Source organism: Ylistrum balloti, unplaced genomic scaffold (genome assembly GCF_031769215.1).
Source record: "Ylistrum balloti isolate Yb309-2 unplaced genomic scaffold, AGI_CSIRO_Ybal_v1 Utg369816, whole genome shotgun sequence".
Classification (NCBI taxonomy): Eukaryota; Metazoa; Mollusca; class Bivalvia; order Pectinida; family Pectinidae; genus Ylistrum; species Ylistrum balloti.
The window spans coordinates 121,112-193,200 of record NW_026781986.1 but is presented as its reverse complement, the minus strand read 5'-3'; the positions used below and the strand labels follow the sequence as shown (position 1 = coordinate 193,200).

At 36.7% G+C, this 72,089-nt stretch overlaps 2 protein-coding genes across 2 annotated transcripts; one reads left to right on the top strand and one right to left on the bottom strand.

Moving 5' to 3' along the window:
- Nucleotides 1-19,200: 19,200 nt before the first annotated feature.
- LOC132544938 (uncharacterized) lies at nucleotides 19,201-39,581 on the top strand. Its single transcript, XM_060208600.1, has 13 exons — nucleotides 19,201-19,297; nucleotides 29,712-30,007; nucleotides 30,255-30,311; nucleotides 31,770-31,852; nucleotides 32,425-32,576; nucleotides 32,921-33,043; nucleotides 33,731-33,890; nucleotides 34,482-34,991; nucleotides 35,221-35,327; nucleotides 35,547-35,665; nucleotides 35,876-35,949; nucleotides 36,675-36,836; nucleotides 37,455-39,581. The coding sequence occupies exons 2-13, from the start codon at nucleotides 29,807-29,809 to the stop codon at nucleotides 37,630-37,632; spliced, it is 1,926 nt and encodes a 641-aa protein (XP_060064583.1). The 5' UTR covers nucleotides 19,201-19,297; nucleotides 29,712-29,806; the 3' UTR covers nucleotides 37,633-39,581.
- A 4,813-nt stretch (nucleotides 39,582-44,394) lies between these two features.
- On the bottom strand, nucleotides 44,395-64,187 carry LOC132544936 (golgin subfamily A member 3-like). The gene is made up of 14 exons (XM_060208598.1): nucleotides 64,121-64,187; nucleotides 62,142-62,365; nucleotides 61,475-61,677; nucleotides 58,897-59,068; nucleotides 58,133-58,230; nucleotides 54,970-57,804; nucleotides 54,240-54,471; nucleotides 53,556-53,770; nucleotides 53,098-53,376; nucleotides 52,585-52,701; nucleotides 52,037-52,162; nucleotides 49,616-49,785; nucleotides 49,092-49,205; nucleotides 44,395-48,827 (listed from the first exon to the last, which is right to left on the bottom strand). Exons 2-14 carry the CDS (start codon nucleotides 62,320-62,322, stop codon nucleotides 48,698-48,700), a joined length of 4,872 nt encoding a protein of 1,623 aa, XP_060064581.1. The 5' UTR covers nucleotides 62,323-62,365; nucleotides 64,121-64,187; the 3' UTR covers nucleotides 44,395-48,697.
- Between the last annotated feature and the right edge of the window lie 7,902 nt (nucleotides 64,188-72,089).

Below are 72,089 nucleotides of genomic sequence, written 5' to 3'. Positions count from 1 at the left end.
AGTGACCTAGAGGCCTACATGATAGTGCTAGTGACCTAGAGTCTGACTTGATAGTGCTAGTGACCTGAAGTCTTACTCGATAGTGCTAGTGACCTAGAGTCTGACATGATAGTGCTAGTGACCTAGAGTCTGACACAATAGTGCTAGTGACCTAGAGTCTCAAATGAAATTGCTAGTGACCTAGAGTCTGACTCGATAGTGCTAGTGACCTAGAGTCTCACATGGTATTGCTAGTGACCTGGAGTCTGACTTGATAGTGCTAGTGACCTATAGTCTTACTCGATAGTGCTAGTGACCTAGAGTCTCACATGATAGTGCTAGTGACCTAGAGTCTAACTCGATAGTGCTATTGACTTGGAGTCTGACTCGGTAGTGCTAGTGACTTAGAGTCTTACTTGATAGTACTAGTGACCTAGAGTCTCACATGGTATTGCTAGTGACCTGGAGTCTGACTTGATAGTGCTAGTGACCTATAGTCTTACTCGATAGTGCTAGTGACCTAGAGTCTCACATGATAGTGCTAGTGACCTAGAGTCTGACACAATAGTGCTAGTGACCTAGAGTCTCAAATGAAATTGCTAGTGACCTAGAGTCTTACTCGATAGTGCTAGTGACCTAGAGTCTGACTTGATAGTGCTAGTGACCTAGAGTCTTACACAACATAGTGCTAGTGACCTAGAGTCTCAAATGATATTGCTAGTGACCTAGAGTCTCACTTGATAGTGCCTAGTGACCCTAGAGTCTTACTCGATAGTGCTAGTGACCTAGAGTCTGAATTGATAGTGCTAGTGACCTAGAGTCTAGTGACCTACTGACTTGATAGTGCTAGTGACCTAGTCTTACTCGATAGTGCTAGTGACCTAGAGTCTGACTGATAGTGCTAGTGACCTAGAGTCTTACTAGATAGTGCTAGTGACCTAGAGTCTGACTTGATAGTGCTAGTGACCTAGAGTCTTACTGATAGTGCTAGTGACCTAGAGTCTCACACTCGATAGTGCTAGTGACCTAGAGTCTACATGATAGTGCTAGTGACCTAGAGATAGTGCTAGTGACTGATAGTGCTAGTGACCTAGAGTCTGATATAGTGCTAGTGACCTAGAGTCTTACTGATAGTGCTAGTGACCTAGAGTAGTGCTAGTGACCTAGAGTCTGACACAATAGTGCTAGTGACCTAGAGTCTTAAATGAAATTGCCAGTCACCTAGAGTCTTACTCGATAGTGCTAGTGACTTGGAGTCTGACTTGATGGTGGTAGTGACCTAGAGTCTCACATGATAGTGCTAGTGACCTAGAGTCTTACTCGATAGTGCTAGTGACCTAGAGTCTCACATGATAGTGCCAGTGACCTAGAGGCCTACATGATAGTGCTAGTGACCTAGAGTCTTACTCGATAGTGCTAGTGACCTAGAGTCTTACTTGATAGTGCTAGTGACCTAGAGTCTTACATGATAGTGCTAGTGACCTAGAGTCTACTGATAGTGCTACCTAGAGTCTGATAGTGCTAGTGACCTAGACTTACTTGATAGTGCTAGTGACCTAGAGTCTACATGATTGCTAGTGCTAGTGACCTAGAGTCTTACTCGATAGTGCTAGTAACCTAGATTCTCACATGATAGTGCTAGTGACCTAGAGTCTTCCTCGATAGTGCTAGTGACCTAGAGTCTCACATGATAGTGCTAGTGACCTAGAGTCTTACTTGATAGTGCTAGTGACCTGGAGTCTGACTTGATAGTGCTAGTGACCTAGAGTCTTACTCGATGGTGGTAGTGACCTAGAGTCTCACATGATAGTGCTAGTGACCTAGAGTCTTACTCGATAGTGGTAGTGACCTAAAGTCTTATTTAATAGTGCTAGTGACCTAGAGTCTCACATGATAGTGCTAGGGACTTGGAGTCTGACTTGGTAGTGCTAGTGACCTAGAGTCTCACATGATAGTGCTAGTGACCTAGAGTCTGACTTGATGGTGGTAGTGACCTAGAGTCTCACATGATAGTGCTAGTGACCTAGAGTCTTACTCGATAGTGCTAGTGACCTGGAGTCTGACTCGGTAGTGCCAGTCACCTAGAGTCTTACTCGATAGTGCTAGTGACTTGGAGTCTGACTTGATGGTGGTAGTGACCTAGAGTCTGACACAATAGTGCTAGTGACCTAGAGTCTCAAATGAAATTGCTAGTGACCTAGAGTCTTACTCGATAGTGCTAGTGACCTAGAGTCTGACTTGATAGTGCTAGTGACCTAGAGTCTTACTCGATTGTGCTAGTGACCTAGACTCTTATTTGATATTGCTAGTGACCTAGAGTCTTACTCGATAGTGCTAGTAACCTAGATTCTCACATGATAGTGCTAGTGACCTAGAGTCTTCCACGATAGTGCTAGTGACCTAGAGTCTAAAATGATATTGCTAGTGACCTAGAGTCTTACTTGATAGTGCTAGTAGGACCTAGAGTCTTACTTGATAGTGCTAGTGACCTAGAGTCTTACTGATAGTGCTAGTGACCTAGAGTCTAACTGATAGTGCTAGTGACCTAGAGTCTCAAATGAAATTGCTAGTGACCTAGAGTCTGACTCGATAGTGCTAGTGACCTAGAGTCTCACATGATAGTGCTAGTGACCTAGAGTCTTCCTCGATAGTGCTAGTGACCTAGAGTCTCACATGATAGTGCTAGTGACCTAGAGTCTTACTTGATAGTGCTAGTGACCTAGAGTCTAACTTGATAGTGCTAGTGACCTAGAATCTTACTCGATAGTGCTAGTGACCTAGAGGCCTACATGATAGTGCTAGTGACCTAGAGGCCTACATGATAGTGCTAGTGACCTAGAGTCTTACTTGATAGTGCTAGTGACCTAGTGAGTCTCATATGATAGTGCTAGTGACCTAGAGTCTGATAGTGCTAGTGATAGTGCTAGTGACCTAGAGTCTTACTTGATAGTGCTAGTGACCTAGAGTCTTACTCGATTGTGCTAGTGACCTAGACTCTTATTTGATATTGCTAGTGACCTGGAGTCTAAATTGATAGTGCTAGTGACCTATAGTCTTACTCGATAGTGCTAGTGACCTAGAGTCTGACTTGATAGTGCTAGTGACCTGAAGTCTTACTCGATAGTGCTAGTGACCTAGAGTATCACATGATAGTGCTAGTGACCTAGAGTCTGACACAATAGTGCTAGTGACCTGGAGTCTTACTTGATAGTGCTAGTGACCTAGAGTCTTAAATGAAATTGCTAGTGACCTAGAGTCTGACTTGATAGTGCTAGTGACTTGGAGTCTGACTCGGTAGTGCTAGTTACCTGGAGTCTTACTCGATAGTGCTAGTGACCTAGAGTCTCACATGATAGTGCTAGTGACCTGGAGTCTCATATGATATTGCTAGTGACCTAGAGTATGACTTGATAGTGCTAGTGACCTAGAGTCTTACTCGATAGTGCTAGTGACCTAGAGTCTTATTTGATAGCGTTAATGACCTAGAGTCTTACTCGATAGTGCTAGTGACCTAGAGTCTGACTTGATAGTGCTAGTGACCTAGAGTCTCACATGATAGTGCTAGTGACCTGGAGTCTGACTTGATAGTGCTAGTGACCTAGAGTCTTACTCGATAGTGCTAGTGACCTTGAGTCTTATTTGATAGCGCTAGTGACCTAGAGTCTTACTCGATAGTGCTAGTGACCTAGAGTCTCACATGATAGTGCTAGTGACCTAGCGTCTTACTCGATAGTGCTAGTGACTTGGAGTCTGACTTGATAGTGCTAGTGACCTAGAGTCTGACTTGGTGGTGGTAGTGACCTAGAGTCTCACATGATAGTGCTAGTGACCTAGAGTCTCACATGATAGTGCTAAGAGTCTGACTTGATAGTGCTAGTGACCTAGAGTCTTACTCGATAGTGCTAGTGACCTAGAGTCTCACATGATAGTGCTAGTGACCTAGAGTCTGACTTGATAGTGCTAGTGACCTAGAGTCTCACATGATAGTGCTAGTGACCTGGAGTCTGACTTGATAGTGCTAGTGACCTAGAGTCTTACTCGATAGTGCTAGTGACCTAGAGTCTGACTTGATAGTGCTAGTGACCTAGAGTCTTACTCGATAGTGCTAGTGACCTAGAGTCTCACATGATAGTGCTAGTGACCTAGAGTCTTACTCGATAGTGCTAGTGACCTAGAGTCTGACTTGATGGTGCTAGTAACCTAGAGGCCTACAAGATAGTGCTAGTGACCTGGAGTCTTACTCGATAGTGCTAGTGACTTGGAGTCTGACTTGATGGTGGTAGTGACCTAGAGTCTCACATGATAGTGTTAGTGACCTAGAGTCTGACTTGATAGTGCTAGTGACCTAGAGTCTGACTTGATAGTGCTAGTGACCTAGAGTCTCACATGATAGTGCTAGTGACCTAGAGGCCTACATGATAGTGCTAGTGACCTGGAGTCTTACTCGATAGTGCTAGTGACCTAGAGTCTGACTTGTTAGTGCATTAGACATGGTAGAAGGTCATCCCAGTTTTAATGTATCTTCAGGATAATGAAATATCACATAAATGTATGAAGGAGCAACATGAACTTTTAATCCTTCAACTTCTTACATAAGGAATCTTAAACGAGTTTTCATTTTATATCATATTCTATGAAACGAGTCTTATATGTTTTGTTATCCTCTGTCTCACAAGAGGTAAATTTTGACAGGTCTTCACGTATAAATTGGAACACAAAATCAAACGGAAGAAGCTATTTTCTTGCATCACTTTCACTTCATGACGTAACGCCATTATTTACATTTTGACATCACAATAGATTTCTGACAGGCGAATTAACTGGATTACAGGCAAATATTGTGATAAATTTTGAAGCAGTTGGTTGATTTCCTCTGATATTAACACAAACAAACAAACAAAAAACAATTTGCCTTGATTTATATAAATAAATCATTTTTCATTTTGATATTGGAAATTGTCTTCGCTGTTTGAAGTCAACTTGTTCATTGAGACAAATATTTGTCAATGCTTGGACGTTCCTCTGATATAACTATTTGTAAGTGTTTTAGACATCACGAACATATATGAGAAATGACATATAAGGATGGTTTCCATGGTGATGAGGCCACTTAAGGGGACATGCTTAGTATCGTCATGCTAAAACAAGGAAACTGAAATTTGATTCTCCACTTGGCACAGTATACTAACAACAAATTTTGGAATAAGGAGTATTGAGTGCAAGCTTAAAAAATCTTTATATGTTAAGAAACCCAATTATCTACCCTTGTTTTGAAGACTGTCAAAGAATTTATAAAAGACATACAAGTAAATAGTACCTTGTAATGCACATTAATTTAGAATTAGAAACAGTGGAGTCAAACAATGAATTAAACTTCACTATACAGCTGTTCCATCCATCTAGGACACGACAGTGATGCTAGGGGCTTAAATTTTGAAGCCTATGAGGCGACCAAGAAAATCCAACGTGATCGAAAGGAAAGTCAAAATCAAGACGGGGAGGTGCTGCAGCCCCATAAATGGATGAATTTCGTTATTTTCACGGATCGGATAATTTTAGAACTATTGTTAATAAAGTTTTTTTTAAACAGTAAAACGTGACATAAATAAAACTAAAGGTATAGACTATATATATATATATATTACATTTATTTTATGACTTAACACAACTGGTCCTACCTCAGGAATGTCCTCAGCATCAATGGTCATCCCTTCCGATGACGTCACTACACCACCCGACGCATCTGCAGAGTTGTGTAGCATCAGCTCACAACGTAATGAATCAAGATATATATTCACTGATTTACACACAGAGAACGACAAACATTCTCTCATACACAAAACTGGTGAGTAGGTCTCTAGAACTCGCAGAGTGTCTCCCTTGACCACCAAGTTTTCTTTCAGAATGGTCAGATCATTTACTAAATATGTTTGTGATGCCATTGTCATAGAAACCACAAATGAAATCATAAAAATGGCGAAGTAATGAAGACCAATCATATCAGTATAACTCACGTAGCTCTTTTTAGAGCTCAAGGTGACCATTTTAAATTCGGTTGTCATACCGACAAAGAACGCAATATCAGTTTGTACGATCTGCCAGTTCGCTGAGGTGACAAAACAGTCGGTAATATTTTCCCAAACTTTGTGCAATTTTTAAAAAAAATTGCTTCAACTATGTCCATATTTTTGCAACCTTCAGCATTATAATACTACCAACAGTGAATTGTTAAGTTGTATCACTGAAACTCTGAAAAGCGTCTTCACTGATAAATTCAATTAAAACACAAAATGGTTTTAAACTTGTCTTCAATGATGTTCCATCTTCAAATGTTCCGTTTTGAAGTCTGTGTCAAGTACAATCACTTGTAATAGGCCATTTACTCCTAATAAGTATTACGACGGAGTAGATAACTTTAGTCATTAAAACAATATTCTAACATTCATGATTAATCCACATAAAATAAAAACTTATTTGAATAAATATAATTTCAATTCAATTTTCATTTCAGTATGCGAGATATGTTTAAATTCATTAATTCAATGAATTCAAATATAAGAAAATTTATGCATTCAATTAATTCAGAGTAAGTTTCAATTTCTACTAAACAAATCTACAATTTACGATCACGTTTCCTGTCCAACCATGTTTCTGTTGTGTCTTTAGTGTTTCCGTCCCGTTAAAGTTGGGCTGGTGTGACAATGTCCGTTTTATCTAGCTTCCTCAACGCTCTATAAATACTGTAAAAAACAAAAGCATCGTTATTCCATTATTTTTTAATCATTCATTGTAGCCAAGACGGATATATTTCAATAAAAAAAGAATTAATGGGGGATCTGGGATTACCCGAATGCGAATTCTGTATTTTAAATACATTAAACACAGCGATACTTATTGACTGGAACTGTCAGGTTTAGAAATCCTTCAGTTAACCCCTTCAGGGCCTATATCATGGTCTAAAAACCACAGATCTATTGATTAAACCAATGCCGCAGTAATGTTTGAAATTGTCAGATAAAGAAAGAGGTTGGTTTTATCTATATAAAAAAATTGCTATGAAATAAGTAAAACACTGTTGCTAACAATACTTTTAGTTTTCTTCTATAACGAAAAGATAATAAAAAAAATAACATTATTATATTCGGTTGGTGGCGTCTTTACGGTTTTTTTTTATTGTAATATTGATTTTAATTAATTTTCATGACAATAAATAGATCGTCATTTTATCTGGCGGAATTTTTGTGTCGCTTGGGAAATTAAATTGAACAGTAAGTGGTATTGTATCTTATCAGATTGAGAAAGTAATCCAAGGTGTGCATACCATAGCAATTCATAAAAATGCAAATGTGATTCCATCTCCTTGGTGTTCCCTGAACGCATACCTGTCCAACACAATAGGTAGAAACATCAAAGGGAGGTTAATTATAGTCAGTTTAATATAGGTACAAAGTTACATGAAGGACATTAGCTACAAATATTAAAAAATTAACATTAATAATAACTTCAAAGAAGAAACGTGTTCACAGCACTAAAAGTTCAATTTAACGCTACACACAGCAGCATCTACATAATGTATACTGATATGCACTAAAGTCCATAATTTCATATGACTTCAAAGAAGAAACTTGTGGGTGGTTGTGTGGATGTCGTCCGACTCCTACTATGATATTATTGTGGGCATTTACAGTAGCAAAGCAGGTGCTGATAGTACATCTCCAGTAAGTTTTAAAGGAATAAAAACAGATTTCAATTTTGATGACACAGACGAGTTTACATATTAACAGATGTATGGCTTTAAAATGATATTGCAGATGGATCATTATAAATCAACAATTAATTATTGATATTTTGTCTCTTAATACATCAGTATTGCAGGCAGAAAGTACATGTATACATGCACATGTCCTTCTAAAAATCAACTTCTTACTCTGTGAAATTGATAAATAATAAATCTATGCATAATCATTTACATAATCATTTACCTTTCTCCGCGAGAAGACCTAATTCTGTATAAATGATTGTTATATGCGAAGTTGTCATCCTCTATTCTATTCTGGATGAACTTAAAATCGAACTGAGCATTAGCCATGATTGATTTTTAACAATATCAGTTAAGTATCAGGACCTATTAATGGATGATGGAATTGGGGATTAATTTTGAATCTTATATAGATAAATATATAGCTTGTATACTCACATCAAGGTGTCATGTCATACGTAACTTGATCTCCGTTAGCACAGTATTAACACAGTCCATCATGTTTTAAAAGATTGAACTAAGACAAGTGAACAGTTTTCATATCTAAACATTTCACTGGAAAAATATCATCTGAACCCAAAAATATTATAATCAAAAATTATATAATGGAAATGATATCACAATAGTTTACATTATTTTGGAATATACAACAAAAATAATATAACATCATTAAAAATTGCATAATAATTAAATATACACTATGTCACCATACACGGCATAATAATTACATGTACATTATGTCACCATACACGGCATAATAATTACATGTACATAATGTCACTATACACGGCATAATAATTACATGTACATAATGTCACCATACACGGCATAATAATTACATGTACATTATGTCACTATACACGGCATAATAGTTACATGTACATTATGTCACCATACACGGCATAATAATCATATGTACATTATGTCACCATACACGGCATAATAATCACATGTACATTATGTCACCATACACGGCATAATAATTACATGTACATTATGTCACCATACACGGCATAATAATTACATGTACATTATGTCACCATACACGGCATAATAATTACATTACATGTACATTATGTCACCATACACGGCATAATAATTACATGTACATTATGTCACCATACACGGCATAATAATTACATGTACATTATGTCACCATACACGGCATAATAATTACATGTACATTATGTCACCATACACGGCATAATAATTACATGTACATTATGTCACCATACACGGCATAATAATTACATGTACATTATGTCACCATACACGGCATAATAATTACATAATTACATGTACATTATGTCACCATACACGGCATAATAATTACATGTACATTATGTCACCATACACGGCATAATAATTACATGTACATTATGTCACCATACACGGCATAATAATTACATGTACATTATGTCACCATACACGGCATAATAATTACATGTACATTATGTCACCATACACGGCATAATAATTACATGTACATTATGTCACCATACACGGCATAATAATTACATGTACATTATGTCACCATACACGGCATAATAATTACATGTACATTATGTCACCATACACGGCATAATAATTACATGTACATTATGTCACCATACACGGCATAATAATTACATGTACATTATGTCACCATACACGGCATAATAATTACATGTACATTATGTCACCATACACGGCATAATAATTACATGTACATTATGTCACCATACACGGCATAATAATTACATGTACATTATGTCACCATACACGGCATAATAATTACATGTACATTATGTCACCATACACGGCATAATAATTACATGTACATTATGTCACCATACACGGCATAATAATTACATGTACATTATGTCACCATATATTTTTTTATTATATTATGTATTTAATTATTTTAATTTGTTTCCTTTTTTGGCTGAGTTTTTTTATACATGTACAGGTGAGAACCACAGGTAAAAACACAGGTAAACCGAACTAACATTAATGATAATGATAACAACAAACAATTAAACCTAAACCAAAACAATTAAAGAAAGAAAGAAACAAAAAACAAACACCAAAGATAAATAAATAAGTAAATAAAAAAACTTTTCAGTACATATGTACTACACCAACAGTCTAACATTCATTTAGAACGAATGGATATGGACATTTATGATAAAAATAACGACCAATTTCTGAACGTATATGGGATGAGAGAAAGATGGTCTGGTGGCGCAGTAGTAACACATTCGCCTTTCACGTGAAAAGGTAGAGGGTCACCTGCCCGACCACGTAGGTTTTTCAAGGGTACTCCAGTTTCCTCCCACAATAAGACCCCTCGCCAACAAGAGTGATTAGTATAAGTTGACATAACTTGTTTCGCAATTATTGTAAGATAATAAAGTAATTTATACATGTTTGTTTCTTGTGTTTATAACGCCGTGAAATGCCATTGCCATTTTGATGCGGTATCTTCTTGTAGAACCTGGTCGCTAATTCAATGAATAGCATGCAGGAGGCCTGTCATATAATATCTAGAGCAAATACGGTAAGAGATGCATGGACACAGATTCGACAGTACAGAACGGTCGATGAACTTAGCTTCCAGAGAATCACACAGGCAAGGGATCGAACTCTACCTCTGTGATCTTCGCCTTAAATCGGATTTATCAGATGCTATATATGTTTCCCGGCTGAACTTCTCTAAATATATAGTTGAATTACATCTCAGATATTAAATATAAAGATGATACTGACAGTGTCAGCGGATAATCGGGGCATTTTAGTATGATTTTATTATGACTGTATACCGAAATGCCACATCGCAGATACAGTAGCAAGTCATATTATACTGACAACGGGTTTGTCGGTCCTTACTGCTTTCTTTATGAGATGACCGTCAAACAGGGAGCAGAATGCATAGGCTAAGAGAGGGCCCTGTCTCGGACCAAAAGCTAGGCATTGCCAGATAAGACATTATTTTTAGTTTAAGTCGCCTCAGCTTACCATGCAATGAAAGGAGCAGAGAAACTTCTACAATACTTTTTAAATTATAAGTTCCTAACATAATTACATCATCCTTCCATGACTATATAACCATGCCAGGGGTCTGAAGAAAAAGCAAAATCGGTCTAAAACATAAGTTAAATATAGAGGAAGAGAGCGAGGAATTGTCCTTACCCAAAACAAAATTGTTGTTGTCGATAGTGATCAGTCCTGAACGAAAGAAGAACTACTGTACATACAAAGTGTTAATTCTGAGACTGTCCAATTCCATAAAATTAAAACTTTGGTGCTGAATTACATCTGACAGCGGAGATATTAAACTCTTAACATCAGAAAAATGCCAACATTCACATAAATCGGAAATATGAAACTTATCATTAAAAAATGCCAAAATTCACATGAATCTGAATATGAAACTTCTCATCAGAAAAACGCCATAATTCACATAAATCGGAGACAAGAAACATACAAAAAAAAAAACGTAAAACTTTACATGAAATTATACCTAAGCTACAGTCCTGAAGCAAATGTGGGCCACAAATCTCTGAATCGAAAATAAACCTTTTCCGTCCATCACGAGTGTATTTGGATCTATCCCGCAAATCATATGCGAATATTGATCCGTTCGTCAAATTTATACTTGGACCATTCCTGTCATATTTGTATTTTAACACATCCCGCAAACCACGTGTATTACGAACCTTTCCCGTCCGTCACATGTATATTTGGTTCTACAGTTGTATCCTGTCCGTTTAAGGTTAATTGGACCTATCCCGTTTATCAGATGTGTATTTGGACCTATTCTGTCCATCACAGCTGTGTATGGACAAACCTCGTCCATCACATATGTGTTTTTGCTCATCTTGTCAATCACATGTTTATTTCGGACTATACCGCCCGTTAGTGTTACCGTATATATATATATATATACATATTTTTATATTTTACAACATTTACAAAGGGAATTTGAATCTAGAATAGTATATGTAAGTCGTTCGTCGACGTTAGACTGGTCTGGCGTCTGTTGGTCGTTAGCCGACGTTAGACTGGTCTGGCGTCTGTAGGTCGTTAGTCGACGTTAGGCTGGTCTGGCGTCTGTTGGTCGTTAGTCGACGTTAGGCTGGTCTGGCGTCTGTTGGTCGTTAGTCGACGTTGACTGGTCTTGCGTCTGTTGGTCGTTAGTCGACGTTGACTGGTCTTGCGTCTGTAAGTTGTTCGTGAACTTTAGGCTGGTCTGGCGTCTGTTGGTCGTTAGTCGACGTTAGGCTGGTCTGGCGTCTGTTGGTCGTTAGTCGACGTTAGGCTGGTCTGGCGTCTGTTGGTCGTTAGTCGACGTTAGACTGGTCTAGCGTCTGTTGGTCGTTAGTCGACGTTGACTGGTCTTGCGTCTGTTGGTCGTTAGTCGACGTTGACTGGTATTGCGTCTGTAAGTTGTTCGTGAACTTTAGGCTGGTCTGGCGTCTGTTGGTCGTTAGTCGACGTTAGGCTGGTCTGGCGTCTGTTGGTCGTTAGTCGACGTTAGACTGGTCTAGCGGTTGTTGGTCGTTAGTCGACGTTGACTGGTCTTGCGTCTGTTGGTCGTTAGTCGACGTTGACTGGTCTGGCGTCTGTAAGTTGTTCGTGAACTTTAGGCTGGTCTGGCGTCTGTTGGTCGTTAGTCGACGTTAGGCTGGTCTGGCGTCTGTTGGTCGTTAGCCGATGTTAGACTAGTTTGGCGTCTGTTGGTCGTTAGTCGACGTAAGGCTAGTCTGGCGTCTGTTGGTCGTTGCCGATGTTAGACTAGTTTGGCGTCTGTTAATCGTTAGTCAACGTTAGGCTGGTCTGGCGTCTGTTGGTCGTTAGTCGACGTTACACTGGTCTAGCGTCTGTAAGTTGTTCGTGAACTTAAGACTGGTCTGGTGTCTGTTGGTCGTTAATCGACGTTAGGCTGGTCTGGCGTCTGTTGGTCGTTGCCGATGTTAGACTAGTTTGGCGTCTGTTAATCGTTAGTCAACGTTAGACTGGTCTAGCGTCTGTTGGTCGTTAGTGGACGTTAGACTGGTCTGGCGTCTGTTGGTCGTTAGTCAACGTTAGACTGGTCTGGCGTCTGTTGGTCGTTAATCGATATTAGACTGGTCTGGCGTCTGTTGGTCGTTAGTGGACGTTAGGCTGGTCTGGTGTCTGTTGGTCGCTAGTCGATGTTAGACTGGTCTGGCGTCTGTTGGTCGTTAGTGGACGTTAGGCTGGTCTGGCGTCTGTTGGTCGTTAATCGACATTAGACTGGTCTGGCGTCTGTAGGTCGTTAGTCGACGTTAGGCTGGTCTGGCGTCTGTTGGTCGTTAGTCGACGTTAGGCTGGTCTGGCGTCTGTTGGTCGTTAGTCGACGTTAGACTGGTCTAGCGTCTGTTGGTCGTTAGTCGACGTTGACTGGTCTTGCGTCTGTTGGTCGTTAGTCGACGTTGACTGGTCTTGCGTCTGTAAGTTGTTCGTGAACTTTAGGCTGGTCTGGCGTCTGTTGGTCGTTAGTCGACGTTAGACTGGTCTAGCGTCTGTTGGTCGTTAGTCGACGTTGACTGGTCTTGCGTCTGTTGGTCGTTAGTCGACGTTGACTGGTATTGCGTCTGTAAGTTGTTCGTGAACTTTAGGCTGGTCTGGCGTCTGTTGGTCGTTAGTCGACTTTAGGCTGGTCTGGCGTCTGTTGGTCGTTAGTCGACGTTAGGCTGGTCTGGCGTCTGTTGGTCGTTAGTCGACGTTAGACTGGTCTAGCGTCTGTTGGTCGTTAGTCGACGTTGACTGGTCTTGCGTCTGTTGGTCGTTAGTCGACGTTGACTGGTATTGCGTCTGTAAGTTGTTCGTGAACTTTAGGCTGGTCTGGCGTCTGTTGGTCGTTAGTCGACGTTAGGCTGGTCTGGCGTCTGTTGGTCGTTAGTCGACGTTAGACTGGTCTAGCGGTTGTTGGTCGTTAGTCGACGTTGACTGGTCTTGCGTCTGTTGGTCGTTAGTCGACGTTGACTGGTCTGGCGTCTGTAAGTTGTTCGTGAACTTTAGGCTGGTCTGGCGTCTGTTGGTCGTTAGTCGACGTTAGGCTGGTCTGGCGTCTGTTGGTCGTTAGCCGATGTTAGACTAGTTTGGCGTCTGTTGGTCGTTAGTCGACGTAAGGCTAGTCTGGCGTCTGTTGGTCGTTGCCGATGTTAGACTAGTTTGGCGTCTGTTAATCGTTAGTCAACGTTAGGCTGGTCTGGCGTCTGTTGGTCGTTAGTCGACGTTACACTGGTCTAGCGTCTGTAAGTTGTTCGTGAACTTAAGACTGGTCTGGTGTCTGTTGGTCGTTAATCGACGTTACACTGGTCTGGCGTCTGTTGGTCGTTGGTCGATGTTAGGCTGGTCTGGCGTCTGTTGGTCGTTGCCGATGTTAGACTAGTTTGGCGTCTGTTAATCGTTAGTCAACGTTAGACTGGTCGTTGTCGTTAACGTTAGACTGGTCTAGCGTCTGTTGGTCGTTAGTGGACGTTAGACTGGTCTGGCGTCTGTTGGTCGTTAGTCAACGTTAGACTGGTCTGGCGTCTGTTGGTCGTTAATCGATATTAGACTGGTCTGGCGTTTGTTGGTCGTTAGTGGACGTTAGGCTGGTCTGGCGTCTGTTGGTCGCTAGTCGATGTTAGACTGGTCTGGCGTCTGTTGGTCGTTAGTGGACGTTAGGCTGGTCTGGCGTCTGTTGGTCGTTAATCGACATTAGACTGGTCTGGCGTCTGTAAGTTGTTCGTGAACTTTAGGCTGGTCTGGCGTCTGTTGGGCGTTAGTGGACGTTAGGCTGGTCTGGCGTCTGTTGGTCGTTAGCCGATGTCAGACTGGTCTTGCGTTTGTTGGTCGTTAGTCGACGCTGACTGGTCTGGCGTCTGTTGGTCGTTAGTCGACGATAGGCTGGTCTGGCGTCTGTTGGTCGTTAGCCGATGTTATACTAGTTTGGCGTCTGTTGGTCGTTAATCGACGTTAGACTGGTCTGGCGTCTGTTGGTCGTTAGTTGACGTTAGGCTGGTCTGGCGTCTGTTGGTCGTTAATCGACGTTAGACTGGTCTGGCGTCTGTTGGTCTTTAGTGGACGTTAGACTGGGCTGGCATCTGTTGGTAGTTAGCCGACGTTAGGCTGGTCTGGCGTCTGTTGGTCGTTAGTCGACGTTAGGCTGGTCTGGCGTCTGTTGGTCGTTAGTCGACGTTAGACTGGTCTAGCGTCTGTTGGTCGTTAGTCGACGTTGACTGGTCTTGCGTCTGTTGGTCGTTAGTCGACGTTGACTGGTATTGCGTCTGTAAGTTGTTCGTGAACTTTAGGCTGGTCTGGCGTCTGTTGGTCGTTAGTCGACGTTAGGCTGGTCTGGCGTCTGTTGGTCGTTAGTCGACGTTAGACTGGTCTAGCGGTTGTTGGTCGTTAGTCGACGTTGACTGGTCTTGCGTCTGTTGGTCGTTAGTCGACGTTGACTGGTCTGGCGTCTGTAAGTTGTTCGTGAACTTTAGGCTGGTCTGGCGTCTGTTGGTCGTTAGTCGACGTTAGGCTGGTCTGGCGTCTGTTTGATTTCCTGTTCCCACAGTTGTGGGAACACACAACGTTAAACGATATACGATGTGCGCATGATGTCTGCGCAATATGTGCAGGATAGGAAAATTGGACGAAATAAGCTATCGCATATTTGTGCGGTTATGTCGGATGAAAGTGCGATTCTATCGTGGTTGATATAAATTTAGAAATGACATATAAATAAGTGTGGGATAGGGTTTATTTATTTTCTAAATATATTAGAATACAACCAAGTATATTTCCTAGTGAAGTCTTTGATATACATGTTGGACACTTGAAGATATATCAGATTAACACTAAATTGTTGGATACACTCGGATGGGTGACCCAGCCGGTACGGATTCGGACCTGTCACGTATGGCCCCGTATACAAGTAAACTTTTGTTGTCGGAGGCTCCACTACTCGCCACTTTCTGGGGTGTAAAACTTTATACGACAAGACTAATTAATGGAGGTTTAGTGTTATTTCGAAAACTGTCGAATTAATAAGTCCTTATATAATCAACGATCAATTCCAACGTCCATGTAATCGCTATTTAGTAATAATACGACGATTTTCCCGTTTAATTGTGCGCACGATACTGTATCGTGCGTGTGTGCGCACGTTGTATGCACGATGTGCGTACGAAGATTTGGCGCGTTGTGCGTTACCGGGACTGTATCATTAATGATTCATTACTGTTAGATGTTGCATATTAATTACATGTCCACCGACGATTCCCGAAGAACGAAACAATAATATAATATGATTTACTTCATTATTATCTAATTATAAAATAGTATTGAAGGGTGATATTGACTTGTGTGTCTTATGAACAACACATAATAATACTACAGATACAATGATAAATAATTCATAAATCAACTGTGCCTTTTTTAAAATTTTATGTTTTCCAGGCGGGACAAAGAAATAATCAAATGCAATTACAATCATTCTCGTTTATTGGTCTAGTCATACAAAATATACGTAGGGCACGGAAAGTGATTTTAGCATTCAACACCCTCATACTCAAGTACCCCTCCCCTTCTTCCCCGCAATGCACATCCTTAATTTAAATCGATCTTCATGAAATCGTAATTTCTATACCATGTGTAGATATGCATGCACTTCTTCAAACAGAAATTTTGGTTTCTATGGGTAACCAGATGACTGTACACCATGTTTTATTTTTATAAATTGTCCGTAATTCACCAGTGTTTAGATCAATGAAACTTATCAAATAGTGCGATTTATCAAAGCCACGTTGACACGAAAGGTGTTTCCAGAATTGTTGCTATGGAAACATAATTGATGATTCTCATTGGTCAAAATTGCGATAACCTGAATATTACTACGATGAAAAGGAAAATACATTGGTCCTTTTCCTCCAAAACGTTGGTTCTTTTTTGTGTTTTCTATGGTAACTGAAAACAATATTCTGCTTGGGTTCTGGGTTTAATATCCCCGGGTTCAGAGTTCGAGCTGTATCCGCCCTGTTCCAACGTCGAAGATGCGTTTTAGGGATTAACAAAAGTACATGTATCGTATTCCCCATGGACATATTAACACTTCTTACTTGTTTAAATATTTATGAACACAAAATGTATGTCAAACATAGTTCGGCTGAGACATAAACAAGTCTGTATCAGCTTTTCTAATGTTACTACTTAGGGTGATTTAAATTAATGATTCAAGAATTTGACGTATTGGCCTTTTAACGTGCACGTTAACGACGAGTTGGGAAATCTCTCGTCGTTCGAATTCAGTATTCGAGTAAGATTAGATCACAGAGACTTATCAGTTCCTCAGATCTAAAATATATCAATGTTTTCTGTTTCTGCCTTTTTTCATATTGCTTCCTTTTGACACAGGCTTCTAAAGTACCGTATATTGGTTAAGAAATGGTTTATACCCATGCATATTTCAGAACAGACTCTCGCATACTTATGACCAAGTGTTAAACAAAGTGTAGCCGAATTGACTACGGTACATTGTTATCATTTTGTGTACTTTTTTCTACAATCTATTTACCATCTCGTCACACTGTTTTCGACCTTAGTGTACATAGGGTCGATTCATTACTTCCACGTAACTTCACTGGTCATTTGTCTGATGAAGGTGATCGTGTAGTCATTAATTAAAACGTTACACTTCAATCGTCCACTGGTTGTATTATAAAAACTAATATTCTAACGTGATAGGTAAGTATATCATATCAGAGACATATATAACACATGATATATACGTCTCTAATCATATAGTGTCGCACGAGATTATCGTGTTGAATACCACAATCAATATCAGAACATCTTTGATTTAAAAAAAATATTATTAATCGTCTATCATATAACATCAAGTGCCAAGTTTCAAATTCCCGCAAGTGGCGGTGCGGAGTTGCGGTTATAGGTTACACACGTATGGCAAGCCGTTTTAACATTTAATCCTATTTCCTCTTAAGATGAAGTGTGGAATAAATTTATTTCACTTAAGTGAAATTATTTTTGTCTCAAGGTAATTAAACATCTTTTCGCATTATGATTTATTTCACTTAAGTGTAAAACTATTTCACTTAAGTGAAATAATTTTTATAAGTCTTAAGAGGTTTATTATTTCACTTAAGTTAAAATCGTTTTCACTTAAGTGAATTTAAACAAGCAGTGGGATGTATGAACACCTACCTTCTTCAACAGTTTTGGACTAATCCATTTTATTAACCAATCATTTGGTATTTTCTATCTGACCAATCAGATTCGCTTTCTCTGGTCGATTTCCCATTTTGAAATGGGGGTGGATAGCATACTGACTGTTTTATTTACCTTAAGTGGAAAAAATATCCCTTAAGTGAATGTAATTTAGCATTATGTCAGCACATATCACTTTTTCACTTAAGTGAAATTCTTTTAAACTTAAGGGAAATAAACATTATTATGCATTAGGATTTATTTCACTTAAGTGAAAAAAAAGAATCCCTTAAGTGATTTTCTCCCCCTTAAGTTGTATTAATAATTTGCATTATGTTTCATTTCCCCTTAAGTGCAATTGTTTTTCACTTAAGTGAAAAAGAATTTCACTTCAGTGAAAAAACTATCCCCTTAAGAGGAAATAGGATTAAATGTTAAAACGGCTTGCCATACTATGGCGCCAACGGGATTGGCGCTTTAAGGAATGTACACAAGCTGATCCCTTCCAATACTTCAATACAATACCGGTAACTGAGACAATTAACGATTGTACGTAAAAGGCCTACTATCAAAATAACATGTAAATAAAATTATGTCTTTCAATTCTTCAGGCTAGCTTAAATAATGACAAGAAATTCAATCTTAGTGCTGGAAACAAAAATATAATTTTGGATTTTAAACCATTTATGGACCTCATCAAAGGATATCATTGTGTAATATCTTTTATATCAGAAGATCGGGGATTTATAGAATCACTACTTTGCCGTCTGGGTCCGCTAAATGGTTCTCCCTTTTATTTGCTCCTGAAATCACGATTCAAGATTACTTTCGCGGACGCACTTACAACTGAGCTGAATTCCCAGACATGCTACTTCTCTGACACGGGATACGTTTTCTGGTCGTTATATGATATACCGGATCTCGTCGCGAATATGCAAAGTGGTCCACGTACTTTCGTCACTTGAGACCGTTCACACCAGTTATAGCAATATATTGCATTTCCATATATTTATTCTATTTAACTCGGGCGTTTAAGCATAAACACATGGAAAAGAGCTCGATCTTAATTAGAAAAAAAAAAAAAAAAACAAACAAACAAACAGAAGAGCCCATCCTTTTTTTCTGTTGATTCCGGACTATGAACAATATTCACGGGCCGTTTATTACATGTCTTTGGTAACTTCCTGGGGATTATTAAGTTAGGTAATATTTCGTCAGCTGATTGATATTACAAGTGGACAATGCGAATGACTGGATTTAAACCGTGACAGTGGATACTTCATGTTGGTTTATTGTATACGAGTCAGAAGAAAACGATTCCCGATGAAACAATGTAAAGAAACAATGATACAGGTAGGTTAGCTTATCACATAGCCGTTTGCAGATCTCTCTACTACTCTAATGTAGTGTGTGCGTGGAATTTACTGATGAATCAACGTTACTTTCACAAGCATCACTGTTACCCCTGAAAAAAACTGAGGAAGAGTTGATTTCCTGGAGCCAGTGAATGACATAAGCTTAGTAAACACTAGATTTGGATACTATCCGATAGTGAGATTTACCTCAATAGATTGAATATTATCATTATGCCATGGGTCCTGGGTTCAATTCCTAGCAGAGGCATTGGAAATAGTAACCGGTATGGCTGCTGCATAATGAGGGTATTTGGATGTCTACACGACCCTTTTCTTGCATGGGTTATGTGAAATGTTTGACTTATTAGACAAGCTAAAGATTTAACATCCCAGAAACTATAGGCCTAACAAGAATCAAAGGCTCTTGTCTGGACTTATGCTTTTTCTGTGGAACTTACCAACATTCCTGACAAGTTACAGGAATTTTCGTACAGATTTTTTGTTCGCTACCAACATTTTTGTTTCCTCTAAGGTTCCTGTCATGAAAGCTTAGTTAAGTGACAATGTTAGCAAAAAAATGACCTTGACCCATATTCAGGTCACGTGTGTTAAATTTTTTAAAGTCTTCAAATTACTAAATGGCATTGACGTATTTTAGGAGGGAAATTTAACACTGGGCAAAAGCATACTAAATAAAGAGGACACAAGCTAATGGCAAATATATCCCTATCTATAGGACACCTGTATAATGCATTGGCAGTGAGCCCTTACCTTATTAAGTATGACAAAATGAGGAAGCCCAATGTATGCAAGCTAAAATTAAGGTGGAGGGGGGGGGGGGGGAGAAATATACAATATCATTAATTGATGATGTTGAAGTATTTTGAGCTTATTGTCCGTGATTAACTCCACATGGAATTGGTCGGATTTGTTTATTTGTGCACTGAAAGACTTCTGCTTTTAAGAGTCGTTTAGTGAGTTCTCGTAAGATATTGAACCATATCTCACGGTTAGGAATGAAACAGAGGGGTTAGTAACTTTTATTTGAACAGTGGCCTGAAGTTCTACATGTGTTGCCTAATGAGTCGTTTAGTGAATTCTTGTACAGGATTGAGCTGTAGCTCACAATTAGGAAAGAGATAGGTGGGTTAGAAACATTTCATTCAAGCACAGGGCTTACATGGCTGAGTTGCACTTAGTTTTTTTTTAGCAGTAGGTGGTTGAATGTTCCTTGATGTTAGACTTTTATAAATTCATAGTTTCTAATTCATATTCTGACATATGGTTATTAGGCTAAATTGCAATTTATTAAGTTAAAGTGTTGAAATGTGATTTTGTCTAAGTTGTTATTGTCCTGTATAGAATTTTGCTAAGAGAAATATGCAAGAGAAAGTGGCAGTGGAACCTGATAAAAAATTATGCAGCAGTGTGTGGTTGGTCTCTAGCATTGCCCTCTGATGAGCAATTTTTGTTACAGTTATATACTGTATATGTCTAGTGTCCACTCACACCACCTCACTACCCGTAAGTTACAGGTACAAATGGATTTTACCTGTACACATTCTTTGTATGTATAGTCATGTGATCTATCTTTCTTTATGTTGTGTAGTTGTGCATGTACTTGTCCATGCCTTGTGCTCATGTTGTATATATGTATGTAATGTCCATAATCAACTTGACCATTACATGACTTTATATTTGCCCTCTTGTTAGCTAATTTTTGGAGGGAAAGTTCTCTTTTTGTTATGAAAGACAGAAGCACATGTACAACAGCTGTGGTGTTAGCTGGGTCTCTTATCCACCATCTGGGACACTGATATCTGTAAATGCTAGCTTCATAAAATGCAATAGTTGTTATGTGAAATCTGTATGTAAACTGATCTCAAGATCATATATTTAGGTGTGTGACCCTCCAGCCATAGTCGAGGGTCATCTACATGTTCTTAGATACGGTATTTATTCCAATAAACGCCCCGTCTCTAATAAACGCCCCCACCTGTTTTCTCAGTAAATTTCAACAACTCAGGAGTCAGGTTACAAAGCTTACCTTTTAATAAATTTTAAATTCCTGGTATCCATGAACATGAACAAATGAATTTTGGCACAAGAAAATTACACTGTCACGACATGTACACAAGTAATATCATTTTAATCCACGGTTCATTTCAATATACTGCAGGTCTAATGGCCTGGACTGCTGTATGAACTACTGACTTCACTTTCACTTTCACTTTCGCCAGTCTCGCTTTCACTCAGTTCTATTTGTGGAATAGAAGGCGCGTTCACATCACCCATTAAATTTTGCAAAACGTCATCTGCAGCTTGGACATCCTTTTCACTAAACCCCTGGAATTCCCCATCGTCAGAATCATGCTGGAAAATATGATCCTCGCTACCGTCCAGCGAATTTGTGATACCGCATTTTTTGAACGATCTTCTGATTGTGTTCGGGCTAATGCTATCCCATGCTGTCTTGACCCAAGACAACATTACAGCTTTAGATGGGGCTTTACGATTCCCTGCTTTGGTTTTCTCAATGGGCCCACTGAAACACCATTCGTCATACAACTCTCCAAGTTTTTGTTTGAAGGGTTTATTCCACGACACGTCGGCTGGCTGTAGCTTACATGTACATCCTCCGGGTATAACACAGATGTCTGAATTATATTTTTGATGAACCAGTTTTTTTAACATCTTCAGTAAGATGACCACGGAAAGCGTCCCATACTAATAAACACCTAGCTGTATTATTCACACCCCAGAGTTTTTTTAACCAAAATTTTATACTTTCCTCGTTTGCCCAGGATTTTTGTCCGGCCCTGCACATGTATACCACAATACCACTTGGTATGTCATCTTTTGGAAGGGGATGAATGCCTGGCATGTGCACAAGGGGGGGGGGGGGGGATTTTAGTCCCAGCGGCATATGCTGCCAGTGTCATCATTATTTTTTGTTTTTCGTAGCCAGTACTGTAAACTCTGACCTCCTTTTCCCCCTTTATTGCCAATGTCGATTTTCCTCGCATGTCAAACCACACCAGGGTTTCGTCCATGTTAGCGATATGGCTATCGGGGTATTCTCGTAGCGACGCATTCTTAACACGAAATTAAAAAAACTGTCAATACGATCATCAATTAATGAAACTTCATGTTGTGCCACATGCGTAGATCGCCTGAACGAAATGTTATGTCTCTTTTTGAATTTAGAAAACCATCCATATGAGGCTTTGAACAATTGACTACCATTTGCCTTATGGATACGCAGGGCCTCAAACCGCAATGCTTTCCCAGTCACTCGTATTCCGGCCTCCCGTCTGTCCTGTAGCCATCTCATCAGATTTTTGTCAATATCTTCATATCTGACATGCCTCCCACCTCCTTTACAGCGTTTAGATGTTTTAGAAAGATTTTAAAATTTTTCTTTGTTTTGACACCAGTCCCGCACTCGTTTTCTGAAAACACGAAACACTTTCGCGGCAGCATGTTTACCCTTCTCCTCTACGAAGGCGATTACTTTAAGCTTAAAAGCAGTGTCGTAATTTCGTTTTGTCCCAGACATTGTTATCAGGTATGTGGGATTTATTAAGAAACAGACTGACTTATATACCGCTGTGTTTTTTTATTTTGTTATGCAAACTAGGCCTACAAGCGATGATGAACATTGTACGTTTTTGACTGAAGCTACACAATTGACACTGTGTCATTTCATACAAGAATTCAGGTTATCAGAATGCAATTGACAACAATGTTTAAAGCTACGATGATGTTGGAATTACTGCAATATTCAAATGCATTCTTTGCTGAGTAATTCATTAGTTTGTTAAACAATGTTTTTAAGTGGCAGCCATGGCATGTCACAACCAACAAATTATAAAATTTTGTGTTCTATTAATCGCCCCCTGTCTGAAAAATTTTACGCCCCGGGGGCCTTTATTGGAATAAATACGGTATATATGATCTATACATCTCTAGATCTATACCTGTGCCTGTACATATTAGTATGCTGCAATTTTTTATTTGAAATGTTCAAGTAATGTCTTTGTAAGGTTTGTATATAAACTGTGTCAAGAAAACATCCTGCAGGTGTGGCTATTTTGTTCAGAAATACATTTAGTTACACTATACATGGTAGTAGATTAGACCCAGCAGGTAGGTTTATTATTTTGGATATGTCTATTAATACTAATAGGCTAATACTGACATGTATATATGGGCCCAACCTAGATAAACCTCAGTTTTTTGAAAACATTAGTGAAACGTTGAAAACTTGGGAAGGGTATCCTATGATTATATGTGGGAATTGGAATACAGTTCTGGACAGGGATAAGGACACTCATAATATTGTAAGAAATAACAACCCTAAATGTCAGTTAAGCATTCATAATATTATGAATAGTTTTGATCTTGTTGATCCTTGGAGGAATTTTTATCCAGAACAAAAAACTTTCACTTGGAGGCAAAAAACACCTATCTGGCAAAGCAGATTAGATTATTTTTTAACTACAAGTGATATTTTTACAAAAATTAAAGCCACGGCTATTTTTCCAGGTTACAGAACTGATCACTCGTGTATTTCTTTAGAACTAAATCTAGACAATATACAAAGAGGAAGGGGATATTGGAAGCACAACATCAAACTGTTAGGGGAAGCAGAATATGTCAGGCAGGTTAAAAACTGTATTAGTGAAACTATAGATGAGTACATCACAACTGGGGACAAACAGAATCTTGAGTTCACCACTTTTCGGATAAATGACCAATTATTATTTGAAATATTAAAAATGAAAATACGTACACTAACTATTTCTTTCTCTGTAAATAAGGTTGAGAATAGAAAAAGACAGGAGAAAGCTCTAGTGAGTGATATTATCAAATTAGAAGAAATTATTAATAAATACCCCTCTACAGACTCTCTTACAGAATTGGAAAACAAAAAACAGACATTGGAAGAAATTTGTAGGGATAAGATAAAGGGTGTTATGTTCAGATCTAAAGCATCATGGTATGAAGATGGTGAAAAATACTAATTACTTTTGCAATTTAGAAAAAAGAAATTACATTAACAAAACTATTTCTGAACTAATTACAGAGTCCGGTAATGTTCTTGATGATGTGGAGGATATTTTACAGGAGGAGGCAAACTTTTTCGGTGATCTATACAAATCTGACAGAGGGCCACAGGGTATTGATAACTCAGATTTTTTTAATCATACAGTTAAGTTGAATGAAGGACAGAAAAGGAGTTGTGAGGGATTACTGAATTTAGATGAATTGGCAAAAGCTCTTATACACATGGATAATGGGAAGAGTCCAGGGTCAGATGGGTTTGGGGCAGAATTTTACAAATTTTTTTGGCGTGATTTAGGAACTCTGCTTTGTAGGTCAGTAAATTATGCATATGAAAATGGAAAACTCTCAGACTTTCAATGTCAAGGTATTATTACATGCTTGCCAAAAGAGGGAAGGGATGAAGGTATATAAAAAATTGGAGACCCATATCGTTACTAAATGTTGATTATAAAATAGCAGCTGCTGCAATCGCAAATAGGATTAAGCCATTATTACCGGATATCATTAGCAATACTCAAACTGGGTTCATTAAGGGTAGGTTTATTGGGGAAAACACTAGACAACTTTATGATTTAATGCAGCTCTTGGAAGAAAAAAATAAGCCTGGACTATTGTATCTAATTGATTTCGAAAAAGCATTTGATTCGATAGAATGGGATTTCATTGATAAGGCCATGGAAAGTTTTTATTTCGGGGAATCTATTAGAAAATGGTTTAGAGTTTTATATAAGGATTCAAAAAGTTGTGTAATTAATAATGGTTATCTGTCAAACTTCTTCAGTCTTCACCGTGGTTGTTGCCAAGGCGACCCATTGTCACCATATATTTTTATTATAGGTGTTGAAATTTTATCAATATCTCTAAAAACTAATCCTGATGTTAAACCTCTACAGATAGGTGGTAAAACTTTCCTCATAGGTCAGTATGCAGATGATGCATATCTTTTACTAGATGGCTCAAGTCAATCATTGTATGCAACTGTTGAAGTACTAAGGTTATTTGCTGTCATATCAGGTCTGAAAATTAATGTTTTAAAATCTAATGTTTATTGGTTAGGTAGCAAAAAGTTTTCAGAACAAAAAATCTGTGAAGATCTTAACCTGTCATGGTCTACAAGGAACTTCAAACTGTTAGGAATAGTTTTCTCTCTGAACTTGGAAGATATGGAAAGATTGAACTATTCTAATAGATTAAAAGACACTGAACGTAAATTGAAATTCTGGACCAAAAGAGATCTTTCTTTACTTGGCAGAATAACAGTGGTAAAATCAATAATCATTCCTACATATGTACATATCTTCAGCTCGATCCCAAACCCGTCATCAAAAATTTTAACTCAGCTTAACAGCATACTGTATAAGTTTATATGGAATTATAAAGTTGAAAAAATTAAGAGAGATACTTTGATTGGTTTGCTTGAAGTTGGAGGCCTAAAAATGACTCATATTATTTCTTTTATCAAAAACTTGAAATTGAAATGGTTAAAAAGATTACTGGAAAATGAATCAGTACCATGGAAAACTTTAGTTCCAGATATTTTGAAACTTGATCCAAACATTGCTTTTCAGCTGAACTCACACTCTCTTGAAAATATAGGAAAACATATTAAGAACAAGTTTTGGAAAGATGTCATATTTGCCTTAGCAGAGATCCAAAATGAGTCTCATAGTCTAGAAGAATATTTAAGTGAAGATTTAATTAACCTACTACCACACAACAAAATGTACCTGGGTATCAGCTGGAAACGGTTTGGCTTTAGTAAAATAAAGGATCTTTTTCAGAATGGTAATTTAAAAAGATATCAGGATGTTCAGGATATTCCAAATTTAGGATTTTTGCAATTTTATTCTCTTGTAAACAAAATTAATCAGAGGTGGAAAGATGAATATCGAAGGAGTTTTTTGGGGGAAAATGTAGAATTGTGTAAAACTACCAATGTAATTCATAAAATAAAGACCTCTCCATGCTTGAAATTTATTTACAAAATCTTCTTGGATAAAAAGTTTATTAATCCATTCACGAGTCAGGATAAATGGAGAGCCAAATTAGATCTAAGGGAAAATTTCATATTTGATACTTATGCTTCTGTTTTTCAATATACTAGAGAAACTAAACTACAGGCCTTTCAGTATAAGATACATCACAGAATTTTACCTACTAAATCCTTTTTATTTAAAATCGATATAGAACAAGATAATTTATGTTCATTCTGCAATAGAGAGGAAGAAACAGTGGAACACATTCTATACTATTGTTATTATACAAATGAATTATTAGAAGAATTTATTATGTGGTACTCTGAAAATGATAATACCCAGAATGATCTTGTAGTAAATGCCACTGATGTAATATTTGGTAATGCAAACTTTAGTCAAAGATTAAACCACTTCCTCGTAATGTTGAAATTTCACATTTATTCATGTAAATTTAAAAATAAACTACCATCCTTCCAAGCATGTAAACTGTATTTCACTCGGGTTTTGAAAGTAGAAAAATATATTGCAAAAAAACATAATTTAGAATCAAAATTTCAAAACAAGTGGGGAATATTCACAATAATTCTAAACAATTAAAACAAATAATCCATAATGTAAGAGAATTCTCCCCATACATCATTTTCATGCATTGTGTATAATAACGTACACATTAAAATTTTTAAGATTATGTGTTCATCTATTATTTTTATTTTACACACTGTAAATAAATATGAAAGGGCTATGCAATGCAGTGTAAAAGATTTATTTAATTAGCTGTTATCATTTATATATGAGCTGTGTCAGAGGGGGCTCTAATCCAATCCATATGCAGTCAGCTCACTTTATTCATTTTCTAATCTAAAGAATTTAATATATTAATTTCCAATGGCATTGCCAGTACATTGTATATCAGGGAATGGGTGGAAGACTGTGAAGTGTGAGTGAGAAAATGAATTAGTAACTGTAATGAGCAATGATGAGTGAGTGTAAGGGAATGAATGAGGTACAAGTAAGGTAAAACTAACAGGTATTTATTCCTAACCAGATTTCATTCCATAGCCATTGTAATAAAATGAGTGTGAAAGGCTGTGTAAGTGAAATGTATGTAGTGATAGTGTGTGTGATGATAGATAGCCCTCCTGTGAGAGGACAACATGTTTGTACAGAGTCTGACCCCAGGGCCACAACCCTGGCAGACCCTCATTAATTAAGTTTCTGGGGCATTAAAATCTTCCATCTAAAAAAAAAAAAAAGAAAACATCCTGGTATGGTTACACTTTAGATAAATATTGTACATGTTGCAATCGCTGTGAAATGGGACGATGGAAAAATACACCTTTCAAAACTGATGCAACAACTACTAAAATTTCAGCGACATTTTTATCAGCACACTTTAAGAGATATATCTCGAATGTCTGTATCCTGATGATTAGACTAAGCATACACAGTATCTTAAAGAAGAGAAATACAATTCATAATCTATATAGATCTATATGTAAATTTAATGATCAACATATATTTTGATAAACGTCAGAGCTGGTTTATATATATATTTTGGCTGTTGATGGTGAATATGTAGGTAAGTGTCTTTTTTATTCAGCAAGTTGTATATACTTATTTAAAACTGTAGTAGTACAGACCAGGTTTGCTGTGTTTCTGAATGATAAATTTAAACATGCAATGTAAAACATGTGAATGGTTTCAGTTTGTTTATAAATTAATTTGACATGTGTGTAGTAATATCAGTTTAGTTTGTTGGTAAATAATCTGGAATTGTGGTATTTGAAATATCCATATGGACATGTTTACTCACAAATTTCTGATTTTAGATACATTTTTACCTTTGAATTGATTTATAAATAAAGAATTCCTTATATGGACAATACTAAAAATGAACAATTTCAAATATGATTTTGAAAATGTAATAGCATCAAAACTTGAAAATACATATATAATCTGTATCATTACAGAACACATTAAATATTGATCTCAAACATTTTCTGTATTACATAGCTTATGGAGAGATAGGTAAATGGGTTAGAGCATGTAGGTAACCTCAGGTGAAGATAAAGGTGTGTTGCTCAAAACTTTGTACCCTAGGTGATTTCTTTTTCTTTCGAAGCCGATAAACAGACTGGTCTGCGATTATGTGGTTGTGTCCTTGGGAAAGGCACTTTACTTTGATTACCCTGGACGGCTTGTGACTGGCCACATGTATGTTGATCAATGAGGTAGCTACTAGCTACTGTGGAGAGACCCCCATTATAATGAGAAGCTGTTTACAAGGCAATAAACCATGCAAATGAACAAATTTAAGGACGCTATGAATGTGTTATGTATATGCATGTATTGCTGTGAGCAGTATATACATGTCTGATACCTGATGATACAAAATGAATAAACTATCTATATCCTTAATAAAAAAGAGCACACTCGGTGATAACAACCTCTAGTAATCTAATATATGGCCATGACCTTCAAAATCATGGGCGATGTGTGTTTTAATGGGTCGTCAGATAAAAAGACCATATTATCGATTACATTGTGGTTACCATATTTGTATGTATTTATGTTCTATGGTATGTTTAAACATTATTCTGACTATATTAGATCCAGAAACTGATTCTGGATGTTTAAGTACTGAGCAAGATTCAATAGATATCGGGTGATTCCTGCATTTCCAAGATTTTACTGGGTCAGTCTGATCCTAGCGCAAATATCAGGTTTACCTGATGAAACCAGGTGGGTGGGTGATACTGTACACTTGACCCACAGTTCAGTTCAGATAACAAAGTGTAGAGAGATATGTTATGTGACAAATGTGCTATTATGAAAATGATGCAGTTAAATACGTCAGTCCAGTCTGGAAACAGGTACACTTCTAGACCAGATGTGTGAGATGACCGTATGCATATAAATATATACATGTATGTACTGATATGTAAAACATTACAGGATATACATATATAATTAGCCCAACCTGAGACATACCTGGAATATTTATGTAGAATTCAGGACTGTAGTTTGGTAATAATTTTAAACAGTACGGTTTGAATTATCTAACATAGTTTTCTAAGGTCTGCGGAATCGTGCCTGCTTTTAAAAATCTGACAGATCTGTGATCACTTGATATTATTGTCTTTGTTTTATGGATTGTTTTCCACAGTGTTATCATTGTTTTTCCAGACTCCACAAATCTTTAGATTTCAGTTAAAGGATTCTGACAACAATTTTTCATAATTTCATATTTTAACTGAAAGCGATGCTATATAGTAATTCTCCAGATCCAGTCTTGGTGCTCACACAAATGACTCGGGAGCTTATTCCATCTCATTTAACGTAATCTTTTGAAATGTTTTATTCCAGATGCTTAGAAGAAATCACAGATTTTTTAAAGGCAGACAAAAGATGTTTTATTTGTGGACTTGCAAATCTACAGTGTTGTAATAAATTTGAGAAACATGGAGAAAAGTGATACAAAAATTGCTACCAATGGTGTTCATTCCAATTTGGATGACAACAGCGAAGACAAAGGCGACAATGATGATGTGATACCAAGAAAATCTTCATTATGGATGACGATGAAGGACAAGATCCGTGTTGGAGATAAAAACGCAACCCCACTGAATTGGAGACATGTCTTCTTGGTCTTTGTTTCATTAGTAAGCATGTTTTGTGTTACAAAGATATCTCAATTATTTTCCGAATAACTACAAGAATGCATCGTAAGTTATGTCATGAAACCCTTAATGCCAGGTATCAGGTTAGATTTCTTACATAATGTCATTTATATGAAATGTTAACAAAGTCTGGTGTCTTGGTGGGCACTTATCACAATTCTGTGTCAGAAACATTTTTCATTTTGGTTTTTTTTGTAGAGTTTGAATGAATTTTGATTGTTTTTTCCAGTTTTGCAGTGCTGTTAGTTTGACTTTCCTGTTTCCTTTCCTGCCAGAAATGATCGTGGTAAGTTTTATCATATAATGGTCAGTTACTGTTAAATATCTAGGTAATTACTGTCCTTCAATAAAAGTCTAGTGGACAGAGATTACTTATTATTATTAATCATTAATCTCAATATCTGACGACTTTCTACCAAGCCAAGGTTTATTGATTTGTTAACAACCAGACCAGTGTTACAATACTACATTTGTGTGGTAAATAAAATGGTGCTACGATGATATCCTTCGTCAGAGATTTTATAAAATGATGTAGCTGATCAGGTGGTTTGATGTAAATTAGAAAAAATAAAAAGTTTATAGCTGTACTTGTCTGGTAATAAACCATGATCTGATGACAAGCCAACTAACAGCTGATATAGTTCCAGTAGAAATGCCTGAAAATTGCATTCATCTTTTTCCTGTTAAAAATCCAAATCACTCAATGTTTACATATAAGTAGTTTTGTAGGCTTACTGCTGAACACGTTAGATTACGTATTCAGTGATGGATATATAGCGGTTTAATCAGCTGCCATAGAGTAATACACTGTATAAGTTTGAAGGGTAATACTTCTGTGTATTGTTGTGTAGGAATAAATCAAGTCCAGTTTACTTGTATCAGTGTAGTTAATACATTTATACCTACAATGAGGATTGTATCAGTGTAGTTAATACATTTATACCTACAATGAGGATTGATAATTATACCCATGGTAGGGCTTTCTTTTATACTTAATAACAGATAGAGGTCAGATGGGTAAACCATCTTTAGCTAGATAGGATGGAACAAACAAGTGTTATATAAGTAACATAGGTTACTGGTATATAGATGAATATTGCTACATTGCTTACATATAATCTACGTGGCTTCACTTACGCTGACTTGTGCAATAGTAATTAGTTAACTAATGTAGCATTAGCCGTATATTGCTGGTAAAGTGTAAGTTGATATCTGATCGCTCAACCTTATCATAACCTAGGAATGGTATACATGACAAATTTCTAACTATACATTCATCTTTCTTAACTAAATTACTTTATAAAATTACATGGTTCATGAGATATAAGGGAAGTATTATCAGATAAACAGGCAAATGATTTTGGTAAAAAATCTTCCCATGTCTTGAAATCTCTTGCAGATTAAATACTGTATAATGTACGTACATAATGTATTAAATTTTTACTGTTTCTTTTATCAAAATATCACTAAATAATGTCACCAGATGCAATACAGCTGTTACTTACAAATAACATCTTTTTAACGACAGGAAACTGTTGTATCATCTCACAAATCAATAAATGCATGTTTTGATTGAGTAGGATTATATTAAAGTATATTAAAAGAATATTTTGAATCCAATGAAAAGAATCGATGAAAGCATCTATGTCTGTACCCTTATTTTTCTTTTATGATAAATCCTTTTTGAAAATAAATTGTAACATTTGACTCTGATAAGCTTTATTATAATTTTGTTCTGTGACAGGGGTTTGGTTATGAAGAAGAGGACAAGGGATACTATGCTGGTTTGGTGGCATCTGCTGTATTTGCGGGGAGAGCTTTTGGAAGGTCAGTAACTGTCTGGGATGGAAGTGTGGAAGTTTGTTATGTGACAATAGCATTTCTAGTAGAAAATTAACAGTTAAAGCTACATCTGTTGAATCATCTGCATTAATAGAATAGAATTTCTTATAACACAACCAGTAGAAGATTAGAGTGTGACGTTTCGATGACTACATGGTCACCTTCATCGGACAAATAACCAATGTGGAGAGTTCTAGTACTAGCGTACATTATGAGTTGTGTACAAGATGGTAAGGAATCAACTGATAGTGAGATGAGGTGGTAAACAGATTATAGACAGTAAAAACACAAGATTATAACAATATGTTGTTGTCAATTCAGCTACCATCTCAAACACTACTACTGGTTGTGTTATAAGGACTTTTATTCCAACTTGTAGAAAATGTTCTGCATTAATGTTTTTGGTCTTTCTACACAAGTCACATTTTTTCTTGTACATTTTTTTTTATTAAAAATGATTGGAAGGCGGTGTCCAAGGTAAACTACTGGCCCATCCTTTGGGTAGAATGTCACTATCATCTAACTTTACAAAAATTCTGCTGTGATTTCATTAACAGTTATTTCTGGGGCTGGTTGTCAGACAGATATGGACGACGCCCAGTTATGATGATCACTATATTTGGAAATGGATTTTTCTCTTTCGTGTTTGGGTTTACCTACAATCTCCCAATGGCTATCATTTCCCGCTTCCTGACTGGACTTGCTAATGGTAAGCAGCTCAGAAATGAAATTAACAGAAATGTATTGGCACTTAATATCAGTCCTAAATGGCCAGGAACATCTGCTATCAGACCTTAGATTGATCACATTCTGTATTTAATATTTTCATCATCTCTTTTACTTCTGGGAAAAATGATGAAATTTTGAAGTTATCTTTCTTTCAAATTTTGTTATTATGTTACGAAAGAGGTATCCTCTTTAGAATCATCATGATATGAATAAAATTTGATCAAATTTCAGGTAATAGGTTTTTATTAAATACAAATAATATGTTGCAGAAAGGTATTCACAGAGTTGTTTGATCTTAGCAACTTCTAATGTGTCATTTTGTAGGTACGGTGGGGACGGCTAAAACTGTTCTGTATGAGATCTGTGACAACACTAACCAGGCCCTGGGGATGTCGATCATTTCTGTGGCCTGGGGAGCAGGGATCGTCCTTGGTCCTACTGCTGGGGGTGAGTATACGCTGGTTAAATGTATCAATCATGGCAACTGTGGCAGGGGGGGGGTTTTGGAATGAGGACATAACAGGCCATATTAATAGGGTAGAGAACCCTGCCTTAGTTTTCCAAGGTGGGAAAAATCGTCATACATGTGCCCAGTAGGGAGACATATTCTAGTACTGAATAAACAGTAAAATGAAAATCTATCCCATACCGTCAATGTAATTTGTAATTTCTTGGAATTTCAATCACAGCTAACCAGTCCGCAGTAGGAAATACATAAATGTTGACAATACTCACACCTCAGTATAAAGAACTGACTAATTTTGGTGATCTGGTGTAGGGCTTTGATAAACAAATAGCTGTTTGTTCTTTTTAGTGGATAGCTTTTCTGGATGTGAATGCTTCATTTAAAGAACATTTTATGAAAATTATAAGGGTAAATTCTGTTCAGATAGAATCAAACAGCTTACAAGCTTTTTTTCAACATATTTTGCTTTTTTAAAACATATTCCAAATGATCAAAACTCTCTAAAGCATTGATTTCAATAAGAAAAATCAGGAAAACCTGTGTTTTGCTGTCCCTGGCTAAATGATCATATTCTTTCTATAACATATACAACCAGTTCTGATCCACTGTGCACTATATCTGAGATAGCTGGTTGTGAAATCAATCCAAAATTTTATTTTTCTCCACAGGACTTCTTGCTTCTCCCGTGAAACGTTACCCACAATCCTTCTCAGCTGATGGCGTGTTTGGAACGTTCCCGTATCTTCTCCCAAGCATGATCATTTTCATCATTTGTGTACTGGTGGACATCTTGGATTTCTTCATGCTTCCAGAGACTCTTAATTCAAAGTAAGTAGATCTGAGTTTGTAAAGTTCTTGTAAAGTTTGACACTCGTGATCTGATAGTTTGTCTTTTATTTTCATTAGTAATACACTTTTGATATGCCAAGGAAACTGTTTCATCCTGAAAATGGCACTGCCATTGCCGGAATACATATGCCACATACATTTTTGCTGTATTTGGTAGTGACCGAAAACAGCTGTAATTTAGCGTGTGTAGTAATTCAACAGAATCACTCTCTGAATTTACTTAAATATTATGTTAGAAATATACATAGTTGTTGAAATAAGTGATTTTACATGTTGTAATGAACATGTTGATCTATGAAAATCCATAAAGTCACTGTTATATCAGATGAAGTTTGGAACTATATTGCCAGAGGCTTGCCACTTTTGTCATTATCACTTTCGCCAAAAATACAGCTTAGCTTTTAAGATGCTAATCGTGTGTTCCCTAAGAAAAGGTTAGAATTGATTCATTATTTTTCTGGTGTTGAAAAGTACTACTGTTCACTTAGGTATCTTTTGTACAGTATTGAAAAAAATATTTGTATGTCATGAACCAATTTTAAATATTTCCCATGTTTTTTCTACTCATAGAAAGAACACAAATGATAGGAGTACAGAGGAAGAAGAGGCTTTGACTGCCCTTACAAATGACTCGTCAAAACTACCAGATGGATACAATGAAGATTACTCACAACCAAAAATAGCTTTGTCAGTAGAGAATCTACACTGTGAAGCTGAAGCTGGGACCTACTTATTTCAGAAAGAGGCTCAGACAGGACACCAAGGAATTCTGGGAGAGGAACTTCGACAAATGTTATCACTTGACCACAGGAAAAAAAGTCTGTCTTTGTGTCATCTGCCAGTAGATTTGCTGAAAAATAAGGAAAATTTTGTTGTTGATATGGCACAGATTTCAAAATCAAGTCATGAATTGAGCATATCAAGAAGTCAAAGTACTCATGATAATAGTAACAATGTACATTTGTCAAAGGGTGTGGAAGATTCTTGTAATGGAGAGATACAACAGGAGGGGAGTAAAAAGGAACAGCCTTCTGGATGCTTAAGTGCTATAAAAAACACAAACTTAGTGACACTTTTCAGGTAAATTTTTGTCATCTTTTAGAAGGTTTTGATTGTTATTTTGCCATGTTTTTCTAGAAAAGCAGATTTTATACGAAAACAAAGAGAGCTAGAATCAAGTAAAGTCTAGAAATGTAAGTTTGATAACTCTTAAATAAATAAGAAAATGAAGATAGCATACATCCTTAATACATATCATGAATTTATCAAAAAGGAAATAACCAGTTATTTTTAAGTTTGCCTTTTACAGAATGGGAGATGTTCGACAAGCTGTCATGGTTTACACAGTTTTCTCATTTGGCATGATCGGGTTTGAGGAAATCTTCACTGTCTGGGCTTCCACAGAACACAGATTTGGTGAGTACAGATACAAACCTACAGTATTAACTAAATATAGTTCAAACATCTTCAATTAATTTTCGATTTATTTACTGCTCAGTATACTTTTTTCTAATTGGTCATAGTTATCATCATCATAAATGATTTTATTATGATTTATATATTAACATAGATCAGGGAATAATTCTCCTAAATAAAGTATCCTTGGTACATGTGTTGTTTCATTTTTTTGTTCAGATGGGTTAAACTATGCCCCAGATAGGATTGGAGCAGTGATCGGGATATCATCTTTACCTCTACTAGTGCTTAATCTCTTTCTGTTTCCCTTCCTGGCCCACAAGTTTGGTCTGAAAAAAGTAGGTACAACCATAAAAATGCTTGGTTTTATTATAGTTGTATATAGAAACAAAACTTTGCTCTGATAAAATTATTTTCAATTTGATTGAAATTATAATACTTAATGTGAAGAATAAAAACATGTTTGTAAAAATTATATGGGTGATATTGCGGTTGATTTTAAAACGATTGGATTTTGAAGCTACACTTTCTTGAATTGCTGGTTTCAGACCTTCGCTGGTTGTACCTTGGTGCTTATGGTGGTAGTAACTGTGATGCCAATGTTACATCTTCTACAAAACCAGTAAGTATGTCCTTTGTATCTGTAAATATAACTGATACAAAACAATTCCATAAAAAAATCCCAGACAAGCAAGAAACAAAGCTAGATAGTAGCTTTAAAAATCCCCCGCCCCCAAGGCATTGACGTTTGATCACTGAAACACAACAGTGTTCAAAGTCTGTAAAAGAATGAAGGTGCTAGGTGCTTACATTGAATCTGTACGGAACATGACGGACATGGTTGGCAATGCTTTGTGACACCATCCCCCTATTTTATAGTTATAGACTTAAAAACACCTTGAATATCCAGATGCTTATTTCAAAAGTACACCAAGTCTGTTAAATGATAAGGACTTTTCTAGTAAAATATTTGCTTGATTTAAGGGCTCTAAAATAAAACATTTGTAGCCATTGTTTGGTTTTCCTATCTATTACTTCTATGCAAACTGTCAGTTAAAGTCAGAGTTGGTTCTCATGAATAAAATTAGGGGATAGATGTTTCAATGGAATAGCCCTAACATGAAATCACACCAGAATTTATTATTAAAAGACACCGATATTTGATAATATTGAAGAGTTAATTATTGGTAATGAAAGACTGAAAGCTTCAGAAATCACCACTGTTACATGTTCACTTTTCTGGAAAAAGTCACATTCACAGATTTGTGTGGACAAGAATTAAAAAAAAAAATTTCATGTGAGTTGTACTTAAAATCATATCTTCACAATGTTTTGTTTCTTATGCAGAGACACAGTGCTGATGGTTTTGGTCGTAATGATCTTGCTCCCACAGAAGCTTCTCACTGCATGTTGTTTTAGTGCCTCTTCTTTATTTGTCAACAATTCTGCCCCACCCAATCGGGCCGGAGCTGTCAATGGCATCGCTATGACAATGACAGCTTTTGCAAGGTGAGATCTTGGCATTCACATTTTATGAAATGAAGCACAATGTGTTGGTGGTTATAAATTGTATGTATTTTACAGTACTAGCGAAACAAGCTATTTCAAACTGGAGGGCTTGGAGAGGAAGCCCCATATGGTCATGCAGGTGTCTGGACATGATAAAAGAGAGTAATTGTTTAAACAAAGAAGCATGTAGGTTTTACACATTGGATAGCCACTACAGCTTGCATTCCTCCCCTGGTATAGTGGTTCATCTTGTATGTAATTATCCAGCAAAAGGAATTGATACAGTATTTCTAATCATTTGTTGCCCTTGAGACCTGAATTTTCAGTAAAACAAAACAACTAAGGTTTGCTATATTCCTATTTATAAATCCCAATTTTCTTGGCCTCTGTTTCATGAATCTTTCTTAACTTAAGGAATATTCCTTAACTTAGAATTTCCCATAGGAAAGCATTGTACTTGTTAAGGAAATTCCTCAAAATTGAAGTTTTTCTATAACTTATGTAATGTTTTTCTATGGTAGATAAGATTTCCATAAGTAAGTATGATTCGTGAAACTTGAGCCTGGACTGATCCATTAATCTGGTTGTTAGTGTATCACATATTCATTCTTGTTACAGGTCACTTGCTCCGGCTGTAGGAGGAAGCATATTTGCATGGTCTATTGGATATGGTGCCGAGAAGTTGGGACCACCATTTGATGTCAACCTCTCGTTCTTTTTCTTTGGCTTTGTCCTCTGGATGATGGTAGTTTACAGCATCTTTATCAACGACAAGTTAAATACGCAGAAAAAATAATCTGACATTAATCATCATGTTAATGGTGTTGTTTGTTGTTGCTATCTTCAATAAGAAATTGTTACTGTATGTCTTATTAGAGAACACATGGAGTGATAAAATGTTCATATTTATGTCTTATGGAGTTTTCTTATAATATTACCAGTATCATAATTGGTTATATTTTTTGACATCTTTTATTTTATCCTATTTCAAATCAAAGTGAAGAAATGGAACAAGTGGCACAGTCTACAGTACTAAGATCTATCCTTGTAACAGCATCATGTTTATGTATTTATGCAAGAAAAACAAGAATGGGGATATCACATTTTATGCTGGCCATCGACAATTTTATTTGTAAAACCTTGATTTTGACTTGCATATTGATATTGATGTGATTTTGAGAACAAAAGTTTAGCATATTGTATCAAAGAAAAAACTGTTGTAGTCTCACAGGGTACAGACCAGACAACTTTTTGTGTTCATATATACATGTAGACTAGAATATTTTAACATTTTGTGTTTGTGTCATAATTAAGATGAAAGTTATACATACAGTTTATACGTAGTAGAAATGTTATATGACTGAGAAAATCCCTCTTCTATGATTGGTCTAGAGATCAAACACAGGTCTTGACAAAATGACGATTTCCTGCAATTTCATAGCAAATTGATATCCTAGACTAAAAATAGTAACAGGGAATTTCCATGATATGATGATCTCATCACAAACTGTTAAGGAAGCCTGAAAACTGACTTTTTTTCATTATAATCTGGACATTTTAAATGTCTTGCCATATAACAGTTATCAATTTATTTTAGGTCAGTAAATGGAATGGCCCACCAAGGGGATTATCACCTGAAGGTTATCAAATTCTTCTATTAACAAAACAAGCCTTATGTAATTCTTTATTCTTTTTATGGAAAATATTAAAAGGGATTTGTTTTAATGCATTGATAAAATATCAGTTTATATATTTTTAAAATTTGTTCTTGGTTATGATATCTGTACTATACTTTGTGCTCTTATTTTCATATAAGTGGGTAACATATTTTTGTCAGTGCTTCGAAAAGATCTTTTTGTTTTTGTTATTGTCAGAGCATTATAACATGATATTTGTTGGGAAATCAAAAGTAGATGGAATATAGTTGTTAATGGAAAAAGTTTCATTATCTCTGTAAATATCAGATAATAATTTTAGGGTGAAAACATGTTTGTGTTAGAGTGTTCTTTGTTAAACTGTTGTTGTTGTTGTTGTTGTTCTCTAGACTGTTGTTTACACTGTATTACTAGTCTAAATAATGCTGTGCTCATAACATTTCCATGTAACTATTCAAAAGTAGTTTTGTGTGAACTCCTAATGGTGCTTGTAATTCAGATTACAAACAATATACCTGTGAATCTCTGATATTCCTTTCTGTTGAGGGTATTCTAAAAAGATGAAGTGTTTTTAGAAATTAGGTGTTGTTTCCTTGAGATAGAAGCAATGCCCTCCACAGAAAATGAAATTTATTCTGATACATTATATGTATAGAGAATTGCTTTTCAATTAGAGTAATATATGACCACATGCTTGTTATGTGACCCTATTTGTGCAGGCCATACCCAAAAATATACAATTTTTTATGTATTTTATGTAATCATCTGCCGGAACAATATTTTCATGTTAAAGATGAGGAGGTTTTATTGGGCTGACAAAAGTTTTGAAAAAAGATAGCCCTCAATGAAAAATGGTAATAAGGTCATTTGTGAAATTGAAATAATTAAAAGATGAAGTAAATACATGACTTGATATATCTTTATATGATCTACTTCATGCAAAATGATCATTTACTGCCTAAATTATTGAGATAGAAATGATTAATTTGATATGTTTTTAAACATACTTAATGACATATCAAATTATTTCTTATTGTATGCAAAAAAATTCTACATGTACCCGTACCAACAAACCAAAGAAATAGACAGTCAGGAAATTTTTTGGTAAATTTTTTCAGAAAATATTTATTTAATGTCATTTTTGGATAAAGGTATTATCTCAACTGTGACATCATTATCTGTCTTATATTTCTCTGTGATTTCACAATAAATCAACAGTGATGTTTCACCTGAATGTCATGATACATGTACAAGATAATGATTTTTTTTTTAAAAATCCTGACAACTTTATCATGATATGATGATTGCATACTTCCTGTGTTTTTTCGTAACAATCAAGTAATACACCTATCCGTCCACAATTTTTCAAACAAGTATTGTCTCATTTTAGAAAATGCCAAATTCTTCCCATTTAGGCAGAAATTTTTCAATGTATAACAGCTTTGAACCAAATATTTGTTAAATCTTTTATAATACTAAGTTAATACAGTTATTGTTTTAATGTTACACATATTGTTTTAATATCAAATACAGTTTACCCCGGGTAAATATTTCTTAGGCCTTGTAACAAATGTCATTTTCATATTTAAACATTAGTCATTTCTATTGATTACATTTTCTTAATATAATTTGTTTTTGGTAATTTTATCTCATAGCAATTAACAACATGCACAGGAAGAATTCAAAAGAGAAACCTAATTTGGATTCGTAGAATTTGAGTAACCACTTTACCATTAAAAGAGGATTTATCTTTACTATTTTACTGGCACATGTGAAAAATTAAAATGTGGTACGTTAGACATCAGGGATATCATATTTTATGTTAAACTCCTGATGTACCAATAGCTGTTTTTGTTGTGACCTCTGAATTTTGTTAAAAGTTATCTCCCTTACAAGTATATGCACGCATTCAATCATATCATTATTTGAATCATGGATTTTTGTGACAAACAACTTCATTACAAAAATTACATTCAGGAAATAAATAGAAATCAATTTCCTTTCTGTAAATTGTTTTGATTAGAATTTTATTCTCATGAAATGATGCAGAAAATAAATTATACAAGAAATTTATATAATTGATTTTGAGTGTCCTATAACCTGTGTGATTGTGAAAAATCATTAATATGTAAATGTAATACTATAATAATCATAATATATATTATGATATGATATGTAATTATTATTTGTATGTGATGAAATTTTATGTAGTGTACCTCACTAGTTTCCATTCCATTATACATGGTCATATCGGTGAGTTGAGGAATTATTTACCATTGTACCTGGTAAGAACAGGGTCATGATATCTGTTATCTTTGGCACTTTTTCAGGATTTTTAAGGACATACTTTGTAACATACAATTGATGACGATTTTCACCTAAAAGTTTCTATATCCATTGCAATATCCATGATGAAATTTTTAACCTTTTTTTGTGAATTGAGGATGGTTGAAAGTAATGACTGGATTTTGAAATAAACTATAATGAAAAGAAAATGAAATCACATGATTGTTGTTTTAAATAATTTGAAAAAAAGGAGATAAATTATGTTGGAATATTGAAAATTTGCCTTTATTTTATTAGATGGGTTATGGCTATTATTGATATTCTAATAATATTAAGAAATTAGTGATAACATGTAGTTCAACTGTAAATTTCTGTCACTTGTTCAAGAAAATTGTGAATGATCTCACTTTTACTAGTCCTGTAATTGCAGGAGATGTCATTGAGAGCTGTGTTAGTGTAGTAAATTTATCCACCAATAAGTCCTCGTCTGGTAATAAACCCACACGTACCCCATACTACTTTTGGACTGGAGGGTCTTCAGTTTATTTCAGTAAATCTGCCAGTCTGCAGTGTAAGATTATGGCCCCTAACTGAATATTTTTTTGGAAATAATGTACATATATATTGTTTTTACTTATTAATGATGGCATATTTTATTTTTAGAACAAACATTACTAAATTTAAGTAACATTGCAAAAAGTTTTAAAACTGGAGATCTCAACTTTTGAGGTCATCTGACCCAATGACCTTTATCCATTGTTTTTTTGTCTGTTATCATCACCTTCCAGAGTGCGCCATATGCCACTTTTCACATTTTTAAGGTCTTCCCAAGTTTCACTATTGTCAGTCATACTTCAGTATGGCTGCCATCTTCAAAAACACATTTTAAGCTTCTTTTCAAATTCCACTAGTGTTGCTAGTAGATAATAAGCAAGGACAGGAGAAGCCATCAAAGTGTTATTTTTCTGCCTTATCCACAATTCAGTATTGCAGTTATAGTGGCCATTTTGTAACAATCACTGTTTCTCAGGACAATGCCTATTTTAATCTTCTCAAGCTTTAAGGATGGGATTAAGCGAAAAACTGAAATGATACCGAGATGGTCATTATCAAATGAAATTTTTTCTGGGGGGGGGGGATTTGGAGAAATTGAAATAAGAAGTGTTTTTTTGCCTTTACTACTAAAATATTCTAAACTGCTTTAATCATTTTGTAACTGATCCTACTATGACTATGTATAGGTCTTTATAGTCAGATGCCTTTACAGGCACATGGGCCTCTTGTTTTGTAAAGTTTTTGTTTAGAAATTTAAAAGTATAATATCTATTGCTGTGCTGCAGAAATACTAACAAATAATATCTTTTTGCCCTCCAATTCCTCACCCTACCATTACTCCTTACTCGGATGGGAAGCCAATCTCTATTGAGTGGAACGAAGGGAAATAACTCTGGGAAACAGAATAGTCTCTACCTCCTGCTAGGCCGAGATTGTTTGTTATTAGCCTGGACTTATTGAACGATAAAAAATGTATGGTTTATAAGTATTTAGTTTTACTTTTTTGTCTTGAAATGTTGAGTTTACACTTGTTATCAACTTAAGAAAAACTTTATTTTTTTGTCTTTAGTTTGTTATGATATATACACAGGTGACAGTCATATTTCTATAACTTTATTTTTTTGTCTTTAGTTTGTTATGATATATACACAGGTGACAGTCATATTTCTATAAGGAATATTTAACTATAATATCAATATGCCTAGTTCCTGTGATATTCATTCATGTTATGTAATGTTGAAACGTTTAAATAATGAATATTTCAGATTGGAACGAAATATTTCAATGTGGGCCAAATAGTAATATTCTTATTATATTTTGTTAATGAATAATGTTTGATTTGTGTTTATATTCCCTGATCAGGGATAACATTTTTAATCAGTGATGAGGTTTAACAATCAATTTTGGGGGGCGGGGAATGTGAATATATTTGGTTAACTCTAAGATTGAAATCCTGAGGTTCATACCAGCATGAATGTGCCAAAAGGTTATGAACATCACAAAAACAGTCATAAAGGTTCTTATTGGGGTTAAAAGGTCAATAAGTGAAAATGGGAATCAACATGAAATATTAGGGATGAGGAAGGTCAGGTCACTTTAAGGATATAGTCTAATAGAGTTCATTATGGAGTTTGAAGATTCTGTTGTGGTTTAAGCATATCATGTCTGCGTATTTGTTACTCAATTTATTTCTCAACTACTTTTGGCAAGAGGTTTAAGATATGGTCATACATAAATGCTTGGTTTATGGGAATGTTCAGCTATTACATTAAGCCATTAAAGTGTAGCCTGTAATTGGAATACATGAATTTCTTACCAAAATATGTATATTTTTTGTGTTTGTGTACAAGTTTAGAAATTTCAATAAAATTTATGTATCTGTATAAGATACAATGAACATGGTTTAGTTCCCTTTGACTGTTGTGTACTATAGAGGGGAGACAATGAACATGGTTCAGTCCCCTTTAGTTGTTGTGTACTATAGAGGGGAGACAATGAACATGGTACAGTCCCCTTTGACTGTTGTGTACTATAGAGGGGAGACAATGAACATGGTACAGTCCCCTTTAGTTGTTGTGTACTATAGAGGGTAGACAATGAACATGGTACAGTCCCCTTTGACTGTTGTGTACTAGGAGGGGAGACAATGAACATGGTACAGTCCACTATAGCTGTTTTGTACTATAAAGGGGATTTGGTCATAGTACAGTCCCCTTTAGTTGTTGTGTACTATAGAGGGGAGACAATGAACATGGTACAGTCCACTTTAGTTGTGGTGTACTAAAGAGGGGAGACAATGAACATGGTACCGTCCACTTTAGTTGTTGTGTACTATAGAGGGGAGACTGATTATGGTAGTCCCCTTTGACTGTTGTGTACTATAGAGGGGAGACAATGATCATGGTACAGTCCCCTTTGACTGTTGTGTACTATAGAGGGGAGACAATGAACATAGTACAGTCCACTTTAGTTGTCGTGTACTATAGAGGGGAGATAATGAACATGGTACAGTCCCCTTTGACTGTTGTGTACTATAGAGGGGAGACAATGAACAAGGTACAGTCCACTATAGCTGTTTTGTACTATAAAAGGGATTTGGTCATAGTACAGTCCAATTTGACAGTTTAATTCTATTAAGGGGAGACAAAAAGTATTATAGAACTGAAGCAATGGCATCAAACCGTTGTCGGTTGCATTGACGGTACCCAAGAGAATCTCAAGTTGGCCTATGTGACAGTCTGATTGAGAGAGTTGGCCTGACTCTGGCAATGTACTGGACACTAGACAGATAGAGCAAGTTTCACGAGAGGCAAGAATAAGACAGAATTTCTCCCTAGTGTCCACTGAACCCTTATAACAACTAATCGTGGAAGAGTCCCATCTGGGCATCTGAGAAACAGAGTTTAGTAAGGATCCATTTCCACATACCTGGGATTTTACTCAGTCTTAAATGTCTAACACTCTACCAGTTGAGGTATCAAAGTATATATTCTATATAGTAGGTACTTGATAGTTGCCTTCATCTCAGTAGATGTTTGTATATAGCAACAAAATCATTTTTGTTTTTCATATTTTATTATATCAACCCACATGTTTAACAAATAGAATAGCAAAGGTACATCTGGTTAATTATGACTGAAAGTCTGGTACAAACTGTTTCAAAAGAAATATTTATCCAAGATACATAAAAAATCCATATGCTAGAATCCTATGATGAAGTCGTGACCTTTACATTTATTAAAGAAAATAAACATTTTGACAATATAAAGTGAAAGTCGGCCGCCAATTCCAATGACAATGTAAACCTTATGTAAAGTGAAAGTAAGAAACCATAGGGAAGTCTAAATATAGAACATTTCTCTGCATAAACCAGTTGTAACTGAAGAATGAAAAATACCCCCAATAACCAAGTCACAATGTTCAAATGTACATTGTGTATATGTCTAAATGAAAAGTTAGGAGAATTAACAATAGCAATTGATGTTTGTGTAATATGTAACTGTTATTAATAGGTTATAATAGCTTAACATTGCATTACTGTTAGAAAATTTTCCAAAGTGCCATTGACTAGCAGTATTGATATAGTAAAACTTCCTTAATATATCATTGTGCTTTTTTTTTACTGCTTTTTCAACAGTGTAATTGACCAAAATAATATTCTTGTCTTCACTAAGAATAATCATATTTTTACACAATACCTTTTTCTGACCAGTATTTTCTAGTTGTAAGTCTCGAGTTTTATTAAAAATTTCAGATTTTAAAACTAATAAGTTAATATTTTTCAAAGCATAAATGCTAGCTACCTGCTCATTTAGAATGGCAGCAATCCTGACAGGTACTGAAAGTAGCTGAAGAAATAAGTTTATTGATGATGGTTTTTGCTGTAGATACTGAACATTTTTACTGAATCATTCTGCCTCTGATGACAGTATTGATGTACAAATTAGTTGAACAACATAAAGGAAATTTTAGATATGATATTCAAGAATACTAAAATAATGCTGTAAGCCACAATCAAAGAGCTTAATTTCTGCAAACACTTGAAAACTGAAACCATCAATTAGGTGATGAAAACAAACAATTTTGATGTGATACTAACAATTGCACTTGTTTAGTGTCATAATCATAAAACATGAACCACTTTGGTAGTTGTAGAGCTAAGACATGACCTTCTGCCTAGACGACAGAAAAAGCTTAAAAATGACCTTACACTTTGAGAATGAGACGTACAACTGTACATGTAATGTGCACATTTTGAAACACAGGAATATTTCATTTCATGATCATTAAACATCATTTGATAAAGGAAACAAAACTGAATACATCCTAAATTTTCTGCACAGACTGTCGGATGTTTTCATGCAACATAAAGACAAAATGGTACATGGATTTGACATCACCAGAAAGATTCAGGAACTGAAAACAAATCTAATATATAATATTAATAACACCACATGCATCAAACCCCTGCCATGTTGTTTTCAGGAGAAATTAAATTTTCAGGATTACCTTAAAGTAGTTTTGTCAAAAACTGATACATATATATACCTGGCAAGGCATCGTAATTGAACCTTTAAGTATTACATATCTTTGTTGGTTCATATTTCATTCTACATATGATTTGAGTTATCTGCCTTGAGTATAACTATTTACCATTCTAAAATTCCAAATAAAATTAATCAAATAATACTGTTCATTCTTGCCCACCTTTCAAATGTGTCTTTTATAATTGTGCATATTAAGTCATAATTTTTGTGTTCTTCTCAAAAAGTCATCACATGTTGTCTACCTTTTCAAATAGCAAAAGTCATCATTTGTTGTATGTCCTTCAAACATAAATTTACACCAGAGCAGTGGAGTTAACTGCACTGTTTTAATATAAAATTCAGATCAAATTCAAATCTGCCACAACAATTACACAATCACTTATATCAGAGCAGAAAAATAACTTTGTGATTTAGCATGATGAATACCAGTATATACAATACCAAACCAAAATGATGAGACATCAAAATCAACAAACATATTGCAAAACTTCAATTAAACATATTGAACAATTATCACAACAGGCCAAGCACAAATAAACCAAAGCACAACAAATAGAAGTTGCTTAGAATTATTACAAACAACTAGACAGGTACATTTCTTAAAATCACAAAAGTATTAATAACTTTGTAGTCATATCTGTAGCACAGAGGAAATTCACTTTCAACAAGTGTAAGCTCAAACGACACATTTCAATATTCAGAAGTTGAAGTTTTAATGTTTAGGTTTCATGCATTGATGTATGTGTTGGTGATGATTCATTATAATCTTTTATGACAGATTCAAGACTTTCCGTACATAGGGAAATTCCGGAGGAGCAGCCAGATCTATTTCTGTCTGACAATTAAATGGAAACTTAAGAACAAATTTTTGGAAAAAACATGTCGATATTGTCATCTAAATACAAAGTGGCACGTTCTCACATTCTTCAATATACTGACAACTCTGGGATAACTTTGTAGTCACTAACTGGATTATAATAAAAAAAAACCAATTACAACCAATGGTGATTGACTAAGGAACATCAAGAAAAAAATCTTAATATTCATCTTCAGTAATAAAGTAGTTTTTTTCAGAGATTCTTAATCATTAAATAAAAGGACTGATACAGTAATGTACAGTTTGTACCAGAATATTTTTCAAACAGGATCAAATTGGCACTTGAGTAAGTCTGACATACTGCACAGTTGTTAGTTTCAAGGGGCTCATATTTTGCAGAACCATAGTTTGGCATACTTTACAGCTATTTATTTTTGTGTTTGTCTTTCAATTCCTATCAATGTACACAGACAGAACAGATATTTTGTGAGATTTACATTCACCATAAAAATGTTTCCTGGGTAATCAATTATGCCTTATTTTTAATAGTCATAATAACCGTGAAAATAAATATTCCACAAATATTACCAACTATACAGTATGACCGAGTAGTATCGCATCCCTCACTCTTACAGATACAGCTTACAGGTCAAGGAAATTGATAACAACAAAATACCATAAAATGATATGACCACAAAAAAAATTCCACAAGTTACATATGGACACCACAAAAACTGGAATAATTTAAAACACATCAATTCAATCAACAAAAGGCAGTGTACATCAGATGTTAACAAATATTTTGGCCATTATTTACATATTATTGGCACATGAAAATATGGAAATCCTGTTAAAAATGACCCCCCAAAAACAAACAAAACATTCATTCATTAAGCAACAATACAATAAAACAATTAAAAAAATAAACATCACCAATTATATTTACCCCACACACAATACTTCAGGTGGGTCAGTAATAATAGCCTTCCCAACCTTATATATAACAATGAACTTGACCAGATCAAAGGAAGGGAAATCCCATATAAAAATGAAGGGTGACAAGGTTGAGATATCGTCTATAAGGCAGCAATTGTCAAAGAAAAATAATACGAAACATTTTGTACAATTAGGGATGAATACAGCACATCATCAAAGTTTTCTCATTATACACCACACAACACATACAGAAAGTTTTTGTATTTCATGAGAGTAACGTTCTGCATAATATGAAACACATATGCATTGCTGAAGATCAAAGATACAATAAATAATATGGACTTGACAAACAAAAATGTGACAATAAAGATTTTGAATTAAACTGGAATAATAAATACACTTGAAAATTACAGAAATTGTTTATTTTTGCGTAGAGACAAAAAGAAATTAAATTTGACAATTGATCACATCACAAAAGGTTGTGCTTAAGTCATACTCTCCTTCATAGTGTTGTAATCAAAAGGTCCATTTGCAGACCCCAAAAAAGAAACCACAAATGCATTAATGCATTAGAATTTGAACATGTCAGTATACAACTTACACTAAAATATAGTCCCTGCAACAAGGTCATCAATAATTATTCAATAGAAAACAGATCAGTGACCCACACATATACACAAATGATAAGTTCTAATTTGTCTCGGATGATACGAAAACAAAATCTGGTAAGAAAAATTATAAAATATAAATTACAAAGATCTTTCTCTGGGGCAGCAGTAAATCATGATATGAATACAAACACAAAATGCACAAAAATATATAAGAAAAAAAAATTTACACAGAGATTTGGTGAAAATAATTGATGAAACAATGACACCGTTGAGATTTTCCCGAGAACATTTGATTCTGTATAGACAGACAAATCATCAAAAAAATCTGGCTATACCCAATTTTCTTTATAGCCATCTCTGTTTTCTTCTGATTTTCAAAGTTTCTGGGACAATTCAATAGGAGGGAGTATTGTAAAACAAAGCTGCTGCCCATGGGTTGTTTCCATAAGTGTACTTAGATATCAATCACTCCAGCCACACCAGCTCCGGCCAGAGAATCCATCCCTTGACCGTTGGTCATCATGCTTGTGCCATTTATTGTCTTCACTATCTTTCGCAATTCATTTACCTGGTCTTCCACTGAACTGAAAGGTCATAAAGGTCAAATTAGCAAATGTCACAGGTAATTGAGGTAAATGTAAAAAGGTCAAATGAATGAAATTATCAAAGGTCAAGACAAAGGTTGAACGGATGATATTGAAAGATCATTAAGGTTATAGCAAATCTATTCCAAAATAAACAGAAGCAGTTATCAGTGCCTCATAACATAAGATTATTCCAATTCAATGTTTTTTAACATTATCCCCACTTTTTAATACACACATATATATGTTTGTAATAGTTTTTACCTCCAAGACTGAGTAGAAGTTTCCACAGTGCTGATGTGGTCATCCATCTGTTTCTGTAAACCTGTGATCTCTGACCTTAGTGAACTAAGACACGTCTGCAGATTGTCTAATGGTCTGAAATATTATTTAATTGGAATGTGATTGAAGTCAGACCCAATAATAAATCATAATACGTCAGTATTGTTTGATGATAACAAAATCACTGACAGATCCAGTAAAACATTCTATCAACCTCTGAACTTTCATTTTACAAATTCTACAACAATCAGAAGAAAATTCTTAACAACACATTTTGCTTGTTTGATATTTGCATAATTTTTGGAAATGTAACCTAGCCTCACTTGATGTGTACACTTAATATAGAACTTTCAACTTATCACCATGACAACTAAAAGACAAATCCTCATATTTGGTACATTGTATATCAATTCTAACCAATCAGGAGTTCAAACACCAGGTGGGACTACTTTATTACTTGTTACAATCACGTTAACATCAGTGACAACCTTTTGATGACCACTTACTTGCTTTCCAGAGCTTTGACTGTAGAATTCTGTAGTAACTTCTCTACACTGTCAAGGTCAAACGGCAGAGGTGGAATCATGGGAAGATCCCGACTTTCCACCTGTGTTCCAGCGTCACGTATATCTCCTCTATCCTCCAGCTCTGTATTCTCATTCAACTTCCGAGTCAGCTACACCAAAACAACATCGGTAAGATTATAATGAGGAAAATTTTTATGATTGATTCCCTGTACCCCCAACATCAGAAACATCAAATTTTATGATCCTTTTCCTGACCTTATAAAAACTTCCTTTTTATATCATAATTATTGATCTGTCAATATGACTTTGTCTGGTAATATGTCCACCCACATCTTTTACAGTAGCAATAAATACCACGAAAAGCTATCCCATTGACATATACTGATCAATCCAAGTCGACACAAGTTGGAATGCCCTAGGTTGATTGCAGGATGAAAACAATATTATCCCTTTTTTCCCCCTAAACGTTAATACAGGATTGAAGGTCAGCTCCAGCACTTTCCTTGACAAGACATACCTGGTATTTACAATTTTAATCCTCTAAATTCAATATTTCATCTTTCAAGTTCTTAAACCTCTAGTTTATCCCTAGGAATGACCTTTGTCTAAAACTGTCCAAATGTGATGAATCTTTCTGGGAGTGTTGACCAGTACGTAGCTAATTCAGGCAAGTAAAGACTTCAAAGACATACTACAGCTATGGTATCAACTGAGGTACACAATTCCCGTGAAGTCTACACTAGGATCTATTGATGTCTTTGCATGTCCACTTCGCAGGAAGATGTAAATCAGGATATCATACATTGATATGATGAAATAAGAGCTATTCGTGTTGGTATTATTACAGATATGTACAGAGGCCCTCAGTGTGGTATGTTGCTGTGACAAGTCTGTTTATCAAGATGTAAAAACACTATACATATTACAACTACTTGAGTTTTGTTTTGTTTTGGATGTCCTAATCTACCTTGTGATGTTGTACAGAGGCCATCAGTGTGACATATCGCTGTGATATCTCTGGTTATAAGGTATATGTATGTATATATATATATGTCTACCTTGTGATGTTGTACAGAGCCATCAGTGTGACATATTGCTGTGATATCTCTGGTTATAAGGTATATGTATGTATATATATATATATGTCTACCTTGTGATGTTGTACAGAGGCCATCAGTGTGACATATCGCTGTGATATCTCTGGTTATTAGGTGTATATATATATATATATATATGTCTACCTTGTGATGTTGTATCAGTGTGACATATCGCTGTGATATCTCTGGTTATTAGGTGTATATATATATATCTACCTTGTGATGTTGTACAGAGGCCATCAGTGTGACATATCGCTGTGATATCTCTGGTTATTAGGTGTATATATATATATCTACCTTGTGATGTTGTACAGAGGCCATCAGTGTGACATATCGCTGTGATATCTCTGTTTATAAGGTATATGTATGTATATATATATATGTCTACCTTGTGATGTTGTACAGAGGCCATCAGTGTGACATATCGCTGTGATATCTCTGTTTATAAGGTATATGTATGTATATATATATATGTCTACCTTGTGATGTTGTACAGAGGCCATCAGTGTGACATATCGCTGTGATATCTCTGGTTATAAGGTATATGTATGTATATATATATATATGTCTACCTTGTGATGTTGTACAGAGGCCATCAGTGTGACATATCGCTGTGATATCTCTGTTTATAAGGTATATGTATGTATATATATATATGTCTACCTTGTGATGTTGTACAGAGCCATTAGTGTGACATATTGCTGTGATATCTCTGTTTATAAGGTATATGTATGTATATATATATATGTCTACCTTGTGATGTTGTACAGAGCCATTAGTGTGACATATTGCTGTGATATCTCTGGTTATAAGGTATATGTATGTATATATATATATATGTCTACCTTGTGATGTTGTACAGAGCCATTAGTGTGACATATAGCTGTGATATCTCTGGTTATAAGGTATATGTATGTATATATATATATATATGTCTACCTTGTGATGTTGTACAGAGGCCATCAGTGTGACATATAGCTGTGATATCTCTGTTTATAAGGTATATGTATGTATATATATATATATGTCTACCTTGTGATGTTGTACAGAGGCCATCAGTGTGACATATCGCTGTGATATCTCTGGTTATTAGGTGTATATATATATATATATATATCTACCTTGTGATGTTGTACAGAGGCCATCAGTGTGACATATCGCTGTGATATCTCTGGTTATTAGGTGTATATATATATATATATATGTCTACCTTGTGATGTTGTACAGAGGCCATCAGTGTGACATATCGCTGTGATATCTCTGGTTATTAGGTATATATATGTATATATATATATATATCTACCTTGTGATGTTGTACAGAGGCTTTCAGTGTGGCACGTAGCTGTGACATCTCTGTCTGTGAGACAGACCTCTCCTGTCTTGCTACAGCCAGCTCCTGTCTTAGATTCTCCAGCTCCGTTTGCTGATTCTGTAAATTTAAGAACAATTTCTAATTCAAATAATTTGTTACTAGTATGAAGTGGAAATACTGTTAGCATAAAGCAGTAAAAGCTCCGATGTTGTGGAATCTTAAAGATTACCGTATCAGGTTATGCATCAACATATCAACCTTGTCTGATTACAGTTATTCTACAACAAGTCTAAGGGACCAACAGATAAACTTTGTTTAAAAGTTGGAAGGCAGGCTCATTGCTAGAATCTTTACTTACACTTGTATAGAAAATACAATAAATGTGGATAGGCTTATTACCAGACATGGGTCAAAGGTCAAAAAAATATGACATGTCAAGATCTGGTCCTCAGACTTAGTCCTCACTTATTATCACTCTTTTAGGTACATAGAACAAACTGTCAACTTCATTATAAGTATGTAATTGATTCATTCCTTACCTGTACAGTTTTTTGTAGGTCTTCTATCTCTATGCCTTGCCTCTGTTCAGCCAATGACCTTTGACCTGTGAGAGCCTCAACCTCACGTGACTTCTGTTCTAACTGCCATTGCAGACTCTGAGATCAAAATAAGTAACATGTAATTTTCTAGGAGGTACTTTGCAAACCTGAACTTAATAAATGAAAGAAATTTAACTGTGAAAATTGTTGATCTACAACCTAAGTTTATTCTCTAGAATATTTCTTATAAATGAATGGTAGACACTGATGATCAACAGACAAAGAGATATCTGGAGGCGAGCAAGAAACACAAATCAAGTCAAACAAAACCACAGTGAAGTATCCTACAGAAGTTTGCTAAGAGTCTTCATTTCATAAATGAAAACCTACTGGAGGTTTATAAAGATGAGTTGGATATAGTTACAAAGCAGAAAGGGGTGGTTAATGGACGGACAGATGGACGAACGGACTAAAAACACTATAAAGATCAATAAAGTACGTTAATATCCTTACGGTCATCTGCTCCTGTATAATTGGTTCCCTTGCTAGATTGTCTGTCAATTCTTGCCTCACCCTTTCCAGTTGATGGGCTAACGACTTATTCTCAGCATCCATTGTACTAATTTGACTGCTCTGGACAACTTCTAGCTGCTTGCTGTTGTCCAGCTCACTGCGTAGATTCTCTAACTCATTTGACCGGTGGTCAAGGTCCTGCTGGACACTATCTCTGTCTGCCTTCACTGATTCTAGATGTCGTTTCAGTTTTTTATTTTCTGAAATTTTGGTGCCAATCTGAAAAATATTGATAAACAATGTCTTTTAAGCTATTCAATTCTTCTTGATATGATGTTTGATAGATAAAATATCTAATAGTATATCTCTCTAAAAACCCCAGAGTTCTCAGCAAGGACAGAGTTTTAATTGAACAGCTCTTCATGTATTTTATTTGTCTTTGGGAAGGTAAACTTCACCTGTTTTCTGAGCTCTCTTTGTGACTCCTTCTCTTGGGTAAGTTTATTTTCTAAGTTCTGGACCAATCGGCTTTGTTCAGCCTCCACCCTCTCACGGTCCTGAACCTCCCCACGGGTCAGATTTTGGAGGTCAACAAGTGCAGATTCACGCCCAGCCAGAGCATCCTCAAGCTGTGAGATGTGTTCCTTCAATGCAGTGTTGGTCTTCATCAAACCTGCAAACATGTTGTTGTTAAAATGTTACATAAAGGCAAGAATATACGGGATAAACGTACTTCATTGTACATGTAAATTTTTATTATTGGTGAAATAACAAAATGAAAAGCATTAGGGAATAAAACTGAAAGAAATACATGTTAAAACAATTTCATTAGAATATAAATCCACAAACAAAACTTGAGACAGATGAATGGACAGATACATAAATAAGACACAGGATTACTAAATACAGGATACTGTCTTCTCCTGATGCTTATAACAGGCAGACTCTTTGCTGGGTAGTGCCATAGCATTTCTTACATTGCTATCAATGTTAATTTGGATGGGCTTATCATCCGTCATGGGCTTATTACCAGGTATAGGGTTATTGCCGGGTACATAAAATGGTAGATCTAGGACATTAAGTGATTATAAACTCTACCCACTAAACAAAATTTGTCAATATGTCCTTTTCTCTTGACCTACCTTCTACTCGACCTTTCTCCTTCTCCAGGTCCAGAGACAGGTTTTGGTTATCCCGCTGCAGGCCTTCTGTGTCAACTTGTAATTCCTGAACACGTGCTATTTCTGTCTCAAGGGCAGACAACTGCTGACTGTACTCTTGAACTTCCAACTCCTTCACACGTTGAAGTTCCATCAAATCATTCTCTAATGCTTGTTTCTGGAGCTTTGTATTTTCTAGCTCTGCTGCTATACACTGATATTCAACATAAAATAAATTACAAACCTTCCACTAAAGTTACTATAAAGACATAGTGTATTTTCAATCAAAGAATTATTTCATGTTAAACAGAAACTGATGTTTTCTTTATATTTACAAATATGTCTTCATGCAAAACACAAATCGTTAAGTAATAGACTTAGGCCCTAAAAGCAATTTCAAGAATTACTTTCCGCAATGTTACTCCTGTTTCTAAAATATAAAAAAATCAGTCCTTCATGAATATTAAAAACTGCCAACACTGTAAACAGAATGATTGGCACTGTGGTGATTAGTAAGTGTCCACTGACTCAATATACCCTTGTACATGTATAGTACTTAACTATACACAGTTAAGTACTGGGACTTGTATTTCTGTACTTCATTTTAATCCCTTCAAATTTAGGAACTTAGTAGATATGTATAACACTTCTTACATTATTACCTTCAACAGATCAAAAACATTTTACGGCTACAATGACCTTTCATTCTTACCTGTAATTCAGTTTTCAGCTGATCCTGTTGTTGGAGCATGCTCAGATCATACTTCCTGTGTGCCATTGACAACTCAGTTTCCATCTGCTCCTTCTCCACCGTCATCTCTCGTAATTTACTCGTTAATAGTTCAGCATTCGACTCCAACACACTTTGTCTCTGGGCGAGTTCACTTTGAAGTGATTTCAGATCTACGTTTAGTTTGGCAACTTTGGCTTTTTGCTTTGTCAAATCTTTCTGGTGCTGTTTATCGGATTTTTTCAATGTACTTTTTAACTCTGTATTTTCACTCTGAAGTTCCTCCAGCAAAGCTGAAGACATTTTATCTTCTCCGAGATTTTGTTCCATCTCAGTTAGTTTCTCCTTTAAGTTTTGTAATTCTGACTCCAAGCTCTCCGCTTTCTTCTCTTTTTCTATCCCACTTCCCTTCACTGCTTCCAATTCTGTATTTAGAAACTTCACCTCTTCTTCAAGATGGACTTTCCGTGTTCTCATCTCATCCATGGCCATCTGGTGTTCCTCGTTCTCTCTATCCACAGCATGATTTCCTTTCTTTTCCTTCTCTAATTTCTCCTTTACAACGATCAATTCTTCTTGAAGAGTTGCTGTTTCTTTCTTCTGTTCATTATACTCTACCGTTCTGTTTCCTAATTCTTGTTTCATGTGGCGGAAATTTTTCTCCACTTTACCCATATTATCTTTAAGGCTTGCAAGAGCATTATCAACAGACTGTTTTTCCTCCTTTGCTGCTTGAAGAGAAATCTCTACGGCAGCCTTCTCCTCTTTCAGTTTCCAGATCTCAGATTCCTTCTCACTTAGGCTGGATTGGAATGCTTTCAAACTGCTTTCCACTTCTATCAATTTCTGTTGTAGTTCCTCCACAGCCATATCACGTTCAATTACACTCTCCTGTGACAGAGCTAATTTTTTCATCAGGTCTATTTGTTCATTTTCCAGGGTGAGAATTTGAGATTGTTTTTTCTTAAGGTCGTCCTGGGCTTTGTCAAGATGTGTCTCGAGTTCGGAAGTCATATTCATCAACGTATGTGCTCTTGATCGTTCCTGCTCGACCGATTGCAGCTTGGTATCAAATGTATCCTCCATCAGAACTCGTTCCCGCTGAATTTCCTGGAAAGCAGCTTCTCTGTGCATCATATCAGACTCAATATGTTCAAGATGTTTCGCCAACATCTCTTTATCTTGCAGGGCTTTTTGTTGTATATCCTTTGTCTGCTGCCGAAGCTTGGTGTTTTCTGTGCGGAGACGTTCGATGATGCTGCCTTGCGAGGAAACTTGTGCTTGAAGTGTGGTTAGTTCATGTTGTAATGTTGTCCTTGCTACCTGTGCAGCTTTTAACTGTTGCTGGTACCAGTCTTTGGTATTAATCAATGCCACAAGATCATTCTTTGATGTTCGGGCTTCTGTTTCTGACTCCATTTTTGCTTGTAGTACTGTTTGCACCTCAACATATAGTTCAGCAATTTTATTTTTCAAAGCTTGAATTGTCATTTCTTTCGCACGTACATCATCTCGAACTTCTTTCATCCTGATCTGAAGCTTATCATTTGCTTCCAGTGACATTCGAAGTTCCTCCTGTTGTATCGTAAACTCTGAGCTTTTCTCCTCCAGAAATTTATGAGCTGAACCCAATGACTGCTCCAAAAGAGTTTTTGACCTCTGTATCTTGTCAAGTTCTGTCTTGAGGGCTTCACACTGGACATCATTGGCTGTTTGACGATTTGTCTCCAATTGTAATTTCAATGAGGCAAGTTGGGCCTGTAGTTCCGCCCGCTCCTGACGAGTCACAGCAGCTTCTTCAGACAACATTTCCAACTGGCCTTCAAGTTTGGCTTTCTCTCTTAAGACAGCATCCAGTTGTTTTCCGTCTGATTTGGTTTCAAGGCTTCCAGCTGCTGGCTGTTTAGGTAATATTTTGTGAAGTTGTTTAAACAATGGTCCAGTCTGAGGAATGACAAAACTAGGCTTGCTTGGCGTACTTGATGAAAGCTTAGAGGGCTGAAATTCCATTTGTGTGGGTTCTGTTTCTAAACCTGGAATTCCAGAATCACTTAAAGAGTTTGGATGTAGGTCACTAGAAGCTAATTTACTTGGTGATCTATCACCTTCAGAGGTCACAGAGGTTATATTTGCAGCAGTGTTTTGTTGAAGCGGACGGAAGGAAGTCTCTTTCACAGGAGGTGAGTAACTACGTACAACATGTGGTTTTGATGCAAACATACTCATGTCAACTTCCTTAACAGGAGGAAGAGATTTAAGAAAACTGTCTGTATCACTTTGAATTAGATTGTCAAGCTCACTTGTAGCACTAGAAACACTTTCATCCCTGTCCCCTACCCCTGAGCCTGTCTCACTCTCACTGTCCTCTCCCCCAGGGGTGTAACTTTCCCTGCCCTCAGACACAAGCTTCCCTTTAGTAGGGGCATTTAGAGGGACCCGGCTTCCTCCACCAAACCATGATGTCTTCTCCTTCACAGTTGTGATGCTGCCAGCTGGTATCTGTATAAGTTCTGGGGAACGAGATGAGGATACTTCAAGTTTTGTTGGAGTTCTCTCCCCTGATAAAACTTCTTCCTTGTAATTACCATCACCCCTAACTATCACTGGAGATGATACTGGACCAGCTAACAGTGAACTTGATGATGACACTGTGGATGTTTCTGTTTTTTGACTTGGATACTGTGACACAGGAGTGTTGTTTGGAATGTTCGTCAGGGTGGCACTCTGTGGGTAAGGGGTATTGTTAGCTGAAATATTTCCATTATAACTTGGCGAGGCAGAGGGTGTGACAACAGGTCTTGTGGTTGACATGCTCTCCTAAAATTAACAGAAATACAAAATAAGTAAATACTATCAATGTAGCAGAACAGACACAATGATTAAACAAAAAGCTGAAAAGCCAGAAATTACCCTGCGTGATTGACTGTTGATATGCACATCCCACAAATATACTAAATTGGAATAACTTTTTTCTCAATTCTTGTAAAATAATAAAGATTATTTAATTTTACAGCCCCTCTTGTTAATGTTAATTACACTTTTCCCTGGAGGTAACAATGAACCACACTTAATCCATTAATTTCATGATTTTGTTGTATCAAAGTATGAAAAAATTCTGAATCTTTGAGCTCACTTAATTACATACCTGAGCAACACCTTGGTTTTGTGCTTTCATTTTCCTTTCTGCCTCGGCTACAATTTGTGCAACAACTTCAGGTGAAGCTGGAGTCAGTTTCTTGTCACCTGTAAATCAAGATAAATATCTAGTTTGCAGCTCTTTAAGCTTAATTATAAATTGTTGGTTATATACTTTGAAAAGTCAATGCAACACCAGTATGTTCAACTGAAGAACATGTTGTTATCCATTAAGGTTTCTGTGTGGTTTCCTGTAAATGAATTTGACTGCAAATTGATGAAAACACTGGAAAACCTTTACTACATCACTATATTCATAGGTCTCTATTCCTTACTTAAATTTGGAGTTTGTTGGATTGTTGATTTTTACTTATTTCATTTTTTACTTATTTCGTTTTTTACTTATTTTGTTATGTAATCATTGTTAAATGTTTTGTTTTTTGTAAATTCTGTGCATTATAAAAATCTTTTACAAAATCTTACTAAGAATTTTGTGTATACAGTCATTATTATCCATCATACAAACTTTATACTTATATCTCTCTGCTCTGATGTATTAACTTCATTGGATCTTGAAGTAGATAATTCAAGCAAATATGTAACAGATACTTGTACCAAAAAAGTCTAGAATACTGTTTCTTCCAAAGAAAGAATATTTAACAGTATTACATGCATTTATATGATATATAAACTTTAAAAACAATAAATGTACCAGCAACAGACTTTGTCCACCCTGGACCTGTACACTACACTGACCAATGACCAGGTACCTACCAATAACTGACCACTGCAGGTGTAGAGCTTCAGCCACACTCTCAAATGCCGGAGCCCCATCCTTGTTAGGGAGGGTGGGGTCAGTGGTCCCAGTGTCAGGGACAGACATAATGAATGGCTTCCTAAGCTTGGTGATCTTTTTCTTTCGTATAGATGTGGTGTTTGCAGAAACCTGTAAATATCCCAAAAAGAAACAAATTCAGTTGCTAATTACTTTAGGCTGTATGCTTCTTGACTGTCACACCATTTTCCTTTCCAAAAGACTTTCTCCCTAAGAATTTTTTATGTATATTATACCATTATATTGATTTCAGATTTTCTGTCCGTCTTTCAATTCATAGATACAAAATCTGAAATAATTCTGGGACAGGGCCTCACTATATAAGCATATTTTGTTTTTACATCTTCTATATAGAATTAAATTCATTAAGAAATTTTGAAATGAAATAGAGTTTAAGGTCACTAATCTTGCTTGTTTGCATTTAAGAAATTCATTAATAAATATTATTGTCTACTTTTTGTTACAAGGTAAAAATCAGCCCAACTAATTTCAGCAATTTTGTTATACCATATATAATACATTTGTGTGTGCCATACAATCTTGTCTGGTTAAGATGATCTATATAACCCAGAGCCAGGACATTTGTACATGTTGATTAATTAATGACACTACAAAGCAGTGTTAATGACATACATGTGCCACCAGGGGTCACACCAGCTTTTAAAAATCTTACGCCAAAAAGTTTGCCAAATTTGATATTTTTTCACCAGATGATAAATTTAGGAGACAAATATAATTGGGTAAAATTCATGTTTAAATAAAAGAGCTTATTGTTTAAATATGATTAAATATCTATATAATCTGTAATAAAGAAATCACCTTCAGTTTCAGTACTCTTATTTCAATAAGATCTTAAACATATATAAGGTAGCTTAAGAAAAAGTATTCTTGGTAGTATTGTCATGTACATGGTATTCATATTTTATGAAAAAAATTGTGAATTGAAAATTTTGTGACCAAATGAATGGAGTCCTGACCCCTGAATATATTTAGAATTAGATATTTTCTATGAAATATTAGACTGGAGTTATCAATTTTCCTTGTCATAATTTCATGTAAATTGTGTGGAATAAATGTTTTGTTTAAACTATTTCTGAATTTGGGTCCAGATCACTTTTGGTACTACATAACATGTCCCATTTACTAACTTTTTGTATGTCAACCATTAAGATTTTTGTGGAGATGGAGGGAAAATATTTATCAAATGGCTGCATTAGAACTGCAAATGTTTCTAGTAAATGTCATTGCATTTCATACTTATAGTTGTATTTATTACATAGGTATTCATTCATGAAAAAAAAACAGGATTTTAATTTGAAGAGGAAACACCTCGCTATTTTTGTTACAATTTTTTTTTAAAAATAAAGACTGTGTTTTTCTAAACCTAGTGTTTGTTAAAAGTACTAATTATCATAATAGGTAGGATGCTCATGATAACTCTTTTTAATCATTTTTGTTATATCCCCAATGTCATGAGTTACACTTAGTCTACTCTATTGTCTACTATGTACACACCATTTGCCTGGTACCTGCCTGTTGGAGGGGATTAGTTGTCATAACATGACACTTAGTAGTTAATTTGGCTGTGAATTCACCTGGATAAGACAGTCTGATGATTTTTTTTGTCACCAAAAAACTGCCAAACTTAACATTATTTATCGCCAATTAAAATTTGTTACCGCAAAATGCGACTTTGGCAACAGCTGGGGTGAACCCTGGCCACTATGGGCAAAACATACACTGTCAGCAAGCTAGGACCCCTGCTGTGCAACTTACCAGATATCCACTTTACTTGACAGTGTATCCCCTTGTCCTATTTTTAGAAACACTGACGTTAACCTAAGGAATCCTATCAACCCTTTATACCATATCTATGTTAATATCACCGTGTATAGATTTCTAATAGAGTTATGAAGATCTCCACCAGAAAATGAGTGTTAACAGACAATTTGTAGAATCTCAATATATATATACTGTCAAGGTTGTTATTTTCAACAGGTTCAAATTTTTTCGCTAATTTCCAGAATGGAAAAAATTGCAAAAGATAAAATAAATTCATACAAACTGAAATTAAATTGCAAAATAAATTCACAAAATGAAATAAAATCTCAAAGAAGAAATACCTCGGAATTAAAATCAACAGTAAAATCTAGGAAGTTTCATGATTTCTGTGAAACAAATTTTATCTTTTTTTTTTCAAAAACATAAAGATTTGAATCATTGGAAACACCATTTTTAAAGTAATCAAACTTTCAGAAAACAGAAACACTGGCATAAATAAAGACGGCTGGTATTAAAGAGGAATTATCTACATTCATACACTTATCTTTCTTTCACAAGTGGTATTGATCAGGATGTATTTGTTAATATTCTTTTCTTCATAGCTAATTTACATGTAAATATTTTTTTGAAACTAATTGAAACAGAAGTTGTGAAACATCATTTAAGCTTGAAACTTATTTAAACTTTAAGCAGAACCAAATAAGCTGTCGCTTGGTTTTAATCACTGAATCCTACCTGGAACAAAGTCCTTATGTCTGTGGGTATCACTTTTGAGAAACTTTTGCGAGTAACGTAACCGTCGTCAGGGTTGATTAGTGCATGCAAGTCCTCCTCAGCGTGTGAAGAACACACAGACTCACAGTACACCTGGGAGCTCTTCAATCGACTTGGCTGTGGAACAGCGCGGGAACGGTTTACAAAACTGTTCTGTCTCTCTTCTATAACAAATATTAGTATTTCGCATATTATTAAAACTGATACTTTTAACTTAAATTCTTAACTGTTAAAATATCTATTTACCTTTTAACTTTGTAACTATGCTTCCTTAAATCTCTCCTGCCATCATATATCTACAGTGACAATACGAAAAATTTTAAAATCATATTGCTGCCATTTAAGAATTTCTTAAATTAATAATTTATGGATGAATTCACAATGTACAATTATTTCTTTCTTTAAATTACAATACAAAATTCTTTCCTCTCAATACTGACATTTCATATACAGATTAGGAAATGAAAATTCAATACTTCTATATATCAACATGTTGGTTTTTTTAATATCATCTGAAAGTATAGTCAATTTGGCCATCTGATGACTCTTAACAACATCGAAACGCTGGGTTAATGGATTCTCAATACACTACTACAGCTATCCTGTACAGCATATACAGTATATTTACCTTTGTTGGTGTTTGATTGTGTGTAGCTCCTAGCAGTTGTCGTGACAGAAGTTGTTCTGCCTACAGAGAAGTGCGAGTCATAGTGTACAATATTGCTGAAAGAGTCAAGCTCATTAGAAGGTGAAAGGTCACCCTCATCAAAGGTCACCTGCTGGAGGTCGAGATCAAACTTTGGCTCCATAGGAGCATCCACATCCTACAGTGACAAATCTTCCTCCAGCAACCTGATGGAAAAATAAATATCTTGTAGCTAAATATAGATAGGTAAGTGTTGTGTAACCATTGATTAATTTAGTCAACACCCCAAAAAGTAAATACCACCACCATGTGTGACAGAAACTAATGTTTTAACAAACTACAACAAGGTTAACACTGCAAGAGGCTTGAGAGAGGCATCTTGTAGCAGGTAGCACAAAACTGGCCTGTAGCCTGAAGTCAGTCTCTTATGTTAGCCACAGAAATAGTTTTCACACATTCATACAGAAGCTGAGAGTTCAGACTATGTATGTAACCTCAGATAGAGGAAAGTTCCACAGTGTCCGACTAGAGACAGAAAGGTCGCTAGATTGAGCCCCTGCTGAGACAAAATATGTACTTCATTACTACTTCCTATTACATTAGTATGAAATGGAGACAGACTTATGTTTGCTCACCTGAAATGATCAACATGTGTATTGGATACTTCCAAATGGGAATCTTTCATTTCTGATGAAATCGCTTAATCACAGACACTTGAGCTAGCTTAGAGTGACCCAGAAGCACATGTTTTACATAGTCATTGTTTGATCAGGATTTACATTTTGATGACAAAAACATCAAAATAAAATAATGGTGCAAAAATGGTGGATGTTTGTTTCGATGCTTTTTTCTACAAGGTCAGATTTTATTGTTTAGTTCTTTTTTCTCAAATAAGGACTATTTCTTGGTAAATTTCTTTTTGTAACACAAGCTATTTGAAGAAAGTTGTTTTTCCTCTCTCAGTGAACAACTCACTAGCTGGACAAAATCAGAAATGAGTAATCAAAGGTGATAATTCTTAAATCATCATTTTTCAATATAAACCATGACTTCCATAGCCAAAAAATTGTAAGCGGACATGGTCTATTATTTATGCCCAATTTTTATCTACATGACAGATGAAAACAATACATTGGCATCTGAGGATGGATTTCCTCATATCTGAAAGGATGTTTGACATGTAAAACTGTGTATTAAGAAAATTACACAAATTTGCCAAAAAATTCAGTCTCAAAATTTTATGGTAAATGGTTTTAATCACAAATTTTCATTCTTTCTGGCAGCGTAACATGTTACAGCAACAAAAATGATTCAGATGCAAGGTCAACCAGGTCAATAGTTCATGTGAAATGGTTTGACAAAAGGACCGAAATACATAACGGTCCGGAACCGATGTCTAGACAATATATATTAAATACCAAACTTAAAACCTATTTAATCAGTACTTGTGCTGCCTATCAGTCAAGAATGAATGTATGTCTGTTGTTCTGTCATACTGGGTTTGTCATCTACAATAATGACATGACTCGACAGAAGACTGTGAAATCTATCTCTCAACTTAGGTGTTGGTTCTTCAGAACAAGAGGCCTGAGCAAGGTCCTGTTATGATTTTACTATGGTGTTTTAGTTCTATGAAGAGGCATGTTCCACGTGGGCATGTTAAAGTCTTACTGCAAACATCTGGTACAAGGACTCGTCATAATAAGACCAGATTACTATGCATTTACCCTGAGCATGTATACTGTAACGACGCAAACTTCATAATAGCTACACCAGTCACCGCGGGGTACAAGAGCGAGAGTGATCCCATCACTCCTCTCTTTTCCCCCTCCCAGCTGCAGGCGTATGTAAGCGTAGTGCAAGATAGTATTACGTAGAATGTTTGTGCACTATAATTACTTAACATGTAGGTTATGAACATGTATCTAGTAACCGACTGAAAGCGGCTTATTTGGTCTTACCATTCTCTGTCCAGACACAAAATACTGACAACTTCTTTGACAAGTTCCGTCAAGACCGACTTCCTGCCATGTTGCGATGTTGACATCTCGCACACTCGCTCGAGATCTGACCACTGGCGCGAGACTCCACATTCTAATTTATCCACACGAGTTCGACGCTCAGCTGGGACGAGATTCTATTTTTTTATGTACCAAAAGTTCCAAATATACAAAATATTCCTTTCATCTATTTTTCTGGTGTCATGTTGTCATTTAGTGACAATGGCGTAGTAATTTCGATAATTAATGAACTGAAAAAATAATAATGATAAAGAAAACAAATAGCATGAAAGAAACATGCTTGGTTATTTATTTCAGTAATTGCCAACATTAAATAATCAGAGTCAGTTATGTTCGGAGTATGCTTTACATACCAAGTAAACACATAAATGGATTGAAACAAACAAGTTGTTGATCTATAATAAATCATTGCTGATTGATAACCTGATGGAAAAAAAAACTAAAAAACAACAAGAAAAGCAAGGTTAAGTGCCTTGTAACTGGTTGTTGTCACCACGACCTTATCTATTACACTATCGCAGACGTTATCAAATAGTAATGAAGCGAATATACTGATTGATACTTATGATATAATTACATATATGTAGATACAGGTAAAATATTAATCAATAGCAGATACATTAAATTGTGTTAATGTGGCCAGGTGAACTATTTCACCATACAGTAATTATAGTCATTTGCATTTGTCATGTTGTTTTAATTTTATCATTTCTTATATAATATGAAGTACAGGTCAAGTCATTGTAATGGTTTTGATGCAGTGTATGTATGTATGTATAGATATATTATATATCTATATAGTACAGTGTCTACTCACACTACCTGTGATATAAATAGATTTTTACCTGGACTTGTTCTATGTATGTATGATCATGCGATCTACCCATCATTGCGGTGTCCAGTTGAGCATGTACTGTCCATGTCCTGTGTGCATGATATATATGTATGTAATGTCCAGAACTAACTTGACCTTGACATGACCTTTTAGTTGACCTGTGTTTTATTGGTTGATACCTTTTGGAGGGAAAGTTCCTAATTTCGAATGTTTTAATACATCTATATAAAGACAATAACATCTGTCATCATAAATCACAAGTTTACAATAGCACTAAACTAATCATATTGTAATAGACACCATGGTACTTACGATAAATAATCCATAGAGCACTAAGCAGTTAATCATAGTGTAATAGGTACCATGGTACTTACGATAAATAATCCATAGAGCACTAAGCAGTTAATATCACGGAATTTACTTTTCACTTAACACAGTCCCTGATCACTATACAAGTAGTCACTAAAACCCTGCAAATTCCTCCTCATCATCACTATTGAAAAAAGTTGTTGGATGGAAGTCTGCCTCAGTTATCTCGTCATCGTGATAGAAGATGTCGCACTCATCCTCCATGTCATCTTAAACAGCGTGTCCACTGGCACGGGTGAAGACGGTATCGTCTGTCCACAAAATGTCGTCGTTGCTACCGTCTAAGGGGTTGGAGATGGAACTCTTCAGAAATGAGTTGACGATAATCTGGGGGTCGAGGTTATCCCATGCATTGACGATCCACTCACAAATGTCGGTCAGCTGTGGTTTTCTCTGTTTGTCCCCTTTCGTGAATGTATGTTTAGAATCGTCCATCATAAACTCGTTCCAGGCAGTGCACAGGGAGACCTTCATGGGTTTATTCACTCCTACAATGAGGGGTTGAAGGATGCTGGTCATTCCTCCGGGTATGATGGCGAGTTGTGTGTTGTCATCAGACAGTATTTCTTTCATGTAGGGGGCTCAGTGACACCGGAATGAGTTTAGAACTAGAAGGTTCTTCTGGCGAGTGTTAGGTCTCTTCCCCCATACGATTCGCAGCCACTCTTTCATTGTCGTTTCGTTCAATCAATCCCTTTGGGAAGTTTCCAGTGGGTAGGGTCTTTCTATTAAAGATGACGCAAGTTGGAAGTTTAGTGCCATCGGCCATACACGCTAGCATTACTGTGAATCTATTTTTTTCGTTTCCCGTCGTTCGGATGGACATGGTCTTACCATTGGATGGGCTATAGTAGTTCTGAGGGGAGATCGAAAGTAAGTGGTGTTTGGTCGGCATTCCCACTCCTTCACAGGTCAATTTCATATTTCTGCCTCATTTTGATAATGTATCTCTGGAATTCTATTAGTTTGTCTTCGTAGTCATCGGGAAGTTTTTGGTTCAATTGTCATCTAAACCCCTATAGAGGAGTCCCCCTCTCCGGAGAGGGCTCCTCTGGCGGCCCCTGTTCCTCCCTTCGGTCACTATCAAGGAGGTGATGGACATTGAGGGCGCGGGCTCGGCAGAGGATGACGATGTGATCCATCTGTCTCCTGGGTGCTCAACGATCGATCCGTCGGAGTCATCTGACAATGACCCTTCCGACCAGGAGGGTTCCTAGGGGGTAGGGGGCCCCCAAGACCGCTGAAGCCGAGGCTCAGCATGTGCTTTTGGGGATGCGGGCCCTACAGGCCGACATCTCCCGGATGCTGCATCGTCAGTGCCTGAATCCACCACCCTTCTAGGTTCATTGGTGACTCCTTGGGCTTCCGTTCGATCTGATCAGACTTCAGCTCTGGCCACTGCCCGGGCTCGGGTGTTAGAGAAGAATTCTTCCACTTCCCGCACCCCTAGGTTTGCCGGTCTGCAGCTCGAGTGTTGGTGACTTGTCGGAGGCTACTACCTTTGACTACGCCACACATGATGGGCAACTGGCCCCTCAACCAGCACAGCTGTTTTCGGATGCGCAGTCTTCTGTGCAACCCAAATCACAGCCACGCTTCAAGCGCAACAAGAGGAAGGGTAAGAAACCTCCTGGGGGCAAGAAGAAGGGTTCCTGACTCTTTCTTCTCCTTGGCCGCGACAGAACAAGGGCCTGGCCAGATGGACGGCAGTCCTCCCGTTCAGGGCTCTTGTCCTTCTTCCGCAGGGTCAGACTCCGGGTGGGCAGACGATATTCTGGTTTGGCAGGGACTCGATCTGCCCCATCCGGAACTTCCTGTGGCAGGAGATTACGGAGGACGCTTGGGCTTTGTCAGTGGTCAAGGAGGGTCTAGGTATCCCTTTTCTTCGGGATCTGCTCCTTACCGCCCAGCCGATTTTCTTTCCTCCTCCGGGGTATTTGGAAAAGGCTCGGGCGATACAGGAGGAAGTAGGGACCATGCTTGCAAAGGGCGCGGTAGAGGAGATTCCTATGTCGGAAATCACTCCCGGTTTCTATTCCCGAATGTTTCTTGTTCGGAAGAAGTCCGGGGCGTGGCGTCCAATTAAAGATCTCGGTGCCTTCAACAGGCACATAGATTCTCCTCACTTCAAGATGGAGACCCCACGGGGGCATCATGGTCTCCGTGAGGGACGTAATGTGGGCAACTTCGGTAGATCTGAAGGATGCCTATTTCCATATCCCCATCAAGAAGTTGGCACGGAAGTTCCTTCATTTCACGTGCAACAGCAAGGTCTTTCAATTCCTGGCCATGCCCTTCGGGCTAACGACAGCTCCTTTGGTATTCACCAAACTGCTGCAGGTAGTCGTGGGATTCCTACACTCTCGCGGAATAGACGTCCACATCTATTTCGACGACTTCCTCATGCTTCACAGGGTGAGGGAATCGCTTGAAGGATACCTGGCTGGTCCTGAAAGTCTTGCTCAGAGTCAGCTTCATTCCTTCCAGAGAGAAGTCAGAGGTTTCCCCATCTCAGGACTTCGTCTTCCTTTGGAATCGTTTCGATACGGTTCTGGGCATAGCCCTTCCACCGGTGGAGAAGTTCCAAAAGGCCAGGGCTCTAGCTCTGTCCTTCATCAAACAGTCGCAGGTCCAGGTGGGTTGGTTCCTCAGTTTTCTGGTGCATCTCAACGCCCTGGCAGATGTGGTCCCCCTCGGGAGGCTTCACATCGGACCTCTCCAGATGTTCCTCCTGTCCAACTGTGTTCCATCATCCAGGAAGTGGGAGGCCTGGATTACTCTCACTCAGTCGGTCAGGGAGTTCACTTGCTGGTGGACCATTCGGGAGAATGTTCTCCGCGGAGTTCCTCTGACCAAGCCTGTCCCCTCTATGACCCTATTCACGGATGCCTCCATGACAGGATAAAGTGATGTTATGGGACCAATAAAGTGAAGTGGTGTCCGATAAAGTGTAGTGGGTGAACTTCTTTTCTTTGTTGAGAATGAAGAGTGGTGTAGTGTTGAGTGGAGATGAAGAAATCCAAACGCTGTTCAGGTTGATGTAAATTTATGGTGTGTAGACATGGAGAGGTGGTACACTCGCATGCCTTCAGGAACCGATTCGACTACTTCGGCAGCTGGCTCCACAGTGGAATTTAGCCCTTGTGCTAGATTCCCTGATGAGGTCTCCTTATGAGCCTATGGAGTCTGCCTTGTTGAAGTTTGTTACTTTCAAGACAGTCTTCCTTTTGGCTCTGGCCTCTGGACGTAGGAGGAGCGAAGTGCACGCCTTGTCGTCACTTTCTTCAGAGGATACGCTGCCGTTACTCTACTCATTGATCATTCGTCCCTTGCGAAGAATCAGGTCCCGGGGTTCTCGCACAATCCGATCAAGATTCCAGCTTTGACTAGCTCGGAGGAGATAGATTGCTTTGTCCCTGTAGGACTCACAGCTTTTATCTTGATAAAACCGGGTGGGGGGCTCCAGATCCCGTCTGTTTTTTTGCCCGTCAAACAGGGACAGCGACACATCTCCTCCCAGTCGGTGTCTAGGTGGGTTTGCCAGGTCATCAAATATGCTTATGAGCACTCGGATGACCAGGCTCGGGCAAGGGTAAGAGTGGGGCTCATGAGGTAAGGGCGACCTGGGCCCTCCTTAATGTGTCTTCCTTTCAGGAGGTCATGTCTGTTGCCTTCTGGCGGGGCAAGGATACTTTCGGCGGCACGTTGGTTACCTGCTCGTTCACAGGGAGGTTCCCCTCCTTCTTCTCATCACTCTGTCCTCCCCTCTTCCAATCTGCCTGGCTGCCCCTCTGCAGGTGCCCCATAATGGTTAAGAGGAAGGGAGATCACTCTGCTCATGACACGAAGGCTCATGGATCGTTGGGAGGGCAGGATTTTTTAATCTTTTGTTTTTGGGATACAAAGATGGGTGTAGGTACCATATTTGCTTACTAAAGTTATGGTAAGTATTACTTATGAAAATTGGTTTACATTAAAAAACCTCAAGTCAAATGTAATGTAATTTGTATGATTTGCGAGTTATCTCCCTTTGTTTCACACATAAATCGCTCTCATGCAAAAACTGGCACCAGCTGCTTCGCTTCATGGCTAGCCTCGCCCTCAGAAGCTGTGTTACTGGGTGGTCCAGGTGTGATGTCGTGTCTGACATCAGCCTCAACCAAGTAGCTCTTCCTCCCTTTCTGACGATGAAGAGGTGGACCCTTCGTATGAAGAAGGCACTGCCCTAGTCACTTTCCTGGTTCTCGGAGTTGGTAGTGGTTTTCTCGATGGTGTGGGTGAATGCAAGTCTGGTTACCATCAAGTTGAACTTCATCCAGAGCACAAGGGTCGTACAGCTTTCACAGTAGGACCATTTGGTTTTTAGGAATACACCTGTATGCCTTTTGGATTGGAGACACCCCAGCGACCTACCAAAGGCTTATGGAAGAGGCATTGCAAGGATTGCACACCAAGATTTGTTATGTTTACATTGATGATGTAATTGTCTTCTCAGGAACATTTGAGGAGCATCTGCAATGCCTACAGGTCTTTACCCACTTGGAAGAATGTGGCATGAAGCTTGTTTCGGTGAAAGGTGAAGTACATAGACCATATAGTGTCAGAGGATGGGATAGAGCCAGAACCAGAGAAGGTGGAAAAGGTAACATCATGGCCATGGCCACGACCAGAAAAAGTTTTTAGGCTTTGTCAGTTACTATCGTTGTTTTATCGAGAATTTCTCACAGACTGCACGACCACTTACCAACCTTAGGACACTACCTGAAAAGAAGAGAAGACTGAAGTCCAAGAAGCAGGATAAGGATTTGCATCCATGGGTATGGGGAAATGAGCAGAAAGAGGCTTTCCAGGAGCTGAAGACAAGTCTCAGTGGCCCACCCATTGTTAGCTATCCTTACCTCTTGAACCATAAGTATATAAATGTAGAAAAGTTTAATATTTTAACTGCAATTTCAAGAAGGATGAACGAAAGATACAACTGTCCGTGTCTGATTTAGGTTCAAGAGCATATCCCTGCATGTGAAGTTACTGTTATTCAGAATGTAAAATTGAAACTGGTCTCTGTAAAGATCCAGCAGACCAGTACATCTCCCATCATGTGCGTTACTGTAAACAGACCACCCAGTGACAAGTTTGACTCAGTTGTGGAAGGAGTCACTACAGAATACACGAATTCAGGGGTGCAGATTAACGGTCGCCCAGTCGCCCAATGCAACCAAATCATTAGCTGGGCTACTGAATGTTGTTACCTCATTCACCCACTTGGCGATTGGATTTTCAATTTAATTATCTTATGTTTCTGTTTCTGAAAAGTTAATTCAAATAATATCATCACAATGAGAAATTATTAACAAAGTATTTATCGTATATACTTGCCTATAAGTCGATTCGCCTATAAGCCGGAGGTACGTTTTTTGGGTTAAAATTTTGGAATTTAACATTAACCCTGCCTATAAGACGGTATCAAAAAATGCTCTGGCAAAAAATCGAGTGAAAATCTCTGTTAGTAAAGTTAAATGATCGTGAATAAAATTTGGTGGAAATCTATCATAAGTATTTTTATTTCAGAAATGAGATCATGTATCGATGATACACGTTGGTCATGATCGTGGAGATGGAGAGTCAGTTAAAATTTAATGTTAAAAGATCGTTTCTGCTCTCAATATTTCTAAATACATAACGGCATTTCAATAAAATGTCATTACATTTTTTCAAGTTCTTGTTGTGTTTTTCAACATGGAAGATTATACAGTTCGATCAAACGCACAGATCAATCACAATTCATTTCCACGCCCTACCTGCATACATGTCCAACCAGGAACTTAAGGAAGTTCTGGTAGGTGTGTAATGTTGAAAACGGACGAATCAGGACAACGCGGCATGGTGTCATTAATATCTATCAAAACATTGTGCACGTGCTACCCACCTCGTTTACACCATGCTAATTGACCATCGGTCTGCCTTGATTGATCTTTTGTTCTTCGTAATTGCCGTACGTACTATGTATACACATTCCCGCGTGGATGTGTGTACACAGGTGTGCCTTCAGGCATAAACACAAGCCCATCCCATTGTTAAATGTTGGCCGCGGCTTGGAACTGGCGATTATTGTTAAAACAATCCGGCAACATGAAAGGTAACTGAGAAATTTGAGTAAATCCTGAGTAAGAGTAAACTTTCCCCATAAAAAAGGCTAACAAATCGATTCGGTATCATTTCAGATTTGTTATTACCGGTAAAAACTATTCATAACGCTGAATTTTGATTATTGGAAAACTGACATTTTGAACATGTCAAAACGTAAGAGAAATTCGTACGACATCAGTTTCAAACTAAAAGTTGCAGAATATGCTGAAAAGTACACTAATGCAGAAGCAGAAAGACATTTTGGGGTTAATGAAAAACAAATTCGGGACTGGCGTTCAAAAAAAATCTCTTTCAACAATGCACTGAAATCTTTGAAAAAAATCCGCTACACGCAGACGCCGTACAAAATACTAGAAGACGATTTAAACACGTGGTTAACAGAACTTCGCCAGCAGGGTTTTATTGTGACTAGAAATGCCATCCGTATTCAGGCACTGACTTTGGCTAAATCACCCGAATACCAAATCTCCGAAGATTTCAAAGCATCAACCAGGTGGTGCACTCATTTCATGAATTGCAATGGCTTCGCTATAAGACAAAAAAAAAGCATATCGCGCA

What these genes read in the sequence shown, in the direction of transcription:
- LOC132544938 (XM_060208600.1), top strand. Translation starts at nt 29,807, where the DNA reads ATGGAGAAAAGTGATACAAAAATTGCTACCAATGGTGTTCATTCCAAT. An exon ending in TCTTGGTCTTTGTTTCATTA is followed by an intron (nt 30,008 to 30,254) that starts GTAAGCATGTTT and finishes TGTTTTTTCCAG; the next exon opens with TTTTGCAGTGCTGTTAGTTT. An exon ending in TTACATCTTCTACAAAACCA is followed by an intron (nt 35,950 to 36,674) that starts GTAAGTATGTCC and finishes TTTCTTATGCAG; the next exon opens with AGACACAGTGCTGATGGTTT.
- LOC132544936 (XM_060208598.1), bottom strand. Translation starts at nt 62,322, where the DNA reads ATGGAGCCAAAGTTTGATCTCGACCTCCAGCAGGTGACCTTTGATGAG. An exon ending in ACAATCAAACACCAACAAAG is followed by an intron (nt 61,678 to 62,141) that starts GTAAATATACTG and finishes TATTTGTTATAG; the next exon opens with AAGAGAGACAGAACAGTTTT. An exon ending in CCTGCAGTGGTCAGTTATTG is followed by an intron (nt 58,231 to 58,896) that starts GTAGGTACCTGG and finishes CTTGATTTACAG; the next exon opens with GTGACAAGAAACTGACTCCA.